General features: G+C 36.0%; 3 long non-coding RNA genes across 46 annotated transcripts; all 3 read right to left on the bottom strand.

The window, feature by feature from the left end:
- Nucleotides 1-18,400: 18,400 nt before the first annotated feature.
- Nucleotides 18,401-23,017, bottom strand: LOC110928465. 29 transcript variants are annotated; one of them, XR_004861240.1, is made up of 15 exons: nt 22,382-23,017; nt 22,146-22,222; nt 21,939-22,062; nt 21,788-21,849; nt 21,595-21,702; nt 21,464-21,506; nt 21,254-21,313; nt 20,698-20,887; nt 20,472-20,603; nt 20,274-20,395; nt 20,061-20,170; nt 19,461-19,581; nt 19,091-19,186; nt 18,707-18,918; nt 18,401-18,591 (listed from the first exon to the last, which is right to left on the bottom strand). It is a non-coding gene; the product is annotated as an uncharacterized LOC110928465 (long non-coding RNA). The 29 variants fall into 29 exon arrangements; XR_002586375.2 differs by lacking the exon at nt 19,091-19,186 and having other exon boundaries at nt 20,545-20,603; nt 22,382-22,449; nt 22,553-23,017; XR_004861229.1 differs by lacking the exon at nt 19,091-19,186 and having other exon boundaries at nt 18,419-18,918; nt 22,382-22,463; nt 22,553-22,616; nt 22,706-23,017.
- A 2,154-nt stretch (nt 23,018-25,171) lies between these two features.
- On the bottom strand, nt 25,172-28,307 carry LOC118479652. Of its 3 annotated transcripts, XR_004859802.1 has the most exons (5): nt 26,695-28,301; nt 26,591-26,600; nt 25,974-26,411; nt 25,527-25,625; nt 25,172-25,429 (listed from the first exon to the last, which is right to left on the bottom strand). It is a non-coding gene; the product is annotated as an uncharacterized LOC118479652 (long non-coding RNA). The 3 variants fall into 3 exon arrangements; XR_004859801.1 differs by having other exon boundaries at nt 25,974-26,600; nt 26,695-28,304; XR_004859800.1 differs by having other exon boundaries at nt 25,974-28,307.
- Nucleotides 28,308-30,095: 1,788 nt separating this feature from the next.
- LOC110928466 lies at nt 30,096-34,655 on the bottom strand. 14 transcript variants are annotated; one of them, XR_002586383.2, is made up of 8 exons: nt 34,476-34,655; nt 34,328-34,366; nt 31,968-32,602; nt 31,636-31,857; nt 31,384-31,502; nt 31,093-31,173; nt 30,684-30,738; nt 30,096-30,127 (listed from the first exon to the last, which is right to left on the bottom strand). It is a non-coding gene; the product is annotated as an uncharacterized LOC110928466 (long non-coding RNA). The 14 variants fall into 14 exon arrangements; XR_002586385.2 differs by having other exon boundaries at nt 30,109-30,127; nt 31,083-31,173; XR_002586380.2 differs by lacking the exon at nt 30,096-30,127 and adding an exon at nt 30,136-30,622 and having other exon boundaries at nt 31,083-31,173.
- Between the last annotated feature and the right edge of the window lie 37,434 nt (nt 34,656-72,089).

Genomic DNA, 72,089 nt, shown 5'->3' with positions numbered 1-72,089 from the left:
ACTAATAATAATAAAAATAATTTAGATCAACCTAGTACTTCAAATACTAAAATAATGACTGAGACTATTGAAAATCCAATATTTAAACCCTATAATATAGATATCCCAATACGTCTAAACAAACAACAAGATATGTTACAAGATATTTCCTCAAAAATCTCAAAACTAAATATAAATGTTATTTCAGATCAGGAAATTCAAAGTATCGAAGAACAATTTAATGATTTACAGATAGAAGATTCTATAAACAAAATTAAAAGAGGAAATTACCAATTTTCAAAAAATAGTACCTATACTACTAGACCTGAAACAAGAAATTATTACCCTAGACCAACCCCACCTGATTTACAATTTGAAGAACGACATACCTTAGTTCAAGCAAAATACGATGGAACCTCTCTATACGAATGGAATATAGAAGGTCAAACAGAACATCAAATTCTTAATCTATTACAAGAAATGATAATGGCAGCTAATGCATATAAAGCAAATGGAAATAACGAAGCTCAAATTCTTACTATGATAGTTTCTGGTTTTACGGGAATTCTTAAAGGTTGGTGGGATAAGTATCTTACAGAAGAAGAAAAACATATAATTCAAAATGCTAAAAAATTAATTATTAAAACAGAAAATAATGTTCAAGTTCCAACTGAAACACCTGATATAATTATTACTTTAATATTTGCTATAATTAAACATTTTATTGGAAATCAAACAGATTATCAAGAAAGAAATTCTTTAATATTATTAAATTTGACATGTAGAAAATTACAAGATTTTAGATGGTATAAAGATGTATTTCTTTCAAAAGTTATGACTAGAGATGATTGTAAAGAATCCTATTAGAAGGAAAGATTTATAGCTAGATTACCAAAATTTTTTGCAGAAAGAATTAGAGAAAAAATTAAAAAAGATTTTAATAATAATATTCCTTATAGAGATTTATCATATGGACAAATAATAAATTACATAAATCAAGAAGGATTAAAAATATGTAATGATTTAAAATTAAAAGAAAAAATAAAAAGGGATGGTATCCAAGGCCATAAGGAATTAGGAAGCTTTTGTCAACAATATGGACTTGAACCATTTAAAAATTCTTCTAAATCTAAAAAGAAAATTCCTAAACAATTTATCAGGAAAAACTATAAAAGAAAACCTTACATTAAAAATAAACAAAAATATTACAAAGACAAGATTGATTTTCAAAAGAAAAAACAAGGTAAACAAGATATTGTTATTTGTTATAAATGTGGAAGACAAGGACATTATTCTAAGGAGTATTATACTAAGAAAAAGATAAATGAGCTAAACATTTCTGATGAATTAAAAGAACAGATAAATAAAATACTTATTTATGATAATTCAAGTGAAAACAGTATTTCAGACTATAGTGATAATGACTTAAATAATATTGAAGATTCTAATTCAGAAAGTAGTTCAGAAGATAATATGTGTGAGTGCATTGGTCCTTGTATTTGTGAAATAAATGGAACAATAAATTCTCTAACAGAAAATAATAAAGATCTATTCGAATTATTAGAAAAAATTGATGATAAAGAGGTAAAACAAATATATTTAAAACAATTAAAAGAAAAGTATAAACTTCCAATAGAAAAGGAAGAAAAAGTATATAATTTCAATGAAATATGTCAAAGATTTCAAACAAAACAAATAAAAGAAAATCATGTTACAATAACTGATTTACAAATAGAATTAAAAAATATTAAAGAAGAAATTCGAGAAATAAAATCAAAAATTAAAGAACTAGAAAAGGGGGAAAATAAAAAGGATGAAGAAAACAATAACAATGCTGAGAATATAGGAAAAATAAATCACTTAAAAGGATTAACTTCTCAAAAATGGTATACTAAATTAAATATAATAGTCAATAATGAATTTCGATTATCATTAGTTGCCATGATTGATAGTGGTGCTGATATGAACTGTATTCAAGAAGGTCTAACACCCACAAAATACTATGAAAAGACTACATATAGATTATCTGGAAACAAATGTTCATATTTGCAAAGAAAAATATTGTTATAAAACCCAATTAGTTTTGGTAAAGGATTTAACATCTCAAATTATATTAGGACTCCTATTCATAACTCAGTTATATCCTTTCACAGTTGAAGAAAAGGGAATAAGTATTAAAGTATTAAATAAAAGAATCTACTTTGAATTTGCTCATCCAATTACTTCAAAACAAATAAATATTTTAAGCTTAAAAGAAAAGCAAAAGGATTTTTTAATTGAAGAAATTGACCATATTAGAATAAAGAATCAATTGCAAGATAAAATGATTATAAAAAGAATACAAGAAACTAAGAATAAATTTAAAGATAACATTTGTGCAAATATTCCAAATGCTTTCTGGGAAAGAAAACGACATATAGTAAGATTACCTTATATTAAAGATTTTAATGAGAGAAATATTCCAACCAAGTCTAAAGCTATACATATGTCTCAAGAGTTAGAAGGCTATTGTAAAAAGGAAATACAAGAATTATTAGATAAAAAACTAATTAGACCATCTAAATCCCCTTGGTCTTGTTCTGCCTTCTATGTTCAAAATAATGCAGAAATAGAAAGAGGAACTCCTAGGTTATTTATAAATTATAAACCATTAAATAAAGTTTTAGAATGGATTAGATATCCTATACCAAATAAAAGAGATTTATTAAAAAGGATTTATGATTCAAAAATATTTTCTAAATTTGATATGAAGTCTGGATTTTGGCAAGTTCAAATTGCTGAAGAAGATAGATATAAAACTGGGTTCAATGTACCATTTGGACACTATGAATGGAATGTAATGCCTTTTGGATTAAAAAATGCTCCATCAGAATTTCAAAATATAATGAATGATATCATTTTACCATTAGGAAATTATGCAATAGTTTATATTGATGATGTATTAATATTTTCAAATTCCTTAGATCAACATTTTAAACATTTAAATGCTTTCTACAATATTATTCATAAAAATGGATTAGTAGTATCACCTTCTAAAATGAGTCTTTTTCAAACAGAAATAAGATTTTTAGGACATAACATTATTCAAGGAACAATAAAACCTATTAACAGAAGTTTAGAATTTTCAAATAAATTTCCAAATCAAATAAAAGATAAAAAGCAACTGCAAAGATTTTTAGGATGTTTAAATTATATCAAGACTTTTTTAAAGATTTAGGAATTATATGTAAACCTTTATATGACAGGTTAAAAAAGAATCCAAAACCATGGACTCAAGAACACACGGATATAATAAAATATATCAAAGATAAAATAAAATGCTTACCTTGTTTACATATTCCCCATCCTAATGCAAAATTAATTGTAGAAACTGATGCAAGTGACTTAGGATTTGGAGGAATACTAAAACAGGAATTAAATAATAAAGAAAATTTAGTTAGATATTATTCAGGTGCATGGAATGATACTCAAAAGAATTATTCTACAATTAAAAAGGAAATTTTAAGTATAGTTTTATGTATAAAAAAGTTTGAAGCTGATTTATACATGAAACCATTTTTATTAAGAATCGACTGTTTATCCGCAAAATATATTTTAGAAAAGGATATTAAAAACCTGATTTCAAAACAAGTTTTTGCAAGATGGCAAGCATTATTAAGCAATTTTGATTTTCAAATAGAATTTATAAAAGGAGAAAATAATTCTTTACCAGATTTTTTATCAAGAGAATTTTTACAGGGAATATGAGCAACTCTGATTCTACAAAAAAGATTGTATTCTCAAAACAACAATTCTCAAAATCTCAATTATCAAGTTCTCCAAGTTCCCCATCAAGACCGACCCATTTGCAACAATTTCTTTTATTACCCAATATTCAAAACAAATTTGCTCCTCTAACCCCAGGGCCCAGACCTAGACCTCCATTCTCATCCATTATTCAAAATCTAGAATCAAAACTCATTATTCAATCTCCTTCTTTCACAAAACTTTCTAAACAATCCCCTCCTTCAAGCTCTTCACCAGCCACCATTCCTTATACTATCAACCCCAATAAAAAGATTATCAAAATACTAGAACCTTTGGAAGTCGAAAAAGTTATCAAAAATTTTTTATCCTTAATCGACTTCATTTATCCAAAAGGATGCCACTTTTTCAAAGAAGAATACAAGACCAGAGATTATTATCAAGCAATTCTAGTAGATTCAGAATCAGTCAAAATTCGACACAATTTTAATAGTGAAGATCCTTCCAAGATTGCTTATAGTCAAGTAAAAATTTTAAGGGTTCTATCTTTGGAAGATTGGAATTCTAAGCCTTATAATTCAAAAACCCTTTCAAATTTCAGTGCTTATCCTCAATATAACTATTATGATTATCAAGATGCATGGGAATATGCATTTCTTCTAAGAAATTTTGATCATTCTTGGTTCTTCCAGTTTGATGAAGACTTTTCAAATATTTATCCAAGATGGTTTGTTAAATGGTTTAAATATATGGGAATTATTCCAGAAGCCTTTCCCAAAGAAATTTCAGAAGCATTCTCAAGATTTGTCGAGTATTTTCAACATGATGGAACACCAATTTTTGAATACACTTTACAGTTTATGAGTGTTTTCAGAATTCCGTGGATTTGTTTATGGACTTACAATTTTCAAGAAGAAAGCCCTACAGAACTTTCTCCTCCGTTGCTCTATAGACAATACATATGTAAATTGTGGAATAAGTTTATCATTACAAAAGCAAATTCTCAAGCGGTTACCAAGTATTATAAGGAACTAACTGCTCAATATGAAACAAGTTTAAGGTCTCCAATTCGGGATATTAAAGCCAGCAATGAAGATCAAGAGTATATTCAAAGACTTTCAGGATGCAATTCTCCAGAAGAAATTTTAAGGATAGTCAATGAAATTCGACAGTCTCCATCCACTTCAAAACACTCATCCCCGGGGACTGAAATTTTCCAAGATTCTCAAGACCCATATGATATGATATATAAAAAAACAAAAAAAAAAGAAAATGATGAAATGATGAAAGTTTGGAAAAATGATTATCTTCAAAAGTGGTGCAACATAATTCAACAAGAAGACAATCAACTTTTCTTATTTTCAAGAATGCAGGAAATAATTCAAAAAAGAGACAACCAACTTTTCAATTCTTCAAAATGGTGCAAATTATTCTCAAAGACGACAAACAATTTCTTCAACAAAAGCCACTCCATACGGAAGATATTTTCAAAAATCAATAATGAAGACCCTTTTACTCCATCTATTAAAGGGAAGAAGATCAACGAAGAAGACATCTCACTTCATTTAGAAAACCCATTTCTTATGTATGAAAAAACCCTCAAACCCAAAACTTGTATTATCAACCTCTCGATGTTCAAAATCTTTAGATTTTCAAATTATAGTTGCTCCTCCCGATTGTAAGGAAATTATTTGTAATCAAGATTTTCAATTAATAAACTCAGGTATATTTTAAATTTTTATCATGTTTATTCATATGCTTATTGATCTTGCCATCTCTCTATAATTCATATGTATGTCATATGTATGTTTTAATCTTCTTCACTGTCAAACGATCCTAAACACACTACTTTACAATATATATGTATATATATATATATATGTATATATATACATATATATCTATATATATATATGTATATATATACATATATATATATATATGTATATATATATATATATATAGGGTAGGGTTCCAGCGTGAACAACCTCCCAAGAGTGAACTGCGTGAACAGATCTGGACCCTTGATTTCCTTTTTAGTTGTTAAGGGTAGGATTGTAATTATATAAAAATTAGATTTAAATCATTATTTTAATAATTAAATTAAGTTACATCTTTCCTATTTTAAATTTATTATCCACATTATGTTTTATTTATTAATAAGATAATTATCAAAACAAACAACAAATCACCAGATTTCAATTTTAATTTTCATTTCAGATTTCATCACCAGAATTCAAATTTTGATTTTTAAGATCCACGTAACCTTCATATTTCAATGGTATACACATGTGTACTTGGATATAAATAGAACAGTACACATGTGTACTTAGCATCGTACATATGTGTAATTAGCTACATAATACATACATAGAAACAATACCTGTAAAATTATTTTATATTTAACAAATTACAAGTTCCATAATGTTTTCCAAACCAAACAAAAAAACATATAATTACAAATTCTAGTTTCGTAAAAACAATAAACCCAACATAATCGAAAAAACAAAAAAAAACATAATCTTTTACAACTATTCACCACGTTGTATGTTGAATCATCCTTATCGACCAAGCAAACGAACATATGTGAATCATCCTTATCGACCTCATACGTGAATCATCCTTATCGACCTTCCATCTCCACTTTTCTCGTTAACGACATCTCCTATAATAGCCAAAAAAAAAAAAAAAAAAAAAAACTCAGCAACTAATACTTTCCATAATTCACAAGTGTACATCAACAACCTTACACATTCAATACACAAAAAATTCTGAGATATCACAAAAACAGACGGTATACACATGTGTAAATCGCGTTAAAATCAGAATACACATGTGTACATCACTTTAAAAACATAGCAAAATCAGAACACACATGTGTACATCGCATTGAAAACAGAGCAAAATAAAAAATTGAACAAAAAAACTCAGCAACTAATACTTTGCATAATTCACAAGTGTACATCAACAAATTTACACATTCAATACACAAAAAAAAAAATCTTAGATATCATAGAAAAACAGACGCTATACACATGTGTACATCGCATTAAAATCAGCACAAAATCAGAATACACATGTGTACATCGCATTAAAAACAAAGCAAAATCAAAAAACTGAAATCCAAAAAACTTAAAGGTATATCTTTCAAAATTATGCAATTCAAATATGTGTTAAAAATATGATAAAATATGCCTTAAAGTGCACCTAACAGTTTTTGTTATTTATGCAATATTTTACATAATGTTGGTAAAAAACTTATATACTTTTATTTTCACATTTGTTGCAAGTAATTCAAAAAATGCCAGCAAAACTACGTCAATGAATGTACATTACGTTTGGAAACAACGATGTTAAAGTAGGTTTTTTTAGAATATATTGATTTAAAATATAAAAGTCAACACGTTTTTTATGAAACCTGTTAATTGAAATTATTAGTTCTAAAACGTAAATTGTAATCTATATCTTTCATTGGAACGTAAATTACCGGTGTTTATGGAGACGGCGAAGGCGGCGATAAAATGGCGACAGCGGCGATAAAATGACGACGGTGACGGCGGCCATAAAACGGCGACGGCGGCAAAGTTGAAATCCCCATTCCAATCGTCTTCTACGGGTTTTTCCAGCGACTCTTGAACTTCGATGGTAGGTGAACTTCGACAGAAGTGAACTTCTACGGGAACCATGATAGAGAGAGAGAAAGAAATTGTTGAATAAAATTGAATAATAGAGATTTAAAACTGAAATTGCTATATTTTAGGAATTGATACTGTAACACCCCCAAAAATTCCACCTGCGGAAACCCCGCGAGACGTGTTACGCATCAGAGTTCGAGCCACCAATCACATTGAACCAATGATAAATATCTAAATAAGTCATGACATTATTTTACCAGAATAAGTTATCAACATAATAGTAATTCTCAAAAGTTATGTAGCGGAAGCATGTAATAAGTTGTTTAGCAATTGTTTCATAGTAACGCTTATAACCAATGTATCAAATGTAATTTAATCCAAGAGCCTCGATCCATGACCACTCCAGCACTCCCAGATAGCAAGCTTCCCAATACCAAGATGCCTAACGTCCTGCGAGCATGTAACACGTGTATCAGACAAAGCTGGCGAGTTCACAGTTTTAGAAAACGTTTGTTACCCATTGTATGAAAAACAGTTCAATAACCACTGCAAGTAATATTGTTAATATCTCATTTCCGAACAATGACGGCTCCTGAAATACACGACTGCCCTTCCCACGTACTCCTATCTAGTACTGGGCCAGACTGGGTCATTAGTTCACCTCCGTCCTCTACAGGCACGGGGTGAGGGTGCCAAACCTAAGTAGCGCTACTAACTAATACCCGATGAGGGACTTACAAATGATGATAGGTGAGATCATTAACCAATATACTCGTTTTTACCCAAAGACTCATTCCCCCCATGGAATACCCACTGACTGTCCCCAACCACTGGGACGCATGCTCGAATGTAGTGAACTCACCTTGGTTTGCTCGGTAAGGTTAGTTACTTGCACACACTAAATCAGTCGAAGCCTATAATGTTCATGTACCCGAAATTAGTTTACGTTCAAGTTGTTAGCATATTATTTGCCATCATAGTGTACATTCAAGCAATGATATCCGAATAGCACCAATAAATTATATCAATTCATGTAAGCCCTCAATTCATACACAACCAATAATGAATTCTCATGCAATGGCCGACATACTAGATATACTCACCTATAGGCCTGACACTTGATGTCATGAATTCACATGGCACAAATCACTTAACAATAATGTCATCTTATGGTTCTTAAAGTCATCGCATAAAAGCTATGTTCAGCCATAATTTAATTGGACCGATTCCTTTAGTGGCCAAAGGTAATATTGAATTATTGGGTTGAGTGCATATATTGAGAGTTAAGGAATCACGAAATTCTTGTAATAAACAAATAAATGGTCAACAATTTTCACATGAAATGAATGATAAGCTGCCAACTTTTGAATTCCAAAATCACGTGCAACAGGGATCAATATATCGAGTATATATATATATATATATGGATATGCATTTGAATATTCACACAAGTTTACACCACAGCTATTCTTAATATCGAACACCAACCCATATGTGAGATAGCTCGACGATCAACCTCAAGCGATGAACCATCAAGGACTTTCGTCAAGAACCGGTTGACAAAGGATCCACCTTTCGTCGAACCATAAGTTTCCTCGGTTCATGGGTTTCGTCGAACTATCATGCACAGTTACAAATCACCAACTTATAATTACTACAGCATGCAAGTCCATATGAACCCGGTTTGAGCTTTGTTCTAAGCAGAATGTTATAACAGTTGTGCGGCCCAACGTATATCGGGAGGGTTCGGCCCACTTATTCTGCCCGATAATCAAACAGCGAAATGGACTTGGCTGGTGACCCGAGGTCACGCAGCCGTCCACATGCTCATGGATCAGCCTGTTATAACAGTTGGTGTTCCGGTTTCCGGTTTCCGTGTACACGACAGCGATCATAATGACAAGTAACCATGTGAGCAATTAACAACTAATCATGTCATCATGTGAACAATTATAACAGTGGTTCAAATACATTTACTTCATGTCATCTAATGAACATGCAGGTCATGCATTCAGGAATTACCTCATGTGAATTACTATACCTTTGCTAGTGTACCCATCACTATTAATATTTGCATATAATTTGATCATACACACACACACATGGCTGCCAGTTTGTACCAGATTAGTTTATTTAACAAACTCTAACATGTTAAACAAATGGGTCGTTACCGCTACTCGTACATCGCCATTAATCTTGGTTCCTATATCGATCACATTATAACCATATGATTCATCATGCATAAGTAACTATATAACTTATCACTATTAATTATGTCTAGACTCGCAACAGTTCTTGACTATTATTACCGAGTGCCCTACGTTCTTGCTGTTATTTTTCGAGACAACTTACTCGGATCGGATCGGTGAACAACCATGCCGCATTAAACCTAGTCTGTATGTGTTTTAAACAAGTACAACTCATTATTAAATATTTGTGATAAATCTATATCATGTTTTGATAACCTCAGTTCCTACAACTTCGATAATCATACAAGTTCACATAACAACCGTTCGATATCACCTAGAAACAATATTATATAAATATGACTAATCAGCAGCCAAGAATTACTAACCAGAGATTTGGGTCGCACAAGATGTTATCTCGAAGAAAGGGGGGGTGTTTCACTGCCGCCACACAATAGGTAGATAGGGTTTTTGTTAAGTAATGATTGGGAAATAATAAGGAGGTTGACGTACGATCAGTTATAAATACAAAACTAGGCTTAAGTCATTGAGGATAGGTGGGCCGATTACAAGTTGGGCTACAAGGCAAATAGGCTGCCCAAACCTAAGAGTGCAAAGTGATTTAGAAATCGTTTCATAGAATAAGGGATGGCACTAATGGGTCCAATTCTAGCAAGCCCAAATGCGGTCATAAACAGTTATTGCGGCCCAAGGCCCAAACATAATAGATAGCAAGATTACTAATAATTAACAGAGTTTAGATCATAAGATTTCAACGTAACTAACCTTGAAAGTTCAGGTTGTCACATCATCCCCAACTTGAAGGAAATTTCGTCCCGAAATTTGACAAGTAGGTACGAGAGAGTGAAGTGGCAATTCAGGATTGCTGCGGATTTTCCTCAGGTGTTACATCATCCCCAACTTGAAGAGGAATTTCGTCCCGAAATTCACCAGTGATAACCATGGTTGGTTCAACCTCTTGAACCATTGAGGATATTAAAGTTTCAACAGATTCTTACATTCCTATGTAAACTCCAGTCCACGTATTGAAGTTTAACAAATCCACACAATTGTCATACAACTTATGCTAGCGAACCTTGACTCCCTAGTCCGTGTTTTCGACAGGTTCCCTGATAAATACAACTGTTCTGATGACTTCAGATTCCGACAAGGGTATCATAAGGGTTTCATCGGACAACACGGTCTTACATCCATGGCGTACATACCATTACAACAGTTATCCCACTCCATCAATTAGTCCGGGTTTGTGAGCCATGCCACCGTTTCATTCTAGTAGTTCGAATATTCCCACGCGTCGAAAGCTAAGATTACCATATTTACTATAACGTACCGCACTCTCCTAGGTGATACTTTCGATTATGACATGTTCGCCCACAACACACTCCCAGAGTTTCTTAAGCTTATCAGTCTTCCTAGCAGCTACGCGTTGCCATCAAACAATTTCCGATCTAATCAATCTTTAAGAGTTTTGAGCTCAAGTCCTGGACCTGTGATTAGGTTATCACCCACCCAAAGATGAGCGTCCTTCCCGTACTACTCACAGCATGTCCTTGTGTGCAAGGATGGTTCGTTTACTCTGATCGTTTGCCCCACGGTGATGCGAAACGTCCATGCCTAGACGTAAGCCGAGGGTATCGTGTATTGCCTGTCATAAATCAGGTATAGCTCCAGCATCAGAAGTAACAGAAGTTGGCACCTCGTGCATGAGGCCGCCTCTCTCAGCAGAACACCCACAGCTTGTGAAGACTCGCTAGTTTTCTTGATTGTAAGAGAGTGTGCTGGTTTCGTGAGGCAATATACGATCACCAGGTGATATCGGTTCCGTTCTGAGTTTTAAGTAAACCAATGATAATTTTATGGTGTTCGTTCTCGTTTCCATACGGGTGTTTCTGGTTACTGTCAAACAAGTAGGTTTCCGGTGTTCCACCTTGGCTTTCGCACATGTCCAACATCGTTCATATGTAGTGTTATGGGGCCTTCATGCCCGGTTATTCATACGAGACTTAAAATCCTAATGTCCCCTATCAAGTCCAGGCTGCCGGAACATCGGAGTCGGTGTGCTTCGCTCAGTATGAGTTCCATACGGTTGCTGTATAGTGGGATCCACATTTGTTCCATGAGATAGCGAATGTCGTCCGCCCTGCCAATAGTTGCTTCTCCATGCCTTGCATGAACCCATCTTGTGAATTCTCTTCCAACAGGTCTTCACTTCGAACAAGGTGAGTCTGGTCAGGTGTGTCAGAGTGGATAGCGAACTGCAAGGTCGTGCACGTTCAGGTCTCACGGTCGTAATCATCCAAAAGTTCCATCCAGCGTTCTCATCAACTGATTAAGCTTCTTTCGTGGTCAGGGTACACGGGAGGCCCTTGTGATCGGTCTAAGTAACGCGTTCGGTACCGCCCAAGTAATGCCTCCATGTGAATCCAAAGGCCACGATTTCTACCACCGGTTGTGTGTCGTGTTGTTCTTCTTCGTAACTCCATTACGTAAGTCGTCACTTTCTTGTGTTGCGTCGGCGTGTAACTGGGACTCCGATTCAAACATGATGATATACCACTGTATTACCCACACCCTCGGGTGAAACGATGCTCAGCGTCTTGCAGAGTTAAGATTCGAAAGTTGGAAAGGCGTCCTCCTGTTCTGTCCTTTGTAATCACATCACTCGGCTGTACTAGCGAGGTCTAAGTTTTGGTGGTTTCCGGAATCCTTACGATTAATCTGCGGTAACGTCAAGCGGAATCAGGTAATCGTTGTAGCCTCGGGGAATTCTTCAGTGTCGATCAGTTTCCAACCAAAACGGGTCTTAGCGAGATCCACGTGCATCCCTGCTTCATTGATTATATGGCCCACCCAAGACGCCTCTCGAACCCAGAAGTTACATTCATCGAGACTTCGTGCGGTATGGCTCCTCCCTCAGGGGCTCTCCTAATAAAATGCAAGAATGCCTGTGATGTTCTTTTTCTCTTGGGGAAAGATTCGGAACGTCATCGAATAACATGGTTGGTTCACATGATACGTAAAGCTGCGGGTGTGATGACCACCCCAAAGGTCATGGGGTACAAAGTCGCATGGCTGAATTGCGTCGGATGTGTCGCTTTAATAATCTTTTCCCCCTGGACTTTCATCTGATAAAGCTCGTTCCTTGCAACTAGTCGATGGGTCGTCAATACACGGTCATAGAAAACGGTTCCTTGACTGTCACCTTGATGAGTTCCCGGTAATCAGTACACACACCAAAAGGCTCATCTTCCCGGATATATCTGGGGCTTTCCAACGCGAAGACTAGGTCTGGCGACCTTCTTGCCGAACAGTTCTCATAGTGGCGTATACTGCTCTTGCACCCATCCTGATGCAAGACAGTAAGAGTACGAGTATTCGGAGCTTCCTCTGATCGTGAGATCAACGAGTTTCTGAGTAATAATTGTGGTGATATGTCTAAAAGTTCTTCGAGTTGTACATTGAGATTAGTCACGACAATTGATAGATCCTTGTTCTTATCGCCCTTTGTCTGAGTATTAGAGTTAGTTGCTACTACAGTGAGGTCATCTCTTCATAGACGCTTTCTGGGCTGTCATTACCGACACGATGCAAATCTTCTCACCACTCTGGTACTTCAATGCATAAAGTGACGCTAAATTTCTTCACACGGGGTGCGTCTGAGTGATTTGTCTAGTTAATGAACCATTACTGACTACTATCTCGTAACCACCCAGGATAGTAGGAGTGAGACCGGTGTCGCATGCCTGTCTCCCGTAGGGTCGAGTTTGTGTCCCAACTAACATGTGAGGTTGCAGTGACTTGCCATCAGCCGGTTCCATAACATGTTTGGCTTTGCGAATCATCAGGGTTAAACAGGATTAGGGTGAAACGATTTTCTACCCATCCAAACCACCATGTTGTTATTGTCCTATCGTTGCTCACATCAATCCTAACTTCCCTTCCGTGAGCACCACTACCGGTGTAATTGTTACAAGCACGCGGATTCCTCCCGTACCGTCATCGCTCCCTTGGTTGTGGTCGTTTTGAATTACCAACGTCCAATGCATGCCGGTGGCACCTTCATTTCCCCTACAGTAGGCTACTATTACAAGTACCTGGGTGTCACGAATACTGTTGTTCTAATGTTGGTGCTTGAAGCCGAACGCCACGTTCTTTCACCACAATGTCCCTCTCTTCACACTTCGTGCCGAGTTCCAAGGTACTACTCGTTGTGTTGGAATTTACACATCCCACACTAAGATCTGTTGTCATTGCTAAAGTCCAGGTTGGTTTGTAACAGTTGACCCCCCCGCGAGTCGCTGTCCAGTGTTAAAAACTTAGATTGAAGTCAGTTCGCTGGTGTTTGTTGCTGGTAATCGGGGTCATCCAAATACTGAAGTCGGTAGGAAACTACACTCATCCTTTTGTCCATCATTCCAGCAAGTGATTCGAATTATTCCCAGTGTTTCAAGAGTGTTGCAAAAGTGATCGCACTTCGAGGTTTAGAGCGTTAATGTGTTGGGTCCAAACAAATGAAGATAAGTGAGGAAGGTAATAACCATTCATTCGACGCTACCACATCCAACTCAGGGACGTTCGCACAAGCACCTAGCATTCTACACAGTTTGCTAGGCGTTCTGATGAGTGTTCAGGCAATGTTTGTTAATATCGAGGTTCGTAAATGTTTGATGAGAAGTGAAAAGTTCGTGTACACAACATGGGGGTAAGGATGCTTGGTACATTCCGTACCAGCTTGATAGGCTGCTAAAGCCTCAGCCACGCGGGTGTTGATTAGGTCGGTCAACTCAGCCTGAGTCATGGTGATGTTGCCACATCCGTGTCCTCGTCCACTCATGTTTCTATAGTTGGGAATAAACTGATTTAGAGGTCGAAACGAGATGAGAGTCAAGTATCATACTGATATTTACGTACTACCAAGTTCACACATAGTAGGGCAGAACCCTCCTCACGCTCGATAAGTCTCACTGGGACTTGCATGCACCCCGCGTTATTATTAAGTGTGCACCCATAATAATAAGGCAATTTGCATGCTTATCTCAGTGCTTCTTAGCTCGCGCTCAAAGTTTCCCCCGTTCAAACAACACAACAGATGATATCACAGGTCTATGACTCGCATGAGTCGATGTGTGGGGTCACTCTATCAAGTCACTATGGTGCTAATTGTTTCAGTTCATATACGTTGCGAGTGTGTGACTGTTAAACAAGTAATGTAAAAGTGAGAGAAAAACGAACCTTGCAATCTGGAGCTGAGTGTCATGATCGATTTTCGAAGTTGTTCGGTTATAGTCTGGTTTTATAAAACGTTTTAAAACCTAGTTCACTATAACCAGTGGCTCTGATACCAACTGTAACACCCCCAAAAATTCCACCTGCGGAAACCCCGCGAGACGTGTTACGCATCAGAGTTCGAGCCACCAATCACATTGAACCAATGATAAATATCTAAATAAGTCATGACATTATTTTACCAGAATAAGTTATCAACATAATAGTAATTCTCAAAAGTTATGTAGCGGAAGCATGTAATAAGTTGTTTAGCAATTGTTTCATAGTAACGCTTATAACCAATGTATCAAATGTAATTTAATCCAAGGGCCTCGATCCATGACCACTCCAGCACTCCCAGATAGCAAGCTTCCCAATACCAAGATGCCTAACGTCCTGCGAGCATGTAACACGTGTATCAGACAAAGCTGGCGAGTTCACAGTTTTAGAAAACGTTTGTTACCCATTGTATGAAAAACAGTTCAATAACCACTGCAAGTAATATTGTTAATATCTCATTTCCGAACAATGACGGCTCCTGAAATACACGACTGCCCTTCCCACGTACTCCTATCTAGTACTGGGCCAGACTGGGTCATTAGTTCACCTCCGTCCTCTACAGGCACGGGGTGAGGGTGCCAAACCTAAGTAGCGCTACTAACTAATACCCGATGAGGGACTTACAAATGATGATAGGTGAGATCATTAACCAATATACTCGTTTTTACCCAAAGACTCATTCCCCCCATGGAATACCCACTGACTGTCCCCAACCACTGGGACGCATGCTCGAATGTAGTGAACTCACCTTGGTTTGCTCGGTAAGGTTAGTTACTTGCACACACTAAATCAGTCGAAGCCTATAATGTTCATGTACCCAAAATTAGTTTACGTTCAAGTTGTTAGCATATTATTTGCCATCATAGTGTACATTCAAGCAATGATATCCGAATAGCACCAATAAATTATATCAATTCATGTAAGCCCTCAATTCATACACAACCAATAATGAATTCTCATGCAATGGCCGACATACTAGATATACTCACCTATAGGCCTGACACTTGATGTCATGAATTCACATGGCACAAATCACTTAACAATAATGTCATCTTATGGTTCTTAAAGTCATCGCATAAAAGCTATGTTCAGCCATAATTTAATTGGACCGATTCCTTTAGTGGCCAAAGGTAATATTGAATTATTGGGTTGAGTGCATATATTGAGAGTTAAGGAATCACGAAATTCTTGTAATAAACAAATAAATGGTCAACAATTTTCACATGAAATGAATGATAAGCTGCCAACTTTTGAATTCCAAAATCACGTGCAACAGGGATCAATATATCGAGTATATATATATATATATATGGATATGCATTTGAATATTCACACAAGTTTACACCACAGCTATTCTTAATATCGAACACCAACCCATATGTGAGATAGCTCGACGATCAACCTCAAGCGATGAACCATCAAGGACTTTCGTCAAGAACCGGTTGACAAAGGATCCACCTTTCGTCGAACCATAAGTTTCCTCGGTTCATGGGTTTCGTCGAACTATCATGCACAGTTACAAATCACCAACTTATAATTACTACAGCATGCAAGTCCATATGAACCCGGTTTGAGCTTTGTTCTAAGCAGAATGTTATAACAGTTGTGCGGCCCAGCGTATATCGGGAGGGTTCGGCCCACTTATTCTGCCCGATAATCAAACAGCGAAATGGACTTGGCTGGTGACCCGAGGTCACGCAGCCGTCCACATGCTCATGGATCAGCCTGTTATAACAGTTGGTGTTCCGGTTTCCGGTTTCCGTGTACACGACAGCGATCATAATGACAAGTAACCATGTGAGCAATTAACAACTAATCATGTCATCATGTGAACAATTATAACAGTGGTTCAAATACATTTACTTCATGTCATCTAATGAACATGCAGGTCATACATTCAGGAATTACCTCATGTGAATTACTATACCTTTGCTAGTGTACCCATCACTATTAATATTTGCATATAATTTGATCATACACACACACACATGGCTGCCAGTTTGTACCAGATTAGTTTATTTAACAAACTCTAACATGTTAAACAAATGGGTCGTTACCGCTACTCGTACATCGCCATTAATCTTGGTTCCTATATCGATCACATTATAACCATATGATTCATCATGCATAAGTAACTATATAACTTATCACTATTAATTATGTCTAGACTCGCAACAGTTCTTGACTATTATTACCGAGTGCCCTACGTTCTTGCTGTTATTTTTCGAGACAACTTACTCGGATCGGATCGGTGAACAACCATGCCGCATTAAACCTAGTCTGTATGTGTTTTAAACAAGTACAACTCATTATTAAATATTTGTGATAAATCTATATCATGTTTTGATAACCTCAGTTCCTACAACTTCGATAATCATACAAGTTCACATAACAACCGTTCGATATCACCTAGAAACAATATTATATAAATATGACTAATCAGCAGCCAAGAATTACTAACCAGAGATTTGGGTCGCACAAGATGTTATCTCGAAGAAAGGGGGGGGTGTTTCACTGCCGCCACACAATAGGTAGATAGGGTTTTTGTTAAGTAATGATTGGGAAATAATAAGGAGGTTGACGTACGATCAGTTATAAATACAAAACTAGGCTTAAGTCATTGAGGATAGGTGGGCCGATTACAAGTTGGGCTACAAGGCAAATAGGCTGCCCAAACCTAAGAGTGCAAAGTGATTTAGAAATCGTTTCATAGAATAAGGGATGGCACTAATGGGTCCAATTCTAGCAAGCCCAAATGCGGTCATAAACAGTTATTGCGGCCCAAGGCCCAAACATAATAGATAGCAAGATTACTAATAATTAACAGAGTTTAGATCATAAGATTTCAACGTAACTAACCTTGAAAGTTCAGGTTGTCACAGATACATTCGAGAACTTATGGAAACTATTCAATTTCCCTGCTTTGAATTCTATGATGGTGTAATTACACATGTACCCTTATTCATTTAATTAAAGACTAACAATTAATCAATTAATTACCATCATGCCATTCAATTTAATAATCAAGATCATAATAATCAATGGTCCAGATCAGTTCACGCAGTTCACTCTTGGGATTTTGTTCACGTTTGAACCTAATCCTATATATATATATATATATATACTAGTCGTCTACCCGCGCAATTTAAGTTGGTGAGTTTAGGGCTAAGTGCGGGGATGTAGTTTCCGATGTGGCGTGCGACGATGGTGGCAGTGTAGCAGAACGTGAGGGTCAGTTGCGGCCTTCTTCAGCGGCGGAGAATCAGCGATGTGCGGCGATTGGTGGTTTTGTGATGGCGTTGGGTAGTTATTGTGCGACGGCCGGTTACCAGCTTCAGGAGAAAACAATAAAAATTGTGTAATTCTAGTTATATTATAAGGGGTTTTAAAGATGTGAGTAAATCAACGGTTTTGAATGATGAATCGTATCACAATGAGGCCTTCGGCAGTGGCGAAACTTGAAGTTTTTGACCCGGGGGGGGGGGGGGCGAAAACATTTATAACCAAAAATTTCTATACTAAAACGTATTTAAACCATAAATAATTTTCTCAAAAATATCAAAAGTAGGTTTATCCACAACCTTATTAACAATAATGATATCAGATGCTAAATGTATCGGTTTGTACACATCCATGTACCATAATCCAATCTCGTTTTCATATTAGTGGGTTGAAATGGTATTTCCACCTCTACCTGTGACCTGCTCACAAAGATGTAATATTAATTAAAAAAAAAACTGACATCGGCGCGATGCGCCGAAGGCAACTATGTAAATAACATTTATTTCAATACAAGTATGTAACATGTTAACAAACCTCAATTCTTATGGTATGAAATGATAATATCTAAAGAAAGCTTCTCGAAATAAGTTTTAACAACAAATATGCTACAAGTGATGTCAATGTGGTTGATCATAAAGACTGCAACCACTAAACCATCAGTCGGAGAAGATCAACCTCCTATCGGGCAAGCTCCACCACCATAGCCATCAAAGAACTTGTTAGAGGCGCACATTCTCACTCATTTCCTATCAAATACAACAAAACAATGTGCTAAACTAATCCAAAACATTTAAACAATCTTCGAACTATAACATTCATAATGCAGGAATGGGTCAGCCGGATTAGGTAACGGGTCGAACCGTTTAAATCTTCAAGTTTTCTATAAATAATGGCCGAAAGTGTCACCTCTAAACTTACATAGGAGAAATACAAGCTAAAATATGAGATCCATCTCCAGATAGTTCCAAGTCAAATTCTTTGCAATCCCATTAAAATGTCAACATCTTTTCGTTTCTGTATATCCCATGAAAATTTTAATATGGAATATTTTCAAGTTATAAACTGTTTATGTGCCTATTATTATAACTACAAATAAACAAATTATATCCAAATTTGACCAAGATTAAACTGATTTTATTTTTTTTTATAAAATGACTTGTTTTGATTTAAACTCGTTTTGACCCATTACCTAACCCAACATGCCCATGCTCATATTCAGTTTCAAAACACTACATATATGTGTATTTATTTAAATCCTAAACTTATTCTTCAAATTTGATTAATATACCTTTGATTGTCTTTTAATGTATTTGACCGCAAACAACTCCTTAGTCTTATCTTTAACCAGCCTAGCTGCTCTAAAATTGGCGGAACCAACCTCTTTCAATGGCTCACATTTCTTCTCCATTCTGACCACACAACACACAAAAAGTCAAAGTCAACCCCAGCTCAAAAAAACATTAACAAAGCTTAGAGAGAAAACTTAAAAGTATCAATGACTGTTACTTGTGGATTCTGATAGAAACTAAAAGCAAATTAAATAGACCAACGGGCCATCTTTTGTACAGGTCGAAAGGATCAGGTCATTTTGGGTTTACCCGAAAACACTTCTGGTCCATATTTGTAAATTTTAAGTGTTTGAGAAGTCAAATAAACATCAGCCCTCACTTAATGTTCCCTATTTATATAGTCAGCATTGTGGAAAAATCGGCATAAAATTATATTGTCACATCTTGATGACATCTAAATTCTATTTTCATTCACAGTGGTGATAAGTGTATATGTGGTAAAATGTGCTAGTTGGGCGGGTCAGATAACGGGCCAAAATGGACCACTTTATGCAGTCCAAAACGAACCACCTTGGATCAAAACGGGTCAAAAAAATTACCTGATTACCAAAGCCAATGCCAACACCAAGCATGATTCGTCCCGACAGAAGCATTACAATACCAGCTATAGCTCCAGCAGAGAGTCCCGATCCTGTTCTGATGTCATAATCTGCAATAGAAAGTAATAAAATTTTAAAAAGTCCACGTCAGCACCAAAGTAACATGTGGAGAATACCAAGACATAAAAAGTTAAAACCATTGCCACATTTTACCTTGACAAGCAATCGGTTATGCCCATCTAGCTCACGGACAATAACACTCTTGGACTTACGAATCCGGTCCAACTCTAATGTGCGAACGCGCTTCGATCTTTTAGTCCACCAGTCGCAACACCCTGCACTCCATTAAAAAATTAATTAAAGAAACATTTACAAATATCAATACAAGTATTAAGAAATCCCTCAGATTACCCAAATGTGCAAATCAAGCAAAGAAATCAATCAGGCAAAACTTTTAACAGATCATGATCGTCCAACCCCTCACCGAGTGGTTGTCTACGACCCAGATCAGGAGAATAGAATGATCGTCCCACGGGAGAGTACCTTCAAAAAATACAACCAATACTTAATCAGTAAATAACTACAACAACATATTCTTTGCATCCTGTAAAGTACAACCCATTTTAGCAGCCCAAACCTGGCTATCTTTAATCTGCAAATTAAACCAGCGCTGGGCCTTGAACCTTAGTTTCAGCCATTGCTAGGCCAACTGCCACCTGTGGACCGCAAACAAGCATAACCCCAACTGACATGGGCCTTCTATGAAGCTGAAACTGGCGGCCCAATACAGCAGCCATATGTCAATGCGATAGGATCCATTTTTCACTCTACAAAATCAACATATTAAACTCATTATCACCACATATAAAACCGATTTCAGATAAAAACAAAAAGAAACCCTACGCTCTCTCACACATCAAATTTACGGATCTACAGGATACATCTATTGAATTCATTTTTTGTCAATAGAAACCCACATACATCAGATCTAAACAAAATTCACAAAAATCAGATCTATCAAACAATGTCTGTAGGCTTCATTTCTCACTATAGAAAGTATATAAAGCATGACATGCTTCATTTCTTTTGTTATGAATCAGTTTCCCAGTTGATGAAAGAGGTACAATGAAGTCTGTGGTTGAATGATGAATCGTACATTAGTTCCCAGCTAGGTAACAACTTAATGAACATACCTTGGTCATAACATCAGCATTTGGATTCCAGCTATTGAAATCTCCAATAAGCGAAGCAGACTATAATTTTTTTAATAAAAAGGATATCAGCTGATGTAGCAACTCAGAAAAAGAAATGTAGCCATGAGATTAACATGATTTTAACAAATTACGTTGTAATTCCCCGAATCATGTAGAATAAAAAATAATATAAATGAGACAATAACAAACCTAAGCTCCAGTTGCCCATTCCCTATAGGTGATACCTGTTACACTGCCAATAAACAGCAACATGAAAATTAATAAATAAGCTTAGGATACCTAAACTACACCAGTACCATTTAAAATAAGGATATATTTACCTCACCAAAGCTAGCCCATTCTAGACCTTCACAAGAAGTCTCGATTGCAAGAGGAAGAGTAATAGCATGTACAAAATCCTCTAAAGTTTACTCAGCCAATGTTACAAACTGTTTAGGACATAAAAGATATGAGAGTCGATAAGACTACCGTCGTTGCCAAAAAAACACAAAATAATGTGACCGAATAACTTACCGGAGATATTTCATCGTCGATAGTGATGAAGATAAAGTTGTGTACTCAACCAATGTTACAAACTGTTTATGACATCTAAGATATGAGATTCGATAAGACTTCCGTCTTTGTTGCCAAAAAAAACACAAAATAATGTGACCGAATAACTTACCGGAGATATTTCATCGTCGACAGTGATGAATATGGCTTTAGGAAAGCCAAGACTCGAAAAGTACTGCAAAACTTCTCATAGCTGATGCTACATGCCTTAACCTCAACATCTGATTCTCCAAACCCTACATAAACAAAAAACATCAACCAGTTTTCATCCTAACAACATTTTTATTTATTAAAACAGATGCTACACCAATTCACTTACCTGAGAGGATAATCCGGTAACTCCTCCGGCTTTTTGCCTTAAAATCCCCCACATCTTTTCTTATTTTACGTCAAAACCTTCAATTACATTACATTACAACAGATATCAAAACGAAAGTATGATAAAAAGTTACTAAAAACAATAACCTAGATTTCAAAATTCAAACACAAAAGAACGTCATTACAAAGCACTAAGAAGCAATTAATGAAACAAACAAACCGATAATCAACACACACCTTCTCTTCTTTTACATCAAAACCTTCAAGTAAAACAAATACCAAAACGTAAATATGATTAGCAGTTCCTACAAACAATAACCTAGATTTCAAAGTCCAGATACATAAGAACACAATTACAAAGCACGAATAAGCAATTTTTAACACTAACAATGTGACCGAATAACTTACCAGAGACATTTAATCGTCGACAGTGATGAAGATCTAAAGTTGTGTACTCAGCTAATGTTACAAACTGTTTAGGACATCAAAGATATGAGAGTAGATAAGACTACCGTCATTGTTGCAAAAAAATAAAAAAATAAAAAAAAATAATAATGTGACCGAATAACTTGCTGGAGATATTTCATCATCTATAGTGATGAAGATGGCTTCAGGAAAGAGGAAGACTTGAAAAGTACAGCAAAATGATGTGGCTCAGATCTACCAGAAATCATGGCTACAAGGTGGGTGTGAAGCTGGCTAATTGCGCAGATCTGAAGAGGAATCATAGATCTGTAGAAGAAACAAACACAGATCTAAAGAGGAATCGCGCAGTTCTTGAATCGCCAGAGAAGGAGAGAGTAGATGGAGGCGGATAAGAAATGAGAGACCCTGAAACCCTAATGTGGTATCAGTGTTTTTTTTTTCTTTGTGTGAGTGAGGGTATAATAGGGATTGTAAATTATATTGTGCTTTAGAGGTTTGTACATCATGCTTTAAGGATGTTTTAAGAAAATTTTAATGACCTTAAGAAGTCCTTTGGATATGCTTATTAATATAGTATAGATATATATATATATATATATATATATATATATATATATATATAGGATTAGGTTCAAACGTGAACAAAATCCCAAGAGTGAACTGCGTGAACTGATCTGGGCCCTTGATTTTTATGATCTTGAGATTAAAGTGAGTGACACGATGGTAATTATTTGGTTAATTTTTTTCATTTAATTAAATACAAAAAGGGTATATGTGTAATTTCAATCTTAAATTGATTGCATAAATCTCTCACAAATCAAGTAATCAATTATCCTCTTAAATTAATTGCATAAATCTCTCAAAAATCAAATCAAGGATTAGAAAAGATGTAACTTAATTCAATTATTAAAATAATTAATTTAATATATAATAAATATCACTTAGTCTTATTTTATTCTCTAAAGTAATAGTTTTTTTTTTTAAATTTAATTTGTTCCTTCTAGTTTTAATTAATAATTAATAATATATTACTATTCATTAGCTTTGTTTTTTAATATATAGGTAATTTGTTCCTTCTAGTTTTAATTAATAATTAATAATATATTACTATTCATTAGCTTTGTTTTTTAATATATAGGTAATAGTTTTTTTTTTAAAATATCATTAAATCTATAATTTTTTAAAAAATATCATTAAATCTCTTCTTCTAATATTAATTAATAATTAATAATATATTACTGGAAAATTGGTATTTAATAAACCAATCTTTAACCAGTTGGTAAATAATAATCCAACCTACAGAATTGGTATATAATAATCCTACCTATCAATATGTTGGTACTCAACGAACTTCCGTTAATTTTTTTTAACTGAAGTTAGTTTTTAAGTTTTATTTATTACACAAACAGCCCCTGTAGTTGTAATTTACTAGTTTTAACTATTTTATGAAACAAAAAAACCACTCGAAAATCCTCCTTTTCCTCGATTTGAGGTTTATAAAATAGTTAAAATTAGTAAATTACAACTACAGGGACTGTTTGTGTAATAAATAAAACTTAAAAACTAACTTCAGTTAAAAAAAATTAACGGAAGTTCATTGAGTACCAACATGTTGATAGGTAGGATTATTATATACCAATTCTATAGGCTGGATTATTATTTACCAACTGGTTAAAGGTTGGTTTATTAAATACCAAGTTTCCTATATTACTATTCATTAGCTTTGTTTTTAATATATAGGTAATATATAGGTAATTATTTGTTTAAATGCGATGTACACATGTGTATTCTGATTTTGCCCTCTTTTTAATGCGATGTACACATGTGTATATCGTCTGTTTTTATGATATCTCAGAATTTTTTTTTTGTATTGAATGTTGATGTACACCTGTGAATTATTGTACACATATGTACGATGCTGAGTACACATGTGTACTGTTCTATTTATATCCAAGTATACATGTGTATACCGTTGAAATGTGAATGTTACGTGGATCTTAAAATCAAAATTTGAATTCTGGTGATTGAAATCTGAAATAAAAATTAAAATCGAAATCTGGTGATTTGTTGTTTGTTTTGATAAGTATCTTATTAATAAATAAACATAATGTGGATAATGAATTTAAATTAGGAAAGATGTAACTTAATTCAATTATTAAAATAATGATTTAAATCTAATTTTTTATATAATTACAATCCTACCCTCAACAACTAAAAAGGAAATCAAGGGTCCATATCTGTTCACGCAGTTCACTCTTGGGAGGTTGTTCACGCTGGAACCCTACCCTATATATATATATATATATATATATATATATACTAGGTTACAACCCGCGTGTACACGCGGTTTAATGAATGAAAATACTTTGAATTTATTCATATTTAATCAAAACTAAATGAGTTTCTAACCTAGTATATTAGGAAAACAAACTCACTAAGACTCACGATTTGAGCACCGTATATTGTATATGGTTACAAAATTTTTTAGTGCTCATTTATGATACCGGGTCGGAAGCACCACACGCACAAACCAATCATAAAGTGGTGTTGTAGATCACATGCGTAATTGTTAGCATATAGAATAACTTAGCTAGACACGATAGTTCAATTTTATTTTAAAGTTAATTGAGGTCATAACATAAAAAACCAACAGGTCTTGAAAAGTTTCTAAAAGCCACCAATATAATACAAGGAAAACACAAAAAGAAACAACAGAACCACCCCTACAAGAACAAAAACTACATGACCTAAAATATATCTTCCACACCAGCATTCCATTTCTGCCATGAGATACTCCTTAATTTGGATCTGGGTGTGATCCACCAGAACGAATTCTCTTTTAAGCAACGTGCGCACCAACTGAATGACCCATCGAATCAAAATAAAAATAAAAAACAAATTTTAAGACCCAAGATGATGGTTTTATCATATTAGGGAAGTGTAAAAATAAATGTACCTGTTTGGATCCTGAAACAATAGTACATAACCCTTCAAGTTTCACTTATGTCACTTTCTTGAAACAAAAGTATTATCCCTCGAGGTTTCACTTAAGCCACTAACAATTTTTAGTAGATTATTAAAAAAAGTGATAGAAAAGCAATCATTGACTAAAAAATGAATTATTGATAAACAATCAAATGGATGTATCACTGAACATATTCATTCACAAATAAATAGGTTAAAATTGCCACATCGTATATTAGTGAATCAATCTCAACATAACGCTCCCGTAATTTATATAGAGACAATGTGACATGTTTAAGTCGAGGTGCAGGCGATCCAGTGGTCCATGATAATAAAATAAAATATATAAATATTAACTAATAACCCAATAAATATCATGGTGTGAATTCATAATGATCATATATAGCATATCAATAAAATTATAAATATAACCATTTACCTATGAACTCCATAACCAAGACATGGAGCCTTAAAAGAGGTGGAATGGCACAACGTCTTCCAACTACTTTCAGGCTGCAGTAAAATTCTCATTATAAATCATAACACCTCAAGACAAGTATAGCGCTATAAATATTGGTCTGGCAGGTATAGCAGTCACATACCCGTTACAAATCCTAGCACCCAACATACTCCACATAAGTAGGCCCCATTGAAACAATTACATGACCAAAAGCAATTCAATAGGTCTAGCTTAAAATGATCATAATTCCAATGAAAAAAAGGGTCTGACCTAAGTATCATACGCATTGGACACACGAGCGACTTCCTTAAATTTTAACCATGGATGCATCAAGTAAACCAAAAATGAATTTTTCTTGAATGGTTGTCACATATCATTTCGAGATATTACTTGGGCCTAGTCGGCTAGTGATAGGACCTGTACCCAAGTTCCACAAGAGTATTAGCAATACATAAAAAATGTATTAGCGAGACACCACAAGAGTACATACAAAGTATAATCTATATGAAAATTCACATATTTTTTTTGACAGTCCAGATTTTTCTGTCCGAACATAGGTGAATCAAGAATTATGTTCCATGTTGAGATTGTTTCACCTGAAACTGCCTGTAATGAACACACATTGAAAACAAATAAACTCCTAACCATGATTATATTAAGTAGATAAAAGTGGCATCATATTTGGGTTTAGAAACCAAACTCATCATGTGGCTTGAGTGTAGTATCGAAGTCAAAGTTTCATGCTTTAGTATATTCTTGTCCTCCCCAACTTGGATCCAAGAATATTCACATCAGCCTAGAAACATTAAATAAGAATCTTCTAAATCAATAATGAAATAATTTTATAATGTTGATAGTTATTTGTAGAGTTCAAAGACTAAAGTCAGTCCTTATTTAAAAGGTTTTGACCCGAGCCCATTTTGGTCAGATCCCCATTGAGAATTGGGCCAGCGGATACCTATGCCAGTTATTGTAACCATGTACCTAGATAATAATAAGAACTCCCGAGATAAAGAATACGTATTACATTACACCATCCATTAACAATGAAGACACTTATTATTATTAATAGTATTATTATTATATATTATATAGTAAAATAATATATTGTTCATTTTGGTTGCATTAAATTTCCAAAAAAAAAAAATGATTAGTTCCTATTAGCTAATTCACAACGGATACTGCAAAGGAGTTTTTTTATTCCTAAATTCTATTTATCAACAACCACAAAATCAAGCAGCTAAAAGACATGGCAACATGGAATCTGCATTCATTAAATAAATATTAAATACAGACTAATATGTAATGTTAATAAAACAAATATCAAATAAAAGAATACAGAACCCCAACATTTTGTTCAACAACCAAGAATGAAAAAAAAAAAATTCAAAGCATAAGAATATGACAATAAAAGACAATTTATATGAGTAATCTTAAGAACAGAATGAATAAGATGAAGTCTGGATAATCTTATCTTGTATTGGAACGATTAGGAACCAAATGGCTTGGAGAAAGAATCACCAACAGGATTCTCAACAAATAATGATCAGCATCAAGCAAAGCCATATTATATGTATCCTACAATAATCAATCTTATTCTTTATACTCTTCAACAAATAATGATCACCAACAGGATTCTCACAAGGCTTTGGTGAAGACCCAGTAACCAACAAAACCCTAGGCTTATTCCCATTAACATAACTATTAAAATTAGGGTTTTGTTTCAACCATTCACCTCTCTGTTCATCCCAATCTCATTTCTTGGGCCCAATACTGTACGACACATTTGGGTCTTTCTTCACATCATCTTCTTCATCAACATACAACTTCAGCATAATTATTGGTCCCAGACGATGTCGTTTGCTCAGTTGTGGTCTCTATTTCTTCTAAAACCCGGCTTGTTTCCCGCGGTATTGATAGAATGTTTCACGGATCTCTTTGAAATCCTGCTCCGGCGTACCGAACTTTCCGGCGCCCAGATTCGCGCGTAAAACGACGACGGTTGAGCAGCATATGTAGCGATTTGAGACTGGAGCAGGGAAAGATAGGGCGATGAAAGAGAACCATGAAAGAAAGGGATGTGTATTTTGAAATCTGATTAGGGTTTTTGTCATTTGAGAATGAAGGGGGAATTTAGAGGTGGGTGTTTGAAATCCATTTGAATTTTGAAATCTGATTACTCTTTCATGTTTAACTTTTTGTTTGTGGTTCTGGTCTGCAGGAAGAGATTACCTCTTTCATGTTTAATTGAGTGTGTTCAACATACCTAGAGGAAGAGAGAGATAGAAAGAGGGTTTTAACGTAATTTTTTTTAAATAATTGCTAAAGTCAAATATCATTAATGTTTAAAAAAAACCGAAAAAAAGGAGGAGATGACACATGGACAAGATTAAATGTGGGATTGCCATATAGGAGACATAGAAAGAGGGTGGCTCGTGGTGTTGACACTTTAGCCAAATACCTTTTGATTTATTATAAGATAGGTTAGAGCCTGCGTGTACACGCGGTTTAACAAATAATGTAACCTCTATTTGTTCATTCAAATTTGCATCATAGTAAAAAAGAACAAACCAACATAGAATGTATCACAAGGCTTTTTCACATAGTTGTACATTGGCCAAATATTTTAGGTACACAATTACACGCATTAAAACGTAAATAAAAGAAATAGATGTTTTATTATCCCTTTAGCCTAAGAGGTGCATGACTAAATGACAAATACTTTCATGTTTATAATAACTAGTTTTTTACCCGCGCGATGCGGCGGGAAACATATCACTTAGGTTGGTGAGTTTAGAACTATATACGGAGCGGTTCAGTTTTGAGCCATAACCAAAACCAAATTCGCGATGCAACGAAAAACACAACACTTGTTAGTAATTCTAAGGGTGTGCATGAGAAGGTTCGGTTAAGTTAGGTTATAACTAAAATCTAAATTTTCTGTTAGTTTTCCAATCATCTTGTATTATATAGTATTACGTTAGTTTTTCAATCCTCTATGTGGTGATCTAGTCATCAAGTATTCTTATGATGCAATGCCAGTCAAGCATAAAAAGCAATTAGAAATGGGTAATCAATCAAACGGTTGCTGATAAGTTATCAATACCCAAGATGTTGGATTCATCTCAAATATACTATCGTCTTTAATTTGACAATCAAGTAAATAAACACATAGCCAATGTGGGGCTAACCCACTTGGTAAAGACACTTGTCATGGATTAGAGTTACGTTACGTCCATTAATTTTCTTATGTGTAGCATCGGTATGGTTAACAAACACATGAACAAGAAAATTTAAAGCGCATTTACTTGTTATTAAAAATCTTCCATGGTCAACATCTATATTTATATGACCAGAATTTGCAATATCCAATGCCAAAATTTTAAAGATAAAAGGAAGAGCATTGGGTTTTATAGTTTAAACATTAAAAAAGTTTGTGGACGCTTGTATTTAAAAGAAAAGGACGAAATTTCTAGGTGAAAAAGGTTGTGTTCGTGTCATGTTAAGTTTCGTGTGTCTTAAAATAATTTTCAAGTTTGTGTCATGTTCGACCCACAAACCCCCAAACACGAACCATATAACACCCTATTTGAAATAGCTCTGCTACTTTTAAGAACAATGAGAGACCACGATCTTCGCTTCCCGAGCTTTGTTGCGGCCTTTTAGCGACTTGTTATATACCATAACCATGATGTAAACTGGCCCAGCCCGACCCGTTTGGACCCATACCCAATCCGACCCATTTTAACCATTACCTAGTTGTTTATTCTTTACCCAGCCCCCTGCCTACTTTAAACCAATACCCCACCCAATTAACTTATACATCGAATAAAAGTAAAATAAATATTTTTTTTGTAAAATGCCAAGTAAGATTTAACAGTTCATAGTCCCTTCAGCATTTGTGTATTCAAATGCCTCATTTTAGTCCTACTCATGCATGAATATGGTCCCAGCAACAACCATGAGTATTGGACGTGAAAACCCTTTTCTGTTCGTTCTTCGAAAAATATTATAAACAACTAATGTGTTATATATAATTACAATTATATTCTAACTTTTCAACTAATGTGTTATATATTAAGGACGAGGTGTGCGGGTTCCCAAGATATACCAGTAATCCATTTGTTGTGGCCCTGCAATATTGTAAATTTTATACATCATTCCCCCAAAAAACATATTCATGCTCTTCATATACAGACCATGCTTTTAAACGCCTAAGTAAAACATAATCTAAACAGTTACAACTTTGAGGCGAGGCCTAGCCAAACCGCCTTGAATGCAGCACAGCGCACTCAATCAGCGCACTCAATCGGAAAAAAACTGGGTAACCAGTTTAAAAATCTGCTAGAACGGTTTGTAACAACTAAAATAGGTCTGAAACTGCCTAGAATACACATGTGCCTTGCTTGTCTAGGGACTATAATTTGAAACTGAGTCCCCGGTGCATCATCATGAGTAGGATCTACGCCTATAGCACCTGTCCAAGCTTCATAAATCCTTGGTTAAGAGCAGCCATGGCGTCTTTAATAGCCGATGTTGACCCACCAATTATGGCGTCCTTGTGCAATCCAAGTTTCTCTTTGACTTTCTCTTTAACAGGGAACCTTATCTTTCTATTGTTTTTCTGTCTGGTAAACAGTTAAATCGGCTTGGTTCAATAAACTCAGAATTCAATAAAAATTGGCTTACCAATCTAATTTGACGAACCAACTTCCTTTGCTTCTTTAAATTCGATCAAATTACCCTGCACAACCAACATACTTAGTTTGAGATAAAGTTCTTCAATTACCATTCAAATCAACAAACCATAAATAGTATTTTTTTACTTCAACACAACAGCTATTGAAAATAATCAAAATTATAGCTTTTTAGCCACAAATCTCACAGATTCACTCTAAACTAAACAACAAAACTAAACATATCACAGTTAAAGATGGCATACTTGCAACTCCAACTTTTCACCAAATTGTGTTTTGACCGTAACAGAAAAAAGACAAATGTCACAAGATGTTTAAATAACATAAAAATCAATCCAAGGAAAATAGTATATTGAAGAAGTAAATGTTCAGAAGTACGTGGAAAATTTACCCTCACATACATTGTGGAAAATTTTCAGTCGTTGCTAATGCTAATGGTGGACGTTTCTTTATATGTTCCCGCATCTCAATCAATGAAATATCTATAAAAACCATACAATGACATCAACAAAATGCACATACATATGGTTAATTGTTTTAAATGTTTGTCTTTAGCTCATTTTTCATATTAGTTTTTGTAGTCTTCTCAAGCTCAAAATTCCCTTGTCAAATCTAGCTAAAGAACTTTCAATCTCAACCAAATTAACTACATTAAATTCAATGGTTTTTCATTTTCATACAATAAACGAAACCTGTGAAGCTGCTCGAATCAACACAAAGCCTTAACAGAGATGCCTTAACAATCACCATCCTCAGCCGTCATCGGTGTCTCGGTCGTTAGCCGATGAACCATAAATAACTTTTGTTTGGTCTATAGTACAAAGGACACACATCAGTCGGTTACTAATAGTCAGATACTCAATGAAATATCACTATTCCGGATCTGACACAACAAATACAAAACCTATACTCATATAAAAGTATAAAAAAGGGTATAAACTCACAGATTCACGGTGCCCTGTAAACCATCGTCACCGTCACAAGCTTCTTCAACCATTTTTCTTCGAGAAAGTTCTCCGGTGGCGGCGTAAAGAAGATTCATGGATGTTTGATTACCGCTAACTTTCGGGCGGTAAAAGGCAGTTAGGGCTTTTTCCGCTCAACACGGTTTTGACTTTTTGCATCCACAGGGGGTAGGTTAAGGATAACCAGCCATGATTTTGTCCCTAAACAACAAACCTTATAAACATTTTATAGACTTATTTGCTAAAAAAAGATGAATCAGATAAAATCGTTGATGCAAAATCATATGTGAAAAAGAAGAAAACTAACTTACCAAGATGATGAGCTCTTTAAGAGGAGGAGATGGTTTAGACGGTCGCTGGTTGTGTCATCAGTGGAGAAGGGGCGACGGAGAAACTACATCAGGGATTAGGGATGAGCTCTCACTTCTCACTTCTCCCTCTCTCTCTCTCTCTCTCTCTCTCTCTCTGCAAATGATAAGGAAACAACAGTTGTGGGTGTATCGTGTATGGGGATTTGGGGTAAGCGGGAATTCAAAAATTGAATTGAAAAATTGGCCGCCCAAACATATTGTGTGAGTGAGGGTATAATTGTGATTGTAAATTATATTGTGCTTTAGAGGGTTGTACATTGTGCATTAAGAGTGTTTTAAGGAAATTTCAATTACATTAAGTAGTACTTCCTATATGCTTATTATATATAGTATAGATAAACATGTTCAAATACTTACTTTCCATTGATAGAGGACTCTAATTTTCCATCATGAGAAAGTTAATTATCAGCCAATGAGCTATAGCTTAATTGGCGTTCCACAGGAAATGAAGATTTGGGTTTCAAGTCAGAGGTCTCAAGTTCGAATCCGGTCCCAATTAAAGCCGCACAACTTGTTAAATGTTGGTTCCACAAACATCGCGACAATAATTCTTGCCTTTGAACATGATAATCCTACTTCAAAACAAAATTTTAATAAAAAGTTATTCATAATATCCAAGGACAAAAAAACTGGTTAGATCCTGTGGATCAAATCAAGACAATGGCTTCACCACTGAGCTCCTTTTTTGTAACTTATCATATCCTCTCCTTCCAAGGACAATATAAACCTCTTATTTCCAAATACCAAAAGGCTGAGTAAAATTATAACTGTAAAAACAAACTCAATTGGTCTCATCAACTTCACCGATCTACTTTTCAACCAAACAAACTGAAAAAAAAATTGTTAAAAATGGTAGAATCATATCAGCTTAAGTTCATATCTCTATAGTAAAAACTCACAAAGTAAAGTGCTAAAAGTCAACAAACCGGATCAAACAATAAAAAATAATAAAATATATCAGATGAGCACCAATTGATTTCCTAATCATGATTAAAAAAAAATTAGTTTAGTCCCATATGTGAAGGATAATGGTAACTAATTCAATCAAATCTTTTAAAGTATAAATATAATGATTCTGAAGCAAATTATATTATGGGTTTTTACACGGGTTGAATAATTTAAGTTGTATAAGACATGTTAATTTCTCACCTTTATAAAGCGTGAGATCTGCCTTTAGGTCTAACATTACCTTGTTCGCACAACCTTTTTCTGAATCAGGCTTGGACACATTTAGACTGGTTCCACTCATTGGGCTCGTTTCAATTTACGTAATTTTTTTTTTAAATATGCCCGAATCAACCCATACAAAAGTAAAATAGTAAATGGGTCAAAATGTCCACATGTGTAGTAGTGAAGTGTGATACGTGTATAATAAAATATTTAGGTTAAGCATAGTCTCTCTTTTTACCTCATTGGCGGAGTTTTGAACGTGATAATCAAAAACAACACACAGTTCTTTCCGAAACAACACACCATTCTTTCCGTGATAGTTGCATATTAATAGATAACACAAACATTGCATGACAAAGTCACAAAAATGGGGATAGTATTTCTTCTAGGGATTCATTCATGGACACAGTTACTAAACAACTACCATCACTGTTGGTGAGATATCACTTTCTATGACGTGAACAACACTAAAAACCAGCAATCACAAACACAGCTTATAACCATAAAAAATTGCCGCTTGACAATAAAATCACATTCATCAAGTTAATTAAATAATAACAATAATCCTCAACAGATTTGCAAACCTAATCATCATTCATCACAAATTTAGACATATACTAATAGCTATAAAGTTAACAAAAACTAAATTGCGATACTGAAATAACAACAATAATCCTCACCAGATTTGCAAACCTAATCATCATTCATCACAAATATATATCTTATTCAAATAACAAAAACTAAATTGCGATATTGAAATAAAAAAAAAACAAATAAAACAAAGTTAATCAAGTTAAATTAAATTGGCAAATTTAAAATAAATCAAGCGTTAAGTCCTAGAATTAGACAAATAGACACACAAGTTTTATACTTTCTCCATCCCTAATTAGTCAAATGCTCATAAAAAAATTTCAGATTTGAACACAGGAACATCAATAATCAAGCTTTAAACACCCATGGACATCCTGTTCGTCCTACTCATGGATATGGATGCCATTTTACTCTTTTTCCGTTCCTAATTTCACATTTTTCTATGAAACAAATAAGGGATTCGATGATTACAAAACTGAAAAGTAGCAAATAAGAGTTAAAATGGTAGTTGAGTAAAAGTTGAAGAGCAAAAATCGTACCACTGAGCAGAGGTTGGTGTGTTGGTGAATACACATAACCTAAAATCAATCGAATAAAGTTCAAGATTTGGAAGAGAGAGAGATTAAGATGAAAACGAATGTATCAAAATCAAATGTTAAGAACATCAAATCGGATACAAAAACTTACCATACATACGATCTTTAGTAGCAACTTTTGGGTGGCGATGATTGAAGAAAAGGAGATTAGGGGGATTCAAGATCTGAAGGGTAGGGTTTCACAGAGTAGTGAAACGTCTGAGGGAAATCAGGTTAACTTTTTCTCTCTCTACAAATGAAAAGGAGAAGTCAGAAATGGGTTTTGGGGATGTGAATCGTGAATTCAAATTTAATTCAAAGATCTGGCCGCCCAAACCAATGATTATTTAAAAAGAAAAGAAAATTCTAAGAAAATGACACATAGGATGTAATTAGGGGAGAGGGCTTCAAATGTTAACACCTAGGATACCAAACTTTTGCTTTATTAACATGTGTTACACCAAAACTTGTTTAATTTTTTTTAAATATCTACTCGGCGCTTTTTTGATTTTTTTTGCCCAAAACCCTTAAAAACATATATATAACTTGTGTAAATTTTTTCAAGAAAAAAAAATATCGGGAGCTTTGAGTTTCCCGGGTTTTCTAAATTAAAGTGGGTTTTCTATATATATATATATATATATATATATATATATATATATATAAGGATTTAGGGAAAACGGTGAAAAGTGTGAGAACACTTGTGGATTTTCAAATCAAAACAATCTATGTACTAGATTGGTGCGATGGCGTTTTTGTAAATAACATCATTTTTATTACTTGGAACGTGCTTCATTAAGGGTAAAAAGGGTAAAACATTGTTTCTTACGTAAAAGTGCCATTAAATATAAAACGCCACCTAAATACAAAACGCCAAATAATAAAAAAATATTTTTCCTTGTAAATTTTTCTGTGTTTTAGTTAGTGTATTATATAATCTTAGTCTACAAAAACGCCATTAAAAATAAAACGCAAAACTTGAAAGATGGGACATGTTACAGGCTTAACAGATAAAGTTGAGCAAAACAGTAAATACAAACTGTATCTAGAACGACGAATACTTTATTAATTGCATTTATCCTGCCTAACCTACGCACTAAAGACATCCTATAAAGATAAACATCTCAGCACATTCCATTGGTCACACCAAAAAAACAAACGTCATGGTTCCTAAATACTACTCACTGTAAACGTCAAAAAAATAAAAAAAATCAAAGATGGCAAACATCCTTTCTTGGATATTCAGTATTGTTATGCGTGAAGTTTCACTGAATGGATTGTTAGCTGAGGGGAGTAACTCAGTAATATTTTGCTGCATGAGATGGATAAATCTTCAAGAAAAAGAGACTGATGATAGTCATATGTCATTTTGTGTTCTTTTTTCTTGAAGAAGGCATGCATGAGCAGAAGAGATCGATGACACTGAAGAGTGGAATGAAGATAAATATGAAGACCAAGCAAAAAACCCACTCACACGGCATCGATCAATGTCCCCAACATCCACAAAGCCACTTCAACAACCAAACAACCATAAATCATACCAAAAGTAAAACGCCATATATTTGTGACAATTGTTGTAGTTTCAAAAAAGAAGAAAGTGAATGATGACAGTGAAGATTTGGAAGAGAAATTCGATTAGGATTTTTAATTTATTTTTTTGCTTCTATTTTTTTTTTTGTGGTTTGTTATCTAATTTTTCGCTATAAAAAAAATACATTATTTCTCTAAAAAAATGCTTGCAAAATGCCAAGATACCACAAACGCCAAAACTCTGCAACAATAATAGAACAATGTGCCATCTTGTCTAAACGCCATTGAAAATACAAAACGCGAAAATCTAAAAGATGGGACGTGTTACAGCCTTAACAAATGAAGCCTAACAAACAGTAACTGCAAACGGTAAAGCTGAAACGACGGGAACTTTATTACTAACATTTATTATATAAAAGCCATTCCATGGTACTTGAATTTATTTATCTTTTCAAAAACACCATAATTACATGTCACGTTATAGGACTGCATCCTACATGGTGGAAAAATCATTACATAAGTAGAACAGGTGAACAAAACTTAACACTCCACGTATTCTCTAACACGCCACACATTGTCTAAAACGCCATACAACTTAAAAAAATGGCTCAGGTATTGCATGGAGGTTTGAGAGCTCGGGGAGATGTTTCATCCTAAAAAGTTTTCTGGCAGAAGAAGGGTGAAGGTCAAGACAATCAAGGCCATACTTAGTATGGATGAAGCTGTTCAGAGGGATATGTTGGCCCTTGGGGTTCCAATGGCCGACGATTATGAAAGGACTCAAAAGGTAATAAGAAGATTGAAGAGAAAATTTCCAGCAGATGAAGATGATGATGATATTGACGATACTGGTCTAACAGCAGTTAGCAGTTGGGGTTTGGATGAACAAGCAAGAACGGTTAAAGTGACTTATCAACACGGGGTGGAATATTCATTGCCGATGGACGAAATGCTGAAGACAGAGAGACTACATCTTCTTGAACAACTTTGTGATTTAGCACCTTTGAACGTTGCAAGATCTAGGGTTTTCATGATATTTAAGTATAGGCTGCAGCAAATACGAGACAAGATAATGGCGTTATACGCCAATGCACAACATGATGATGATGAATCTGAAGAAAGTGATGAACAAAGCGATTGGTACATCTCTGATGTAATCCCATACACAGATGACTATTAGTTTGTTATGATTTCGTCTTATTGTAATCTTTTGAATTATTAATGAATTATAATGAATTATTATGAACGCCATGTATGCCAAAAATTTACCTTTATAAGATATATGGTAGTAATTCAACTAGTAAAATTTACAAAACGCCAAAAAAATGTAAAGTTTGACTTATTAAAGTTATATAATGAATTTGGTAAAATCTACAAAACTCAAAGATGTTAGAATTATTAATTAATTTTAATGAATTTGAGAACGCCATAAACGCCAAAATATTATCTATGTGACAAAAAAACGATTAATTCAACGAAACAGGTCTAAAAAGACTAGTAAAACGCTAGGTAGTTATTGAATCTAGCTAAACGCCAAAAAAATTTTAGATGCAAAAAATGAGGCAGTATTGTGACACACGAATTGGAGAAAAAAAGAAGATACAAAGACAAAAAAGCCATCCAATACGAGTGGGTATTGAAGGATGTCCTACTAAGCTTGACCCAGGTCCTTACAGGATCTATACACTGAACAAGGCAAGACGCTTACCAAACCATTCCCTTAACCCCCGACTAGGTAGCCAACATATCTCCATATAGACCGTGGAGATATGAATGGTGTAAATCTTTTATTTTATATAGACAGTAAAATAATGCCAAGACACCACGGACAAATGATAAGGAAGTTTCACCTTCAACATAAGAAACTAGTTATTAAAGTCATTAATACATAACCAAATAAAAAGTGCGAGAAGATTGAAGATAAAAAGTATTACACTAAATGCTTGTCTTCATCAAGTGATGTAAGAGACTTAGGCAAACATGGCCTTTGATTGTCAAGAACTCTTACTATCAATCTTGGATCCCGAGACTACTACACACACTCTATGATGGATGATGGATGATGGTGGTGGATGATGGTGGTGTGGTGGTGGTGGAGTATGGGTGAAGTGTGAGAGAGGTGGTTTACCAAGGGATGGTTTGCAAGTGAGCCAAGCAACCCTATTTATAGCCTGCACAGAAGCCCGGACACGGCCCCGTGTCCATTCGGCACGGCCCCGTGTCCACCCATCTTCTCTTTCTTCATTAAATGCAGTTTGTCCGCATTAGTTGACCACGCCCCCGTGTCTGTGTGCAGAAGCGTATCTGTACTATCTAGATTTGCTTAGATTCTGCGAATCTTAGCGTTGACCATGGCCCCGTGTCCGCTGGGCATGCCCCGTGTTGGGTGATAGATGCTTCTACAACTTTGTCTTTTCTACAGACACTTGGGCACGCCCCTGTGTTCATTGAGCACGGGGCGTGTTCAGCCTTCTGATTTCTTGTTTTTGCTTGGGAAGACGTTGTCGAGGGGTCGGGCATGTTACGTTTATTCCTTTTCTTGTATTATTGTTAGATTTGGCTGCATTTTTGCTTCTTTTGTTCATTTAAGCTCTCTTAATCCTGAAAATACAAAAGGAAGACAAAAACACACTTTTTCCAACATTAGTACTAAAAAGGGGTTAGTTTTATGACTTATTTGATGTAATTTATATGTTGCATTTTGCACACATCAATTACCCCCACACTTGAATCTTTGCATGTACTCAAACAAAACTCTTTATAATGTGGCTTACACTCCCAAATTTAATGGGTAGAAGAGAAGGTTTTTGGGCTTGTCTTTGTTAGGATCTGAGTTTGGTTTTAATTGTGTTTTACGTTTGAATTAAGATGAAGATGAATGAGTTGTGCAGCGGAATTAAGATGGAAGCAAACTTTTCACAATCAAACAGGATAATTGCTTTTAACATTCAAGTTTAACATTGAACCGAATGATTGAATTTAATTTCAACAACGATTACAATTTGCAAGTATGCAACAAACTCCCCCTCAGCCTGAGGTCACAGTATTTGTTCGTGCAGGAAGATGATGGTGAAGATCTAATAGAATAGTACAGAGCACTGTTCTATTTATAGGCACGAGCAAACCACTGAAGCATCTAAGCTGGCGTCACCATGAAAGTGACATCTAACCTCCTAACAAACTCTAACATCTGACCTATACAAACACTGCTATGCTAACAACTGTTATTACAATATATTTCATAAAGTGAACTAAACTACTGCTGCATCCTTCCACTGATGTGAACCCAACAACACTTTACATATCAGCAGAGCTTGACTCATGGCAGTAGATTGAACAACAGAGTTTTAGTATATCACCAGCCTTTGTCTTGGGCAGCAGTTGTAGATCAGCAGTTTAGTGAAGATCAGTAGTTTGGAGGTCAGCAGATGTTGAAATCACTTTCAAGGGGAGAGATTTGAAACATAACATCTGCTTATTCTGGATCCACTGCCCTGATCCAGTTTTGGCTTTAATTATATGTTCCTCTGATAGGGTTCAATCCTAACACTCTCCCCCTAGAACAGATAATGCCAAAACTCTTCATTATTGATAGATCTTTATTACCTCATCAACAGTTCCTTTATTTGCCCTTTGAGTTGAAGTTCAAAGGCTAAGGCATCTGTGTCATCTTCATCCCTGCTAAGTGGAAGATCAAGGAGATCCTGCAAATCTTCAAGACTCAGGCCAAGAGCTTGTTCCCTTGATATTTTCTTCACTTCTCCACTAGAGTTGATCACTGTCAGTACGTGGGTTTGTTTGTCAGTTTTCCACTTTAGTACCTTTGAGTCTGGTGGGTTTCTTGGGAGATTTTTATTGGAAGATGTGTTTGGTGATGCAGACCTATTCATTACGGCAGTGTTTGCAGGTTGATTCAGCTCAAGAGTTTTTTCAATCATTCTTTTTATGCCCTCTTTCACAAGGTCATCACCAGCAATTAACTCTTGAATTGATTCAGCATCCAACTATTTTGATCCTTTCTTTTGTAGATGGCACCACCAGCAGGAGCAGTGGCTCTTTTGACTTGCAGCTTTGGTGGTCTTGTTGAGACCTCTGCTTTAGAGTAGTCAGGATTTTGTGGAACTTTTGGATCTTTCTTTCTTAGTACCTCCAACCTTTTGTAGGTGGTCCTGACCCTATCTTCTCCCCACTTTGACACAGAATTCTTTGACTGATGCGTGTAAAATGCAACATATAAATTACATCAAATGAGGCATAAAACTAACCCTTTTTAAGTACTAATGTTGGAAAAAGAGTGTTTTTGTCTTCCTTTTGTATTTTCAGGATTAAATGAGCTCAAATTCACAAAAGAAGCAAAAAGACAGCTAAATCTAACATAAATACAAGAAAAGGAACATAAGTGGATTGCCCGACCCCTCAACAGCATCCTCCCAAGCAAAATAAAGAAGACAGAAGACTGAACACGCCCCGTGCTCAGCCAGCACGGGGTCGTACCCAAGAAGCAGCAGAAAAGACAAACCTATAGAAGCTTCTATTGCCCACCACGGGGCCACGTCCAGTGAACACGGGGGCGTGGCGAAAGTACAGCAGGCGCATTAATTGTAATTGCGAATTACAATTAATGAAGAGAGTGAGTGTCAGACAGGCACGGGGCCGTGCCTAGCCTTCTGTTCAGCCTATAAATAGGAGTGCTTAGTTTCATTGCAACTCATCCCTTGGCATACCACCTCTCTCACACTTCATCCACCACCCACCACCACCATAACACCATCATCCACCACCATCATCCATTGTCCATCATAGAGTGTGTGAGTCGTCTCGGGATCCAAGATTGATCGTAAGAGTTCTTGACAATCAAGGCCATGTTTGCCTAAGTCTCTTACATCACTTGGTGAAGACAAGTGTTTAGTATAATACTTTTTATTTTTAATCTTTTGCACTTTTTATTTGGTTTTGTATTAATGACTTTAATAACTAGTTGCTTATGTTGAAGGTGATCTTTCCTTATCGTTTGTCCGTGGTGTCTTGGCATTATTTTACTGTCTATATAAAATAAAAGATTTTCACCATTCATATCTCCACGGTCTATATGGAGGTATGTTGGCTACCTGGTCGGGGGTTAAGGAGTGGTTTGGTAAGGGTCTTGCCCTTGTTCAGCGTTTAGAGGTCCTGCAAGGGACCTGGGTCAAATTTAGTAGGATCTCCTTCAATACCCATAGGTATTGGATGGCGGGGATCCAAACTCTTTGACCCCCTCATAAGTTAACTACTATTAATACTATAACCCGGCTATTTAGGACTGTATCCCTGCTGACTCAGACTACTTAGTCGAGGGTAACGTCACCGCCAAAAGCGGGGCCTACCATAATTTGCATTAATAACTTAATTCATTATCTTCCAATAATCCAACCCTTTAGGATTGTATCCTTGCTGACTCAAACTACTGGGTTGACGGTAAAGTCGCCTTCAAAAGAGGGGCCTACTACAATAACTAAGATAATCTCTTAAACAAGTGCAAAAGTGCGAAAATAATCAAAGGTTATACTAATACACGAGTCGGATCCAAGTGATTCATCTTGTCTATCTGTTTTTATTTTTATTTTATTTTTCAACATTTAGTTAGTTTTTATTTTCTTAGTTTAAAAATCTTTTCTAACTTTTTGGTTTGATTAGATGTTGAGGATAAACTGGTACTAAAAGCTCTTGTGTCCTTGGACGACCTCGGTATCTTACCAACACTATACTACGTCCACGATGGGTGCACTTGCCCATATGTGTGTTTAGTGTTAGTAAATATCGTGTTTTATAAATTTAAAACTTGGCTAAAAGTGTAAAAAGGGCTTAAAATATACATCAAAAATATATTACACTACACGCACATCAAGTTTTTTTGGTGCCGTTGCCGGGGACACAAGGATTTTAAGAAAGCTTAAAATCGACAGCCTAATCAGTTTTTCAAAACCTTTTCAAAACGCGCACACATTTTTCTGCATTTTAGTTTAGTTTGCATTTACAGTAGCCTGAACACGGGGCCGTGCTCACTGAACACGCCCCCGTGCTGCATATTTTTAGTTAGATACCCAGATACAGAGTCTGAACATGGGGCCGTGCTCACTGAACATGCCCCCGTGCTCAACGAGACCAGTAACTTTAATTAAAACGCCCAGATACAGACCCTGAACACGGGGCCGTGTTCACCCAACACGGGGCCGTGTCCAACCTTCTGTTTCCGTCTTTATTTTTGTTTTCTGGTCCCGAGACTCAGTTGTGGTCTGCTGAGTGATTCTTATGGATGAATACTCAGGAGGTTACAACTACACCTATGAGGAGGATGATTATATGAGAGACTATTGCACTAATTGTGGAAACCCGCACTCGGTACAATATTGTAACTTGTTTCAACCATCCAATTCATACAACCATTATGAGGAGCCCAGGTACGAGCCATCAACTTCATATACATCCTATGAAGACCAAAGGTATGAACCTTCTCCCTCATACTCATATTTTGATGAACCAAGGTATGAGCCTTCATACTCATACTTTGATGACGCAAGATATGAACCACCACCTTCATACGCTTATTATGAGGAACCATGGCGTGAACAATCCACCTCATATGAGTACTATGAAGAACAAAATTTCGACCCTTTTCCATCATATACTTACAATGAAGAACAATAGTGTGAACCATCTACTTCATATGGGTACTATGAGGAGCCAAAGATCGAACAACCGGATTCAAGCTTTGAGGATCCCAATTCTTTCTCTCTCACCGAAGTGACCAATAGGATATTAGAACACATTAAAACTATCGAACATTGCATAAAAGAATCTTTCGCAAGGGAAGAGGAGTCCCGCGCAAGAGAAGAATTAAATTGTAATAATAACGTAGAGATAGTTGAAAATGTAAAAATGGAAGAACAAGAAAGTGAAAAACCGATACATGAGTTAAACAACGAAAAAGGTGAGGCCGATAATGTTAAAATTCAAGAAGAGTCTAATTTTAAAGAAATTAATCTCTTGTCACCTTCTTTCGAAAATCATTGTTTAGTAACCCCTCATGCCACGTTTTTAAAAGAGTTAAACACTAGTGCTAAAATCAAAGAAATGGTAAGTGTTAAGTTAACTAATGATCAAACTTCGCTAATAAAAGAAGACCCTTTTGAAATTAACATTACACCGGTTCCATGTTTCTTTCAAAATTCATTTATTAGTAATATCACCATTGATAAAGATCTTTGTGTTAACATAATGCCTAACTACATTTTTGAAAAGTTAAGTATTAGTGATTTTAGTACACTTCAAATACCCATTTTTCTATCCGATCGGAAAGTAATAAAATCAATCGGTGTAGTTGAGGATGTCTTGGTTCAAGCAAATCAATTGGTTATTCCCACCGACTTCGTCATCCTCGATGACGCTCCTTTAGTCTTGGGAAAACCTTTTGTAAAAACTCATAAAGCTTTGAAGAACCGGAAATTCAACAATCTACCTCTTCAATTAGGGGCATTCAAAAGGAGCATAGATCTTGAGCATTCAATGAAATATCTTTTTGGCAATAATGACCCCCTAATTGAAGATGAGGATGAGCCACCCGATACAACTGAAGAAGATAACCACTTTGTTGAAGAAAAAATCGCCATAGAACAAACCTTTAAGGTTCTTGATCTAGATGAGCCACAAAATAGGGTGTCTCCTAAAGACCCACCCATTGAGCTCAAAGAACTTCCTAAAGGTTTGGAATATGATTTTCTAGACAAAGATGGTAATTTACCTGTAATTATTTCATCTAAATTAAGTAGCGTAGAAAAAGAGAAATTAGTTAATCTTCTTAAAAAACAGAAAAATGCGATTGCTTGGAAGCTTGTAGATATTAAAGGAATAAGTCCTTCCATGTGCACGCACAAAATTTTAATGAATGATGACTACAAAACAGTAATTCAACCACAACGAAGAGTAAATCCCAATGTACAAGAAGTGGTTAAAAATGAAGTCATCAAACTACTTGACGCCGGACTAATCTATCCTATCTCCGATAGTCCATGGGTAAGTCCCGTCCAAGTAGTCCCAAAGAAAGGAGGTATGACGGTAATAACTAATGAAAAAAATGAATTAATACCGACAAGAACCGTCACAGGATGGAGAGTTTGTATAGACTATAGACGATTAAATGAAGCAACAAGGAAAGACCACTTTCCTTTGCCCTTCATTGATCAAATGTTAGAACGACTACCCGGTCATAAATTTTATTGTTTCTTGGATGGTTTTTCAGGTTACTTTCAAATCCTGATAGCACCTGAGGACCAAGAAAAGACAACTTTCACGTGCCCCTACGGAACTTTCGTCTATCGATGCATGCCATTCGGTCTATGCAATGCACCTGCAACATTCCAACGTTGTATGGTAGTCATTTTCCATGATATGATAGAAAAGACAATGGAAGTCTTCATGGACGACTTTTCTATCTTTGGAGACTCATATGACCAATGCCTCGATAACCTTGAATGAATGCTATCCCGATGTGAGGAAACTAACCTCGCCCTTAACTGGGAAAAATGCCATTTCATGGTAACAGAGGGAATAGTACTCGGTCACAAAATCTCAAGCGAAGGTATGGAAGTTGATCGGGCAAAAATAGAAACTATTTCTCGACTACCTCCACCATCCTCCGTTAGAGCAATCAGAAGTTTCTTAGGGCATGCCGGATTTTATAGAAGGTTTATCAAGGACTTTTTGAAAATTTCAAGACCTCTGACAAAATTACTTGAAAAAGATGCAACTTTCATCTTTGACAAAGAATGCAATCAAGCATTTCTAACCCTTAAGGAAATGCTAGTCAATGAACCTATCATGATAGCACCCGATTGGAAAATTCCCTTCGAAATCATGTGTGATGCAAGTGACTTTGCTGTTGGAGCAGTCTTGGGACAAAGAAAAGAAAAGCATTTCCACCCAATTTATTATGCTAGTAAAACGCTTAACGATGCACAAGAAAATTACACAACTATAGAAAAAGAATTACTAGCTGTGGTGTCACACCCCGGCCGCGTGTAACATGCAACCGCGGCGGAAACGCCGGGGAGTGTTGTGGACAGAATTAATTGTTATACAACCATGGAAATTAAAGTTACATCTTATTTATTAAACAAGGGTAGTACATTGTCTTAAACAGGAAAACAAAGAGTTTATAACATAGTTAACTAAGTCTATCTTCAGTTTTAGTCTCTAAGGCACAGGTCCGCCCTAGTATCGTGATCAACATCCTATGGAATATCTCCTGAAAACACATGTGAAAGTAGGTACGTCAGCATAAAAATGCATGTGAGATACATAGGTTTTGTGAAAATAGGATTCATGACTTGAGTTTAAAGAATGTTTAATAGCAGTCAGTCATGAACCTTGTAATTTGTCTTGCTTTGTAAACCATTTGAAAAACGATAACATCAGATGATATGTATAGATAAGTGTAAGGTTAAACGAGTAACCAAGTAAAATGAGTTGAATAAGATAAGTTGTTTGTGAAAATAATGTCTTGCGAAGAATATGTTATTTGTGTAAAATGTAATGTGTCTAAACTGAAATGACTTAGATAACGCCACGATATGTAATATTATACAAACATTTATATATAGGAAGTACCAGCGGCGTATCCACCATGTTCGTATCATATTACATACGCCACGTTACTCAAATCATTTACCCAAACCAATCCACCATGTAAATTGTTCATGTATAAACCAAATGTCAAGTGTTATTGTGTAAACCATGTCAAATGTTTATGTTCAATGTAAATCATGTAATGTGTATCCCAAAATGTATCATGTATGGTAAGCGAAATGTATCAACTTAAACCATATGTAAAATGCACAAAACAAGTTGTTGAAGTAAAACATGGTTTAAATCAACGTTATGTTCTGTGGAAAAATGCATGCTCTATTGATATTAACATTTATGCGGTATTGTAAACTATGCATACATCCAAGCCTTGAGACTGCGGCGATAAACCCTTGAACAAATTAAAGGTTCATCTAAGTTATGTATATCGAATTCGGTCACTCCTTCCAGTCCTATCAAACCCAGGACTTCAGGAATGGGAGTTGTCAATTCCTATGGTACCACTACCTACTAACGAACGGCGTAGCTAATGTTAATGAATGTATTGTCCCATGTTAAACAAACCAAATGTCATAACAAAATGAAGGCATGTGATGTAAACAATCGTACTAAGTATGCTAAGTAAACATACGAAGCATAAATGTTCATGTAAATCAATGTGTCCATATGCTGAGTAAACATATGCAACAGAAATGTTCATGTAAATCAATGTGTCCATATGCTGAGTAAACATATGCAACAGAAATGTTCATGTAAATCAATGTGTCCATATGCTGAGTAAACATATGCAACAGAAATGTAATGTAAATCAATGTACTAAGTACGCACACAATGGGCATACATAGCATGAAATGTAATGAAATCATGTACTATAATGTACTAACAACATAGCAGGCATATGATGTGAAAACATGGAAAGCATGAAAGTAACAGATAGGCACATATGTTTCACCCCAAAACAGTTTGGAAAACAGTAAAAGATGGGGTTCAATGTACTCACCTGAGATGTCACACCCCAACCGATGGCGGAAACATCGAGATGAGACGTACAAACTGTTCAAAGACATCATAACACTAATTGTGACAATAATTAAAGTTTATTTCATTGATAATCATAAGTTTCATACAATACATAGAAAAGTTCAAATACATAACATAGATTTGGAAGTTTAAATAGTTGATGGGTTTCTAAGCCATCCTAGTCTTTTCTTGTTTTTCTTGGATCCTCAACCTGCAGTATGCATTTAAAATACAATCAACAAATAATTGCTGGCGAGTATACAGGTTTGATATAGCATAATAGAGTTAATAGTTTATCAAATCTAATCCATGTGAACAACTGATATTCAATTAACTGTCATACTCGTAACGATGAAATCCACATGTCCAAACCATAGTTACGCAATTAACATAGCCTAACCCTCGAAAGGGTGGTAATAGAGTTAATAGATTAAACCTAACAATACCCGTATATACGGGAGGGGCGTTACAACCTACAGCGCTGCCATTGATAGGGGAGGCTTGCAAAGTTAATGAACATATAGCCATAGGTGTTAACATCAGCACAACATAGATAATCAAGGATCAAGTAGTTTCACATTAGTATGGATAGATCGTGCAATAAAAATGTTTAGCATGTGTTTTTGAATAGGAAATGCATACTACACCCAAAATGTGTAAAAAGAAAATGGGTCAAGTATACTCACCTTAGAGTGCGTTGCGTTTCTTGGTAAAAGATAAGAATAATAGAATGATAGAATCCCAAGAGATGTGCACAAGAAGATTACCCTATTATGTTGGAAGGATTTATTAATTATTGGGAATTTTGGGAATTATAATATGACAATTAAATAGGTAAAATAAATACTAATCTTACCAAAACATCACAAATAGAATTACCAAAGTATTGGATTAAATAAATAAAAATTTAAATATGCATATGTTTATTTTAGATAAATAATCTAGTATAAATTAACAATTCTATAAATAATAAATCTATTTATAAAATTCTAGTTATATAAAATAAGATAATAAATCTGATTTTAAATAATTCTGATAATAATTAAATTCTGAAAATAATACTAATTTCTGATTTTAATAAATAAGAAATAAAAATTCTGAAATAAGTAATATAAATTCTGATTATAAACATATTCTGATATTTAAATAAAAATTCTGATTATTTAAAATAATAATTCTGTTTTAACAATAATAATTCTGAAATATATATAATAATAAAATTCTGAATTAATTAAATAAGAAATGAAAATTCTGGAATAATAATTATAAATTCTGAATTAATAAATCTGTTTTAATAAATAAATAATAATTATAAATCTGATTAGTTTAATAAATAAATCTGATTAATAAATCCGATTTTATAAAACTGAAATAATTAAATAAAATTCTGAAATATAATATATCTATTTTCTAAATAATTATAACTGATTTTATATATTAATATAATGTAATCCAGATTTATATAACTTAATAATAATAATACTAGTAATAATAATTATAATAATAATAATAATAATAATAATAATAATAATAATAATAATAATAATAATAAACTGTAATAACAATAACAGGAACTGAAATTAAATAAAAAGAAAAACGAACTCGGAAAACGGTTACCGGAGGTTCGACGGTGGCGAGGCGGTGGTCGACGGTGATTTCCGGCGGTTCGTAGTTCCAGCGAGGAGATGGTTGCAGTTCCGGCGAGTCGAGTTCGGTTCACGGTTTACTTCGGTTTCGGGTGATCGATTTCGGTTTGATTCGTAATCGGGAACTAAGTATAAAGGAACAAATGCTGAAATGTGGTCGTATATATATATAGGGTGAAGAGGGTCGGTTACAGAGTTGAAGGGTCGAAGTCCGATCATCTGCCAATCGGAGAAGACGATCAACAGTCGGGCGGTTTCTTTTTTTTGATTCAAATTCAGCATTTAATGCGTGTATAAATACGATTCCGATCCAGTTTGTTCACATGTTGGGCAATAGCCCAGTTGGTTTGTGCGTTGATTGAGTTGTTGAGGGACGCGGGTTCGATTCCCGGGTCACGCATGTTCTTGGGATTTAATCCCTTTTTTAATACAGTTAGTTTTAACTAACTGGGTTAGCCACTAACTGCTGCCCTTTAATAAAACTAACCAGGTTAGGCTGATTTAACCTGGTTTTCACTAACGGGGTTAGATTCGCTAACGGAATTGCTTAAAAACCAATAAAATTTAGAAAATAATTATTTATTTAATTTAAATTGTTATTTTATTCATTTAAAATAATAATAAAATAATATAATAATCAAATTTAACCCAAATTTCAATATTTTTACCGAATTAGCGTATAAATTCCCAATTTTTGTACGGTTTAGGGTAATCTCTTGGCAACGATGAATTAAAGAGTCGAAATTAAGATGGAATTCCTCTGTTTTTACGTGTTTAACATAGTTTCAACGTGTTTAACATAGTTTCAACGTGTTTAACATAGTTTCAACGTGTTTAACATAGTTTCAACGTGTTTAACATAGTTTCAACGTGTTTAACATAGTTTCAACGTGTTTAACATAGTTTCATAGTTTCAATGATTCATAGTATTCAAACACAAAATATGGATAAAATCATGCAATTTCATTATGATTTCAAGTCTCGAGTACAATTTTGGAATTTGAATCAAGTACAACAAAGGTACAACTTACAAAGGTAGAAAGTACAAGTAGACTTTCCAAAAATGGAAAGTTTGAAAATACGAATTGTTACAGTCTCCCCTACTTTAGGAGATTTCGTCCTCGAAATCTAAGAGGAAGACTGTTGAAAAGATGGCATCCAAGGATTCCACAGAGGGAATAGATGAAACTTGATTGTGAATGGGAGTCATATCAAAGACATGGAATAATAGAGAATAGTGGGAGTATGGAAGTGAACGATTGACTCTAAGTGGATGCAAGTATAAGAATGGCATAAGTATTGGATATACAAAAGTTGCGTAGTAAGAATGGAGTTTCGTCTTGGATAATCGGTCATAATGCGTTTGTAAGTTGTTTAAAGTTTGCATTAGGTCCAAAAAGGTGTGCAAAACACTGAATTTCTCATGGCACGTTTCACGAAAGTTTGGTAACGTGGTGAAAACACTTATATATAGGATGTACCAGCGGTGTATCCACCATGTTTTGACCATATTACGTCCGTTTCGTTATTCGTGTCATGTTACGTTCCATGTCTTACCATACACAGTAGTACACTCTATGGTTCTCATGCGTTTATTACTATAATCCCGTGTGCACCCGCGATTATACCAATCGTCGCATGATCCGCATAGCTTGTACTAATTTGCGTATGAATCAAGGTATACATAAATTTTGAAAATAAGATTGTGTGCGTATAAAAATGTAACATGTAAGCATGTTCGCGTTCCAAATAGTATAAGACTAACGTAAACGAATCCTTCGGGTTTCGCCCGTGTACGTGTGCGAATGTATAAATTTTGAGTAAAAAGCATGAGCATAGTATAAGTTTAAATTTGAACACGCACGTGAGCATAAACATAAAACGCATGCCAGGAGTGTGAGCAAAAGTATAAGCATAACGTGTATTAAAATGAGCATAAATGTGAGCACAATTTGAGCACAAACGAATGACGTGAGTATGAACAAAATTCGTATAAATGAGAGTACAACAAAAGTACGAGTATAACATAAATCGTATAAATGAGAGTATGAACACAAGTACGAGTGTGAATACGAGTATAAATATGAGTATAAACATAAGATGCATGAGTATGGTTGTAAATGTGAAAATTAAGTGTAAAACATGAATGTTTAAGTACGAATGGAATGTATGAGTATATATATATATATATATATATATATATATATATATATATATATATATATATATATATATATATATATATGAGTGTAAACGTGATCGTATAAGTACAAGTACAAGTATGTTGTTGCGACTATGAGTATAAATATGAGTACAAGTGTAAGCATACGAACGTATTGTGGGGAGTACGTGTGTAAATATGAGTCAAAGTATAGACACGAAACGTGTCGTGGTAGTTATGAGTATATAAATACGAGGATCATAACAGACGTGAGAATGTGTCTGAATATAAATACAAGTATAAACATAGCGGTATAAGCGTATACGCAAATTGCATACGTATGAATGTGTATATGATTATAAGTAAAACGAAGGTGTATGAATATGAATTTAAGTATCACGTAAGTGTATAATTGTGAGTGTGTGTATAAACGTAAAACGTATGAGTTTTGAATCGTGAGTATAACATAAATGCGTAAGTGTGAACATAAGTGAAAGCATAAAATGTATAAGTATGGACGTAGGGATTAATGATTTTGTTTATAATATAAAATTAAAATACATGAGTTTATGCGCATAAAAGGTTTAAAGTTTTGAATATGAAAGGAAAAAGAGAACGAGTGACACGCGTGAGATTGTTGTGAGATATTGACTAAAACGTGTAAAATGATATACATATATAGTTGTCTGTGCAAAACGTGAAGTTAAATTAGATTGAGTTGTCAGGAATGTAGAATCTAGTTTGTGAATTGTAAAGAGAATATAAAGGAAAACATCTTTTGATTATGCGAAAGGATACTTTGTAAAAGAATGGAAGTGCTATAATGGTTTTAAAAAAAAATTTCATAGCTGAAAATTTGTCGTCCTTATAAAGTTTCCTTGCCCACGTGTTTTGTATTTAATTAACGTACCAAGCGAGGTTTTGAAAAGTTCTTCGAATTAAAAAGTTTGCATCGTTTTAAGAAGTTTTTTTTTTTTTTTTTTTTTTTTTTTTTTTTTGTATTACTAACTTCGAAGTTTACAGATTCTAGTGAAAAGGTTTAACCTTAGGAAAAGGAACTTTGGTATATGAACCTGGTGATCGTGAAAGGTGTCCTTAATAAAATGTTTTTTTGTTGATCTTGAAAAGAGTTTTGATAACTGATCGGATAATATTTGTAATATTCTGTATGAAAAGTTGGTTTGATTCTCAATTGGAAATTTAGAATTCTTTAGTATAGTGATGCGAGATGAGTGCGTTTTAGTAATTACGTGGAATACGAAATTTTGTGGGCAATAGATTTATTAAACTGATTAGGGTGACAGTAGTATTTTGTGAAATTTTTGAAATCGAGGAATACGCGTTTTTGGTAACATTGAAAATTTTTGTGTATGCGAGCGATGTGAAAATAGATTATAGAATAGGAGATACGTCTAAATAAATGAAGCATTTTGAAATACATGATAAATGATTTAGGTATAAACATGATCGTGTTTACGCAATATAATCTATTAAAGAAAGTATTGGTAACGATCACCTAGGTAAGGGAATCACCCCAAATCCGTTGGTGAGGTCGTTGTAAGATGAGAAAAGAAGCGAAGTTAATCGTCAAGGTAAGGAAATCACTCCTATCTCGATGATATGTCTTCACTCGTTGTTACGAAAGTGTAATTAAAATTAAGTGAAATTATGCATGCTAATGATGTATAATCGTATGATGTATGCGCAAAAGTGAAATCCTAAAAATGGTTCAAAATTGACAAGGAAGAGTTTCATCATAAAAGATCGAAGATAATAAAGTGTACATCTGATAAAAAGGAACTTGGATTTTCTGGGAGAGTGAGAGTACTGACGAGATGATGACATCTAGAAATTCAAAACAAGAAATGGATGAGACTTTTAATCATAATGTTTTTGTTTAGGAAAATTTGACTTCATGTATGCATCACATAGCACATAGTTTCTCACATGGATCACCAAATAGTTTCACATAGTTTAACATAGTATTACACATAGAATGATGTTTCACATAGAATAATGAAAGCAATATAAATTTAGTTTGTTCACGAAAGAGAGTAGTTATTAATTGTTTTGGATTGCGATAATAACGTGCTTCGTGTTCCCAAATTTGAATTGAAGATAACGCTCAAATATAAATCACATGATAATTGAGATAGCATAAAAAGAGATTTTATCAATAAATATGGAGTGTCACGGAACGTAACATAGACTATTCCAAAGTGAATCGAAGTCCTTTTCGAATTAAGGAAACGTGCTTTGGCCTAATAGACAAACATTCTCATCGAGGAGCGACTAACGATGTTTGTCCTTCCAGTTACTACACGTCCTTAATCGATTGGGTAAATCGAAACTTTGGCGAGATCGAAAATCAAGGAATGGGACTAGTTAACAAGATGCGAGTTTCACCTCTAACTTGACAACATCGTACCCTAACGTGGTTAGTACCCATCCAAAGATGAGGGTCCACTAGATTAGGAAATGGAAAACTCCCATCAAGATTTGGATATCACTCCTAACTTGAGGGTAGATTTCGTGCAAAATCAAAGTATAGCTGAGTGAAAATCATCACCAAGTGTGGGAATCACCCCTATCTTGATGAATCATTTCGATTGTGTTATAAGAGTGTCTTCAAAGCTTCCAAGTGTGTATTGTGTTAGCCTTAGGAAAGGCTTGTATATTAGAAGTCCAAAAGACTAGAGAGAAGCAAAGAAGAAAGCAAGGATAATGTCTTTAACAGCAAGTAAATGAGAAAGCTCTTAAACTATAGACTAGGTAAAGCAAGGCAATCCTAATTCCCTATAGTTATGGCTCTGATACCAATCTGTCACACCCCAACCGATGGCGGAAACATCGAGATGAGACGTACAAACTGTTCAAAGACATCATAACACTAATTGTGACAATAATTAAAGTTTATTTCATTGATAATCATAAGTTTCATACAATACATAGAAAAGTTCAAATACATAACATAGATTTGGAAGTTTAAATAGTTGATGGGTTTCTAAGCCATCCTAGTCTTTTCTTGTTTTTCTTGGATCCTCAACCTGCAGTATGCATTTAAAATACAATCAACAAATAATTGCTGGCGAGTATACAGGTTTGATATAGCATAATAGAGTTAATAGTTTATCAAATCTAATCCATGTGAACAACTGATATTCAATTAACTGTCATACTCGTAACGATGAAATCCACATGTCCAAACCATAGTTACGCAATTAACATAGCCTAACCCTCGAAAGGGTGGTAATAGAGTTAATAGATTAAACCTAACAATACCCGTATATACGGGAGGGGCGTTACAACCTACAGCGCTGCCATTGATAGGGGAGGCTTGCAAAGTTAATGAACATATAGCCATAGGTGTTAACATCAGCACAACATAGATAATCAAAGATCAAGTAGTTTCACATTAGTATGGATAGATCGTGCAATAAAAATGTTTAGCATGTGTTTTTGAATAGGAAATGCATACTACACCCAAAATGTGTAAAAAGAAAATGGGTCAAGTATACTCACCTTAGAGTGCGTTGCGTTTCTTGGTAAAAGATAAGAATAATAGAATGATAGAATCCCAAGAGATGTGCACAAGAAGATTACCCTATTATGTTGGAAGGATTTATTAATTATTGGGAATTTTGGGAATTATAATATGACAATTAAATAGGTAAAATAAATACTAATCTTACCAAAACATCACAAATAGAATTACCAAAGTATTGGATTAAATAAATAAAAATTTAAATATGCATATGTTTATTTTAGATAAATAATCTAGTATAAATTAACAATTCTATAAATAATAAATCTATTTATAAAATTCTAGTTATATAAAATAAGATAATAAATCTGATTTTAAATAATTCTGATAATAATTAAATTCTGAAAATAATACTAATTTCTGATTTTAATAAATAAGAAATAAAAATTCTGAAATAAGTAATATAAATTCTGATTATAAACATATTCTGATATTTAAATAAAAATTCTGATTATTTAAAATAATAATTCTGTTTTAACAATAATAATTCTGAAATATATATAATAATAAAATTCTGAATTAATTAAATAAGAAATGAAAATTCTGGAATAATAATTATAAATTCTGAATTAATAAATCTGTTTTAATAAATAAATAATAATTATAAATCTGATTAGTTTAATAAATAAATCTGATTAATAAATCCGATTTTATAAAACTGAAATAATTAAATAAAATTCTGAAATATAATATATCTATTTTCTAAATAATTATAACTGATTTTATATATTAATATAATGTAATCCAGATTTATATAACTTAATAATAATAATACTAGTAATAATAATTATAATAATAATAATAATAATAATAATAATAATAATAATAATAATAATAATAATAATAATAATAATAATAATAATAATAAACTGTAATAACAATAACAGGAACTGAAATTAAATAAAAAGAAAAACGAACTCGGAAAACGGTTACCGGAGGTTCGACGGTGGCGAGGCGGTGGTCGACGGTGATTTCCGGCGGTTCGTAGTTCCAGCGAGGAGATGGTTGCAGTTCCGGCGAGTCGAGTTCGGTTCACGGTTTACTTCGGTTTCGGGTGATCGATTTCGGTTTGATTCGTAATCGGGAACTAAGTATAAAGGAACAAATGCTGAAATGTGGTCGTATATATATATAGGGTGAAGAGGGTCGGTTACAGAGTTGAAGGGTCGAAGTCCGATCATCTGCCAATCGGAGAAGACGATCAACAGTCGGGCGGTTTCTTTTTTTGATTCAAATTCAGCATTTAATGCGTGTATAAATACGATTCCGATCCAGTTTGTTCACATGTTGGGCAATAGCCCAGTTGGTTTGTGCGTTGATTGAGTTGTTGAGGGACGCGGGTTCGATTCCCGGGTCACGCATGTTCTTGGGATTTAATCCCTTTTTTAATACAGTTAGTTTTAACTAACTGGGTTAGCCACTAACTGCTGCCCTTTAATAAAACTAACCAGGTTAGGCTGATTTAACCTGGTTTTCACTAACGGGGTTAGATTCGCTAACGGAATTGCTTAAAAACCAATAAAATTTAGAAAATAATTATTTATTTAATTTAAATTGTTATTTTATTCATTTAAAATAATAATAAAATAATATAATAATCAAATTTAACCCAAATTTCAATATTTTTACCGAATTAGCGTATAAATTCCCAATTTTTGTACGGTTTAGGGTAATCTCTTGGCAACGATGAATTAAAGAGTCGAAATTAAGATGGAATTCCTCTGTTTTTACGTGTTTAACATAGTTTCAACGTGTTTAACATAGTTTCAACGTGTTTAACATAGTTTCAACGTGTTTAACATAGTTTCAACGTGTTTAACATAGTTTCAACGTGTTTAACATAGTTTCATAGTTTCAATGATTCATAGTATTCAAACACAAAATATGGATAAAATCATGCAATTTCATTATGATTTCAAGTCTCGAGTACAATTTTGGAATTTGAATCAAGTACAACAAAGGTACAACTTACAAAGGTAGAAAGTACAAGTAGACTTTCCAAAAATGGAAAGTTTGAAAATACGAATTGTTACATGAGATTGCTTTGGAGTTCTTGTATAAAAACCAGATAATGCTAAAGGTCACGGGATAAAAACCAGATAATGCTAAAGGATCGGATAGTACGCGGGTTCGTAAACCAAACGAGTATGGAGACTCGTGTATTATGGTTTAACAAAGCCTACATACTAAAATGAAACCTAATCTAAGTGCTTACGATCCATTACGACCCGTTTAGGTAGCTTATGCTACCGTACGCGCCGTTCGCGTAGAACGCGTTCGGAACGCCTAACATCGTGACCACAAGGTATAACCTTGGAAGGTTATAGCTATGGTCACCTAATGTGTTTGGTCGGATCCTAATGATCGACCAAATGGGTCGGGTTCGAAAGTATAAGCGATGGTTTAGATCGCTTACCTTACGACCCTATATAAGCACTAAACTAAAAGTGACGAGTTAAGCATGTTAGAACATGCTTAACTAAGTTTAGAAAACAGGTTTGGCATCAAAGCAAACGGCTTTGATGCTCACGAGTAGTTTGGTTACAAAATACGCAAGAATGCGCATTTTGGCCGAAACTACGACTCGTCACTGAGCCTAGATAACGTGGTGATCAGTAGGTATAGTCACTACAGACTATAACCATCGTGATCACGCTCACGTTATGAAGTTCTAATGAACTTCGCATCGACCATAAACTGGTCAATGCAGAAAGTCAACGTAACGTCGACTTTCGGACTCGAAAAGCGAATAAAAGAACGAAAGAATACTTACGGAGGGTCCTCGAATGCTAATCTAGACCAAAATGGCTCAGGTATGAAACAATGGTTCCAACTTAGAGCCTTAAGATCAGATTGTGTGGGTTTTGAGCAAAATGGGGGGGGGTATTTATAGGAAAAGTGGAACCGTTAGGATCGTTTTATCGAATATCGTGCCACGATCTTGTGCGTACATGTGTTACATTACTAGATTCACTGAATATGGCCCTTGGCCTTTGATTGGGTGAAAAGGCAATTGGACCTTTCGCCATTTGAAGAGCCAATCAGCATTAAATGTGGGTTCTGCTGTACTGGGGACTCCTTACGGACCGTATGGGCTTTGGCTTACGGTCCGTAAGCCCCTAGTTTGGCAGATTTACAGTTTTGGTCCCTGCTGCTCCAAAACTTGGTATTTGATGCGTTTTTGGCACGTTTAAGCCCCGTTAACCTCATTTCAAAGCTCTAAAATGAAGTTAAAGTATAGGGAACTTAAAATGTGCTCAAAAATATGTCGGATGTCGGTTCGTTTGGCCGTACGGTCGCGATGTTCGGTTAATTACGACAGAATGCGCATAAGCGCGAAAGACGATCCAAATTGCGCGACGAATGGATTTTTCTCATGCCATACACTAAGGCATAATATAAGGATGCTTACATAAATTTTTGGATGTCCGGATGTATTCAGAACGTAAGTTATGCGCGAAAGTGCAAACTTGTGCACTTTTTGACACTTTTAGCCCCTGAATGATCCAAAAGTTTGTTTTAGCATACCAAACCCCTCAAAGCCTATTTCTAAGCTATGTAAAGGATATTTATGGTATGTTTAACTTATGGACATGTTCCGGAATGTTCGTTACAGTTTAAATTGGCATACTTTCACAGTTTGTCAAGTTTAGTCCCTGTAAGCGAATTAACTTGTTTTTGCTATACCAAAGCCTTAAAAACTTATTTCTAAGTTATGTAAAGGTTATTTAAGGTATGTTGAGTATATGTTGATGTTCCGGAGTATTTGTCGCATTAAACTGAGTACGTTTTAGCACCAGTTAGCGTATAATTCTCCAGAAAGCGATGTAGAGTTTGAAATTGAGCAAAAGTCAAAACATGAAAAATGTAAAACACAACCAAACAAACATTGGGATAAAATAACATTGTTTTATTGATAATTGAACTGTTCACAATGATTACAAGCACAAATGTTACAGTCTCCCCTACTTGTGGAAATTTCGTCCCGAAATTTATTTAGAGGAAACTCGTGGAAAAAGATGCGAATATTTTGCCTTCATTTGATCTTTACGTTCCCAAGTAAACTCGGTCCACGTTTAGATTCCCAGCGAACCTTGACCAAAGGAATGCGCTTGCGCTTAAGCCACTTGACTTCACGTTCCATGATTTCTACCGGTTTCTCAACAAATTTCAGTGTTTTATCAACACGAATCTCGTCAAGCGGTATGTGGAGGTTTTCATCAGCTAAACACCTCTTGAGATTGGACACGTGAAAGGTTGGATGAACATTTCCAAGTTCAGGAGGTAACTCAAGTCTGTAGGCTACTTTCCCGATTCTTTCGACAATCTTGAATGGTCCAACGTATCTAGGTGCAAGTTTTCCTTTCTTTCCAAATCTGATCACACCTTTCCAAGGTGAGACCTTAAGTAATACACGATCACCGACTTGAAAATCCAAGGGTTTGCGTTTTAGGTCCGCGTAACTCTTCTGACGGCTTCTAGCTGTCTGAAGGTTATCACGAACTTTCTTCACCTTATCTGTTGTCTCTAAAATGAGGGCAGGTCCAATAAGTTGAGCCTCACCAATCTCATTCCAGCAGACTGGTGAACGACATTTTCGACCATAGAGAGCCTCGAAAGGAGCCATGTTGATGCTGGAGTGATAACTGTTGTTGTAGGAGAATTCAATCAATGGAAGATGTGAATCCCAACTACCACCAAAATCGATCACACAAGCTCTAAGCATATCCTCCAGTGTCTGGATTGTTCTTTCAGATTGGCCATCCGTTTGCGGATGATAAGCTGTGCTCAGATTAAGTTGGGACCCCATAGCAGATTGCATGGTTCTCCAAAAATGAGAAGTGAAATGAGCATCTCTGTCAGAAATGATGTTCAAAGGAACACCATGTCGAGCTACGATTTCATCCACGTAGATTTGAGCAAGTTTGTCAGCCGAAAAATCCTCACGGATTGGCAAGAAAAGCGCTGACTTGGTAAGACGATCAACGACTACCCAGATGGCATCGTGACCTTTCTTTGTGCGCGGGAGTTTTGTAATGAGATCCATAGTAATGTTTTCCCATTTCCAAACTGGAATCTCTGGTTGCTCCAATAAACCAGAAGGACGCTGATGTTCAGCCTTAACCTTAAGACAAGTAAGGCATTTGGATACGTATAAGGCAATGTCTTTCTTCATACCAGGCCACCAATACTGAATACGAAGATCATTATACATCTTATCTGAGCCAGGATGAATAGAATAATGAGACTTATGGGCTTCATCCATAAGCAAGGTACGAAGATTATCTTGGCTTGGGACCCACAAACGGTCCATGAAGTAATATGATCCATTGTCCTTCAGTTCCAGAGCATGAGTTATGTGATAAGGAAATTCCTTATCCATCAAACCTTGTGAAACACAAGCTTGTTGAGCCTGAGAAATACGAGCTTGGATATCGGTTTGAATAACAGATTGGACACGTACACAATGAAGCTTAGTACGTTCCTTGCGACTCAATGCATCGGCTACAACATTCGCCTTACCAGGATGGTAGCGAATCTCGCAGTCGTAGTCGTTTAGAAGTTCAACCCAACGTCTTTGCCTCATGTTGAGTTCCTTTTGATTGAAGATATGTTGAAGACTTTTGTGGTCAGTGAAAACCACACATTTTGTACCGTACAATTAGTGTCTCCAGATCTTAAGAGCGAAGACAACTGCACCCAACTCAAGATCATGAGTGGTGTAGTTTTTCTCATGTATCTTCAACTGCCTTGATGCGTATGCTATGACTTTGTTTCTTTGCATCAGGACGCAGCCAAGACCCAATTTAGATGCATCGCAATAAACAAAGAAATCATCATTGCCCTCAGGCAATGTTAGGACAGGCGCGTCGCAAAGCTTTTGTTTCAAAGTCAGAAACGCTTCCTCTTGTTTGACTCCCCAATCAAATGGCTTGTTCTTCTGAGTTAGAGCAGTTAAAGGAACTGCAATCTTTGAGAAATTCTCAATGAAGCGGCGGTAATAACCCGCCAGACCAAGGAAAGAACGAACTTCAGTAGGAGTAGTAGGCGTATCCCAATCCTTAATGGCACTGATCTTGGAGGGATCCACATGTATACCTTGTTCGTTGACAATATGTCCTAAGAATTGAACTTCTTTAAGCCAAAATTCACACTTGGAGAATTTGGCGAAAAGCTGCTCTTTCTTTAGGATTTCCAATGTAAGACGTAGATGTTGCTCATGATCAGCTTGCGTCTTAGAATAAATCAAGATGTCATCAATGAAAACAATGATGAACTTATCCAAATAAGGCTTGCAGACCCTATTCATCAAGTCCATGAAAACAGCAGGAGCATTAGTCAAACCGAATGGCATGACTGTGAACTCATAATGTCCATAACGAGTACGGAACGCTGTCTTGGGAATGTCTTCTTCATGCACACGAAGCTGATGATATCCAGATCGTAGATCAATCTTTGAAAAATAAGAAGCGCCTTGCAATTGATCAAAGAGATCATCAATGCGAGGTAGGGGATATCGATTCTTGATGGTGAGCTTGTTAAGCTCACGATAATCGATACACATCCTGAAAGATCCATCCTTCTTCTTTACAAAAAGAACGGGAGCACCCCAAGGTGAAAAGCTAGGACGGATAAAACCTTTGTCAGAGAGCTCCTGAAGCTGCTTAGATAATTCTTGCATCTCTGATGGTGCAAGACGGTATGGAGCTCTGGCAATGGGATTTGCACCAGGTATGAGATCAATACGGAACTCGACTTGGCGTGCTGGAGGTAGACCAGGTAACTCTTCAGGGAAAACTTCAGAATAATCCTGAACGACAGGAATATCTGAAATAGACTTACCCTTGCCTTTATCTGCTGTAACATGTGCTAAGAAAGCCACATAGTGCTTTCGCAGATATTTCCGAGCTTTAAAACAAGACATGAGTTTGAGACCACCGGCAGGCTTCTCACCACGAACCTGTAGGATCTCGCCTGTCGACAGCGGCACACGAACAATCTTCTCAGAACAAACTATCTCTGCGCGATGCTTAGATAACCAATCCATGCCCACTATAACGTCAAAGCTTCCAAGTTGCATTGGCGTGAGGTCAATCGGAAAAATATGGTCGTTAAGGTTCAACTGGCAGTTGCGTAGAACAGAATTAAGAACAATGGGTTCTCCACTGGCAACCTCTACTGTCAAAGGCTTACCTAGTTTCGTTCTAGACACGCGAAGCATTGTCTCAAAAGGCAATGACACAAAACTCTTGTCGGCACCCGAATCAAAAAGAACAGATGCTGGCTGATTATTAATAAAGAACGTACCGTTCACCACCTCGTTGTCTGCTTGTGCTTCTTGTGCATTCATGTTAAAGACTCGACCTCGAGCCTGTGGCTGATTCTGGTTTGCATTCTGGTTCTGGTTGACTAGTCTTGGACACCGATTTCTGTAGTGGGTCAGATCCCCACAGTTATAACAAGCACCTGGTGGGTAGTTTGGTCGTGCAGCCTGACCATGTTGCTGAGCAACTTGTTGAGCAGGGTTCTGAACTGCGCGATTCTGAGCAAACCGACAAACATCGGCAAGATGACCCGACTTCCCACAGTTAGTACAGAAACGACACTGATATTGCGGCTGATGGTGACTGTTGCATTGATTGCACAAAGGTGCACTTCCTGAATAGGGCTTCTTTGCTGGAGGCTGGTTGGGAGCTGCCTTGTTAGCTTGGGCAGTGACAGCATAGTTTTGGGAAGCCTTACGCTTCCTTGACCCCCTTGAGGAACCAGAATCCTTTCCCTTCTTGTTTTGACCTTTCTTGCTATCTTCCTTGTCAGCCGACTGCTTCTTGCCCTTGTCACCCTTCCTGTGTAGCTTATTCTTTCGAATCTGCGACTCAGTCAGTGTCGCTGATAACTCGATTGCCTGACGGAGTGTGGTAGGGTTGCTACCAGTGAGAATGTCTTGTACTGAGTCAGGTAGGCCGTCGATGTACCTTTCGATGGCCTTATCGAGTGGGGTAACCATAGTTGGGCAAAGCAGACTCAACTCCTCAAACCTATCCGTATAAGCCTTGTGCTCGCCACTATCTTGCTTCAAAACATCAAATTCTTTCTCCAACGCTCGTCGTTCATGACGAGGACAAAACTCCCTCATCATAAGAGCTCTCAATTCAGCCCATGTCTGAGCTAGAGCAACTTCTGCACCTTGATCTCTCATAACCCCATTCCACCATGTAAGAGCCCTCTTCTGAAACACACTTGAAGAAAACTCGACCTTGCGATTATCCGGACACTGCACGTGGCGAAAAGTGTTCTCGATGCTCTCGAACCACTGAAGAAGCCCAGTTGCTCCCTCAGAACCACTAAACTTGAGTGGCTTAGCCGAGTTAAAATCCTTGTATTTGCATGTACCATTGTTGTTGTTGTTGGCCTGGTTCCATTGAGCGAAGAGATTTGGGAATTGAGCAGCCATCTGCTGCGCAATAATCTCCGCCAGCTCGGCAGTAGCTATCTGGTTGTCGCGTCGAGGAGGCATTCTAGAAGAGAAAAAAATGAAATGAAACGAGTGAGATGATTGGGTGAAGAGAATGAGATGAAGCAATATTAACAAAAGCAAAGATGGCGGTTATGCATCGCAAAGCAAACAAGCGACATGAAATGCCTAGTCAAAGTGAATGGGTCAAAATTAGTGTATCGCGAAGACATGCTCGCCTATAAGTGAACACTCACTCCAAGAGTTCCCAGGTAAGAGTGACTGGTCCGATTATGTGGATTTGTACGAACACTCTAGCCTTAGACAGAAAACCCAGGGTACAGGCATTCACCCTTCCAGTTCGCACGTGTTCACACTATTAACCCAAAACTTTGACGGGATTTTTGAAATCCAAAGAGGTTCAAAACCATATAATAGAGGGTTCAAAACCTTATAACAGAGGGTTCAATACCTAGTAATCAATCATCCTAGAACAGATGATTAATTTTCAAAGCGGATTCGGAACTGAAGTTCTCGTTGTGGTTGTCACCTAAGGATAGGTGATGTGCATGTTTTAAACTCTAAACACAAGATAACTTGTGTTAGGGTCCTAGAAAGTTATAGTCTAGGTCAAAGCATTACAAATAACCTAATTCCCTATAACCAATGGCTCTGATACCAACTCTTCTGTCACACCCCGGCCGCGTGTAACATGCAACCGCGGCGGAAACGCCGGGGAGTGTTGTGGACAGAATTAATTGTTATACAACCATGGAAATTAAAGTTACATCTTATTTATTAAACAAGGGTAGTACATTGTCTTAAACAGGAAAACAAAGAGTTTATAACATAGTTAACTAAGTCTATCTTCAGTTTTAGTCTCTAAGGCACAGGTCCGCCCTAGTATCATGATCAACATCCTATGGAATAGCTCCTGAAAACACATGTGAAAGTAGGTACGTCAGCATAAAAATGCCTGTGAGATACATAGGTTTTGTGAAAATAGGATTCATGACTTGAGTTTAAAGAATGTTTAATAACAGTTAATCATGAACCTTGTAATTTGTCTTGCTTTGTAAACTATTTGAAAAACGATAACATCAGATGATATGTATAGATAAATGTAAGGTTAAACGAGTAACCAAGTAAAATGAGTTGAATAAGATAAGTTGTTTGTGAAAATAATGTCTTGCGAAGAATATGTTATTTGTGTAAAATGTAATGTGTCTAAACTGAAATGACTTAGATAACGCCACGATATGTAATATTATACAAACATTTATATATAGGAAGTACCAGCGGCGTATCCACCATGTTCGTATCATATTACATACGCCACGTTACTCAAATCATTTACCCAAACCAATCCACCATGTAAATTGTTCATGTATAAACCAAATGTCAAGTGTTATTGTGTAAACCATGTCAAATGTTTATGTTCAATGTAAATCATGTAATGTGTATCCCAAAATGTATCATGTATGGTAAGCGAAATGTATCAACTTAAACCATATGTAAAATGCACAAAACAAGTTGTTGAAGTAAAACATGGTTTAAATCAACGTTATGTTCTGTGGAAAAATGCATGCTCTATTGATATTAACATTTATGCGGTATTGTAAACTATGCATACATCCAAGCCTTGAGACTGCGGCGATAAACCCTTAAACAAATTAAAGGTTCATCTAAGTTATGTATATCGAATTCGGTCACTCCTTCCAGTCCTATCAAACCCAGGACTTCAGGAATGGGAGTTGTGAATTCCTATGGTACCACTACCTACTAACGAACGGCGTAGCTAATGTTAATGAATGTATTGTCCCATGTTAAACAAACCAAATGTCATAACAAAATGAAGGCATGTGATGTAAACAATCGTACTAAGTATGCTAAGTAAACATACGAAGCAGAAATGTTCATGTAAATCAATGTGTCCATATGCTGAGTAAACATATGCAACAGAAATGTTCATGTAAATCAATGTGTCCATATGCTGAGTAAACATATGCAACAGAAATGTTCATGTAAATCAATGTGTCCATATGCTGAGTAAACATATGCAACAGAAATGTAATGTAAATCAATGTACTAAGTACGCACACAATGGGCATACATAGCATGAAATGTAATGAAATCATGTACTATAATGTACTAACAACATAGCAGGCATATGATGTGAAAACATGGAAAGCATGAAAGTAACAGATAGGCACATGTGTTTCACCCCAAAACAGTTTGGAAAACAGTAAAAGATGCGGTTCAATGTACTCACCTGAGATTGCTTTGGAGTTCTTGTATAAAAACCAGATAATGCTAAAGGTCACGGGATAAAAACCAGATAATGCTAAAGGATCGGATAGTACGCGGGTTCATCAAAATGGGGGGGGGGGGGTATTTATAGGAAAAGTGGCTCAGGTATGAAACAATGGTTCCAACTTAGAGCCTTAAGATCAGATTGTATGGGTTTTGAGCAAAATGGGGGGGGGGGGTATTTATAGGAAAAGTGGAACCGTTAGGATCGTTTTATCAAATATCGTGCCACGATCTTGTGCGTACATGTGTTACATTACTAGATTCACTGAATATGGCCCTTGGCCTTTGATTGGGTGAAAAGGCAATTGGACCTTTTGCCATTTGAAGAGCCATTCAGCATTAAATGTGGGTTCTGCTGTACTGGGGACTCCTTACGGACCGTATGGGCTTTGGCTTACGGTCCGTAAGCCCCTAGTTTGGCAGATTTACAGTTTTGGTCCCTGCTGCTCCAAAACTTGGTATTTGATGCGTTTTTGGCATGTTTAAGCCCCGTTAACCTCATTTCAAAGCTCTAAAATGAAGTTAAAGTATAGGGAACTTAAAATGTGCTCAAAAATATGTCGGATGTCGGTTCGTTTGGCGGTACGGTCGCGATGTTCGGTTAATTACGACGGAATGCGCATAAGCGCGAAAGACGATCCAAATTGCGCGACGAATGGATTTTTCTCATGCCATACACTAAGGCATAATATAAGGATGCTTACATAAATTTTTGGATGTCCGGATGTATTCAGAACGTAAGTTATGCGCGAAAGTGCAAACTTGTGCACTTTTTGACACTTTTAGCCCCTGAATGATCCAAAAGTTTGTTTTAGCATACCAAACCCCTCAAAGCCTATTTCTAAGCTATGTAAAGGATATTTATGGTATGTTTAACTTATGGACATGTTCCGGAATGTTCGTTACAGTTTAAATTGGCATACTTTCGCAGTTTGTCAAGTTTAGTCCCTGTAAGCGAATTAACTTGTTTTTGCTATACCAAAGCCTTCAAAACTTATTTCTAAGTTATGTAAAGGTTATTTAAGGTATGTTGAGTATATGTTGATGTTCCGGAGTATTTGTCGCATTAAACTGAGTACGTTTTAGCACCAGTTAGCGTATAATTCTCCAGAAAGCGATGTAGAGTTTGAAATTGAGCAAAAGTCAAAACATGAAAAATGTAAAACAAAACCAAACAAACATTGGGATAAAATAACATTGTTTTATTGATAATTGAACTGTTCACAATGATTACAAGCACAAATGTTACATGTGGTGTTTGCTTTTGATAAATTCCGTTCTTACCTTGTTCTTTCTAAAACTGTAGTCTATATAGATCATGCAGCTATCAGATACCTCTTCAAGAAACAAGACGCAACACCCCGTTTGATCAGATGGATTCTATTCCTCCAAGAGTTCGACATTGAAATCAAAGACAAAAGAGGAGCAGAAAACACTGCTGCAGATCATCTTTCACGCCTAGAAGACCTAACTTTGGAGGCAACCAGGGACGAGCAGATCAACGAAAAATTTCCCACAGAGTCCTTGGAAATGATGGAGAGTAGACAAGAACCATGGTATGCCGACTATGCTAATTATTTAGCTAGCGGTATAGTCACCAAAGGATGGCCGCATCACCAAAGAAAGAAATTCTTTGCTGATGTAAAGCATTACTTTTGGGAAGACCCTTATCTTTTCAAAATGTGTGCCGACCAACTCATCCGAAGGTGTGTCCATGGTAATGAAGCACGAAGAATTCTCCGTCATTGTCATGAAAGTCCATACGGAGGACATCATGGTGCCGCTAGTACCGCATGAAAGGTATTTGATTCAGGATTTTATTGGCCAACCATTTACAAGGATGCACAAAATCTTGTAAAGACATGTGACGCTTGCCAAAGATCAGGTAATATTTCTTCCAAAAACGAAATGCCTCAAAACGGCATTCTCGTTTGTGAAATTTTTGATGTGTGGTGATTCGATTTTATGGGACCATTCCCACCGTCAAAAGGAAACAAATATATACTTGTGGCAGTCGATTTCATGTCTAAATGGGCGGAGGCCGAAGCTCTTCCAACAAACGATGGAAGAGTAGTGGTAAAATTTCTGAAAAAGTTATTCTCTCGTTTTGGAACACCAAAAGCTTTGATAAGTGATAGAGGTACCCATTTTTGCAATCATCAACTCGAAAAAATATTAACAAGGTATGGGGTCTATTACCGGGTCTCAACAGCATATCACCCTCAAACAAATGGGCAAGCCGAAGTGACTAACTGAGGTTTAAAACGAATACTTGAAAAAAACCGTAGGTTTAAATAAAAAGGAATGGGCTGATAAATTAGATGATGCTTTATGGGCTTTTCGCACTGCTTATAAAACCACTATAGGCACAACCCCATATAAGCTCGTCTATGGAAAAAGTTGTCACTTGCCGGTAGAAATAGCTCACAAAGCCTACTGGGCAATAAAAAACGTAAACTTAGACATAGAAACTGCAGGTAAAAATCGATTCTGTAAACTGAATGAATTAGACGAATTAAGAAATTATGCATACTCTAACTCCGAAATTTATAAGGAAAGAATGAAAAATTTACACGATAAATATATTAAGTCTAATGAATTTCGAGTAGGAGACCAAGTTCTGTTGTTTAATTCGCGACTTTGATTATTTCCTGGTAAACTAAAATCTAGGTGGTCAGGACCTTTTTCCATCACCCATGTTTTTCCTCACGGTGCAGTAGAAATTAAAGCTCGAAATGGTATACCATTTAAAGTCAATGGCCAAATGCTAAAACTCTACCGAGGATCCATTGAGGATGAAGAAGAGGAAATCTCGCTTCAAACGGTTAACGAATGAAAAGCATCCACATCATAACCGAAATGTTACAAACAAGCGAGTATACATCAAAACCGGTAAGTCTTCTAACCATGTTTTCGGAAAAAAGGGGCATGCGCACGAGCACACACACATAAAAAAAAAGTTTCAAAACTTTTGCTCGGCACGGGGCCGTGTCCGCTAGACACGGGGCCGTGTCGACGCAACTGTCGGGATAAAACCCTCTTTTCATAACAGTTACCTCATCCCACACGCCCCGTTTTGCCGAAAACGCTCTGGTTCAAGGCGATTTTCCGCAGATTTCCGACGTTACTTCCACGTTTGACAACATCAAGGTATGATTCTATCATCATTAGTAGTTAGATTAGTTACTTGCATGTAGTTAAACATCAAAAATTTGGGGAAAAATCTAGGGTTCTTCAAGTTCATCCGGATCGAACTTCAAATTTTTGATGCAATCTGTTAGTATTAGTTTAGATTAGCATAATGGGAAGTAAATACACTTGTATTGTTGATAAATTTGCCCGATTTCTCACTAAAACCTTAAACCCTTGTTTTTGAACCGAAAAAGATGAAATTGGAAGGGTAAACGGGTTGTTTTGGGAAAAAACGACACTTAGGGTTTCATTTTCGGGGGAAACCGCACCTACTTGGCCAGAAATTTTCAGATTTTCGGGAACGGGACGAAAAATGAAGTTTTTGGGTTACAGACGTCAGGACACGGGGTCGTGCCCGCTGAACACGGGGCCGTGTCCAGCCCACTGTTTGCAGTTTCTTTAAAAATCTCATTGTTTCGTGCTAACTTTTGGTGTATTCTTTCAGATGGCAAAGTTCACAAGGTTCAATGCAAGTGAGCTCGATGCTAGGGCAAGATACAAACTACTTCAAACAAGACCCGAGGAGTACCCAAGGCGAGCATGCACGGACCTGTTAACCTTGGTAAACCAGCTGGACCGATTCAACAACATCGTTGCGGGACCACTAAGGGTTGCGTTGACCAATCGGCTTCGGTCGGTGCATCAATGCACCATGGAGTTCTATAGTACTTTTACCTTCACCTCAAGGTGTGACCCGTTCGACAATGAAGGGGTTGCATTTCGGTGTGGCAGGACGAGGTACTCGATCTCCATGGCACAGTTTGGAGCAATTTTGGGACTGTACGGGGAAGAGGAATCAGGAAACGAGGAAAACACCGGGGGATTACGAGATTTGGATGAAAATGAACGTCAAGCCGCGTGGGCTCAAATCGGTGAAGGAATCTACAACCCTAGCAGCACCAAGAGTACTAAGCTGAGGGATCCGCTCTATCGCTACATTCACAGGCTCCTCACCTACTCTCTTAACCAACGTCACGACAGTAGTGGCATTGTAGGGTTGAAAGATTTGGTTGTTCTTCACTGTATCCACAACCGGAAGCCTCTCGATGTTCCATATCTCCTGTTACGAAACATGCATCTCAACCGCCTTGCTCGTGCTCCAACACCTATCTTCTTTGGAGGATGGGTGTACCGCCTCTTCAAGCACTTCACGTGAATTCCAAGGTCCTTTGAAAGAAGCCCATGGTCGGGACGAGTTGACTACCACATTTGCCGAGCCATGAACTTACTTTATGAGGGGGAAGACGGGTCAGTGAGCTTCCAAAGGACGCAAGGCTATGCATGGAACCCGCAGGACGCCCTAGTTCTTCATGCACCACCTCCCCACTACCAGTATCAACCCCATGGTGATCCGGGTCAATCCTCCTCACAAGGAGGCGGTTTTCCTAACTTTCAAAGTTTACATGATCTTTTGCAGGAAAACCTCATGTGTACCAGGAACGCCTACAACCTTGCCAACAATACATACCACCGGGTGGGAGCTATTGAACGTAACATCAACGATATACAAGACGATATCGGTAGCATCCGGGAGTATATGGCGGGGCATGGGCATGAAGGTGATGACAGCGATGAGGACATCGACTAGGGGGTTGAAGGAGCATTAGCGGGTTGATGGCAAGCCCACAGGTTTAAGTCCCTTTATCTATTAAACAGTTTGTGGCCTGCGTGCCAAGTGTTGAACACTTTACTTTCCTTGACTACTTTTATTTTCCGCTTTATTTTTCTTTTACTTTATTCTTGGAACAATTAACTATGGTAATGTAGGATGTTTGTGTTGCTTGGTGTGGTATTAAGTGATGAAACAGGTACAAACCGAGGCTTAGAGTACTAAGCCTTAGCACTCATAAGGCCAGGATGGAAAAACCGGAGGAAGGAACCTATTTTTCAGGCTTACAGACTGTCCACACGGGGACGTGTCCAGCCGACACGCCCCCGTGCTCACCTCCCAGACATGCTGTTTGGTTACTTTCCTGCAGGTTTTTTGTCAGACACGGGGCCGTGCCTAACCAACACGCCCCCGTGTCCACCTTCTGTAAGTTTTCAGTACTGGCAGTTCACCATGGGGTCGTGTCCAACGGACACGGGGCCGTGTCCAGACTGCCAGTAACATAAACCTTTGCTTTTAACACCATATTACACATCTAATCAACCTAAAAATTTATTTTTGGGACACATTGAAGACAATGTGTAATTTAAGTGTGGGGAGGATGCTAAAACCTTGAAATTTTGCTAGTCCTAATAACAAGCCTTACACAAAACTCTATTGTAACTGCTAATCACCCCAAATTTTTTCAAAAATTTCCATTTTTTTTACTTGTCTAAAGTTTAAGTTAGGAATTCTAAGATTAATAAGGTTATATTTTTACAAATTTACAACCGATAGTATCGTGATAAAAAGAACCAACATAAGAAAATTATGAAACGGCATGATAAGCTTAGTTAAAATTTGATTATATATACTTGATCACATAGAAAAACCCATTCCCACAAGAAGTGAGTTTTGAGCCTTTATTGAGCATACAAATATACATCTTTAGACTAAATGCTCATTTTTCGTTTCTTGTGTGAATAGCCGCTTGGTTCTTACGACTCTAGAACTTGCCACGACGATTCATTCCCGGTCCTTACCAACTTAAACCCAAGTAAGTAAATGAAGGAGGCATTAGGACTAACCCTTTTTCTTTCTACACCATTATTTTTCATTTTTTTACCACCTACCTAAAATCCCCCTAGTTAACCCCTTTGAGCCTAAACCTTTCATTTCTTTACCCCTAAAACCTTTTTACCCACCAAAAAAAAAAAAAAACCCTTTTTATTTTTTTTACCCTTTATTTTAGTAACAAGCCCGATTTTCGTGTGACTAAAAAAAAATGATGAAGTTAGAAATAAACAAACAAAGCTCTTAAAACAAAAGCTTGTTTGAAGAAATACTTCAAAATAAAAAGTCACTAAAACAAAGTGTTTTACGAAAAGCGACGCTTTTTACGCTTTTCGCCCTTTTCTACTAACCACTAACCCATTCACCCACCTTTAGCCCAAGCCTTTACCCAAAAAAGTCCTCTTGATATTTACAAAGGTAACAAGTTAAAAAGGAGGAGGATTGATTGCTTGGCAAGCTTATGGTAGGAATAAGTTCCATGCCGCTCTCGAGTGATTCACTAAAAATACACCTTCGGCCGAGTGTGAGTGATTTCTCCCGTGAGATATGTGAACTTGTATATAAATGGAATTTTAAAAAGGCATGCTATGCCCAAATAACTAATTTCTCCTATGAAACGTTCTAAACAAATCATAACGAATAGGATTGTAAATAAATAAAAATAAAACCCAAAAAGATCTTGGATTCCCGACACTTTATGACAAGCCAAAACCTTCTCTTCTACCCATTTCATTTGGCAGTGTAAGCCACATATTAAAGAGTTTTGCTTGAGGACAAGCAAAAGTTCAAGTGTGGGGGTATTTGATGTGTGTAAAATGCAACATATAAATTACATCAAATGAGGCATAAAACTAACCCTTTTTAAGTACTAATGTTGGAAAAAGAGTGTTTTTGTCTTCCTTTTGTATTTTCAGGATTAAATGAGCTCAAATTCACAAAAGAAGCAAAAAGACAGCTAAATCTAACATAAATACAAGAAAAGGAACATAAGTGGATTGCCCGACCGCTCAATAGCATCCTCCCAAGCAAAATAAAGAAGACAGAAGACTGAACACGCCCCGTGCTCAGCCAGCACGGGGTCGTGCCCAAGAAGCAGCAGAAAAGACAAACCTATAGAAGCTTCTATTGCCCAACACGGGGCCGTGTCCAGTGAACACGGGGGCGTGGCAAAAGTACAGCAGGCGCATTAATTGTAATTGCGAATTACAATTAAGGAAGAGAGAGAGTGTCAGACAAGCACGGGGTCGTGCCCAGCGGACACGGGGCCGTGCCCAGCCTTCTGTTCAGCCTATAAATAGGAGTGCTTGGTTTCATTGCAACTCATCCCTTGGCATACCACCTCTCTCACACTTCATCCACCACCCACCACCACCATAACACCATCATCCACCACCATCATCCATTGTCCATCATAGAGTATGTGAGTCGTCTCGGGATCCAAGATTGATCGTAAGAGTTCTTGACAATCAAGGCCATGTTTGCCTAAGTGTCTTACATCACTTGGTGAAGACAAGTGTTTAGTATAATACTTTTTATTTTTAATCTTTTGCACTTTTTATTTGGTTTTATATTAATGACTTTAATA

Source organism: Helianthus annuus, chromosome 6, assembly GCF_002127325.2.
Source record: "Helianthus annuus cultivar XRQ/B chromosome 6, HanXRQr2.0-SUNRISE, whole genome shotgun sequence".
NCBI classification, from domain to species: Eukaryota; Viridiplantae; Streptophyta; class Magnoliopsida; order Asterales; family Asteraceae; genus Helianthus; species Helianthus annuus.
Note: the sequence above shows the minus strand (reverse complement) of the source record. Positions and strands in the feature narration are given on the sequence as shown.